The 72,089-nt window shown below is 39.0% G+C and overlaps 4 protein-coding genes across 4 annotated transcripts; all 4 read left to right on the forward strand.

Moving 5' to 3' along the window:
* Positions 1-17,808: 17,808 nt before the first annotated feature.
* Positions 17,809-21,828, forward strand: LOC141596614 (uncharacterized protein ycf20). The gene is made up of 6 exons (XM_074416818.1): positions 17,809-17,945; positions 18,519-18,569; positions 18,668-18,751; positions 19,790-20,182; positions 20,273-20,379; positions 21,348-21,828. Exons 2-5 carry the CDS (start codon positions 18,547-18,549, stop codon positions 20,277-20,279), a joined length of 507 nt encoding a protein of 168 aa, XP_074272919.1. The 5' UTR covers positions 17,809-17,945; positions 18,519-18,546; the 3' UTR covers positions 20,280-20,379; positions 21,348-21,828.
* A 266-nt stretch (positions 21,829-22,094) lies between these two features.
* LOC141596616 (DNA repair protein RAD51 homolog 3) lies at positions 22,095-27,531 on the forward strand. Its single transcript, XM_074416821.1, has 9 exons — positions 22,095-22,550; positions 23,865-23,963; positions 24,613-24,732; positions 24,842-24,875; positions 24,953-25,023; positions 25,096-25,322; positions 25,890-26,021; positions 26,957-27,023; positions 27,252-27,531. The coding sequence occupies exons 1-9, from the start codon at positions 22,439-22,441 to the stop codon at positions 27,425-27,427; spliced, it is 1,038 nt and encodes a 345-aa protein (XP_074272922.1). The 5' UTR covers positions 22,095-22,438; the 3' UTR covers positions 27,428-27,531.
* Positions 27,532-27,877: 346 nt separating this feature from the next.
* Positions 27,878-32,189, forward strand: LOC141596615 (3-phosphoshikimate 1-carboxyvinyltransferase 2-like). Its single transcript, XM_074416819.1, has 8 exons — positions 27,878-28,452; positions 29,787-30,031; positions 30,236-30,389; positions 30,572-30,786; positions 30,935-31,052; positions 31,151-31,361; positions 31,539-31,600; positions 31,792-32,189. Exons 1-8 carry the CDS (start codon positions 28,117-28,119, stop codon positions 32,008-32,010), a joined length of 1,560 nt encoding a protein of 519 aa, XP_074272920.1. The 5' UTR covers positions 27,878-28,116; the 3' UTR covers positions 32,011-32,189.
* A 6,759-nt stretch (positions 32,190-38,948) lies between these two features.
* LOC141596617 (cullin-1-like) lies at positions 38,949-47,020 on the forward strand. Its single transcript, XM_074416822.1, has 20 exons — positions 38,949-39,162; positions 40,681-40,838; positions 40,927-41,026; positions 42,322-42,507; positions 42,668-42,715; positions 42,801-43,004; positions 43,097-43,174; positions 43,316-43,405; positions 43,501-43,581; positions 43,667-43,726; positions 43,854-43,883; positions 43,969-44,055; positions 44,145-44,294; positions 44,374-44,429; positions 44,524-44,644; positions 44,735-44,896; positions 45,011-45,154; positions 45,234-45,452; positions 45,552-45,719; positions 46,690-47,020. Exons 2-20 carry the CDS (start codon positions 40,705-40,707, stop codon positions 46,789-46,791), a joined length of 2,220 nt encoding a protein of 739 aa, XP_074272923.1. The 5' UTR covers positions 38,949-39,162; positions 40,681-40,704; the 3' UTR covers positions 46,792-47,020.
* Positions 47,021-72,089: the final 25,069 nt, after the last annotated feature.

Here is a 72,089-nt window from a genome sequence, read left to right on the forward strand (position 1 = left end):
ATGATATCCGAAAATCAAGCAAAACCCTCTCAAAAATAATTCGGAAACCCGCTCGAAAATAACCCGAAAGCGACCCTACTCGATAAATAACCCGCACATTAATTAGGGTCAAAACCCGACCGTCCGAATCATATCATATATTATATTAAAGCAGAAACCATCTGCCACATGTCATCGGTAGATGACTTCTGCCACGTGTCAAATGCAAATAATTTCAGCCTTATTCTACAAAAATATGGGTAGATACAATGTATATGCCATCAGCGTAATTATTATAGGATAATAATTGATAAAAAAAATGGAAACCTATATTACTATATCCCATCAATATAATTGTGCTCCTTAAAATCTTCATCTAATAAGGAAATGATCTTCTTTTTCTATATCTAACTTAATCTCTAATATGTACAAGATTTTAGTTCTTATTAATTTGATACTTTTATGGTATAATTATGCGTGACAAAGAACGACATTGGCTTCAAAATGGGAAGATATAAGATGTAATTCGCTTTGCCAAGAGTGAAGAGTACTCCGCATAGAATTTACTTTTGAGTTCTGATCGTTTTATATCGGTAATTGTGTTTTTATCCACTAATTCTCATAATCATTCATTTTGCTTTTGATAGTTCGTATATTTAGGGGGCGTTTGGTTGGAGGGAATAAGGAAAGGGAAAGAGAATAAAAATGGTTGATTCCTTTTGTTGTTGTTTGTTTGACACAAAGAAAGGGTAACACATACCCCCCCAAACCATTCTCATCCTTACCCCTCCCCCCTCCCCCCCCTTGGGTAAGCCCATAACCCCATAATCCCTTCTTCCTCCTACTCCCTATTTCCACCACTCCCACCAACACCCACCACACCCTCTCACACCGTCAACCACTGCCACCTACACCCTACACCCACCACACTGACACAACCACCACCAGGGACGCCGACACAACCACCACCAGCGACACCGCCTGTACACGCTACCCCATATCCTCAACCACTAAACACCACACCAACACCTTCAGTAACTCTCCCACCCCACCAACCAACACCAACACCTTCCTCGGCCACACCACTGCAACCGCCCGACGCCGGCCACACCAGATCTGGTGTTTTAAGGGGTGGGGGGGGGGGGTTTCGAAGGGTTGTGGTGGATTTTTTAGAATGAATAAAGTGTTTGGGGTCGGGATTGTGGTGTTTGTTGAGATCGTGAGGCGCGGTGATTAGGTTCGCCGTGGGGTACCGTGAGGAAGATCGTCGGTGCCGCTACTTGTGGTGGTGTCGGTGTAGATAATGGTGGCAGGTGGTGGGTAATGGTGGTGGAGGTCGTGGATGTTGGCTTTTAATTCCCTTTTCCTCTAATTGTCAACCAAACACCCAAGTATAATATGGGTGATCCCATTCATTTCCCTCTCTTACCCTTTCTTGATTTCATTCTCTTACCCTTTCCCATACCAAACGCCCCCTTAGGGTTTGCTTTTAATATTTATACTCTGTATGTTGATACACTAAATCTCCTATGGGGCGGTCTCACGATAACAGTATTATGAGACCTCTCACGTAAGAGGTGGTTACTTTTTCAATTTTTTTCCTTTTTTTTTTAAATTATCAGTGTTCCGGGTGTAAATCCAGAGCAGATGTTTGATACCACTCGTAGCTAGAAGAATGATGTCCTTGCTATAATCCTTCCTGCGGTCTCCTGAAACGATGAACAAACTGAGGGCTCGGCTTTGGCCGAGCGTACTCACTCCGACGCTCAAGTCAGTAAACTTAGAGAGGTAAGTTGTTGTTACTTGGCTAAGAGTGTATTGTAGAGAGATAAGGAAGATATTACCAGATGAATAGTGGTTATTAGGTCCATTTGTGGATCCTTTCCTCAATGAAGGTTGAGGAGTATTTATAGGCATTCACCTTTTTGTCACGTAGTGGCCAAGTGGCCAAGTGGCTCATTAGGTGGAAAGACCGTTGTACCCTCGGCCGATGGACCTGTGGGAGGCTCGCCGAGGGTCTTGGATATGAGTACGCGGATATGTGTCTCGGCTGGCTAGTTGCCTGGCCGAGACCCAGGTGACAGGCCGATGGATTGTATCGGCTAGGCTGTCTAAGTCGTTGACTTTGCTGTGGATACCTTTGACCTTGCTCAATATGTTGACTTGGTCAGCGGTGCAGAATATGCCCCATCAATTTGCCCCCAGCGTAGTCTATGCCGTGGCATGGGCTCCGATGTATGTTGAGCGTATATTCTGCGCAAGTATTTTGCAAAAATTTTCTGCGTCGGCTTCCTCTGACGCATCGGCTTGATCATTCGTAGGCCTACCATATCCCCCCTCCACATGGATGCGTAAAGGGTATCCGATGTGGGAAAGAATGATGATGACGGCCGAGACCAGGGCTGAGAGTGCCAGTTGTTTTTTGATCGCCCCGCCGTACGTGCTTCCTGGCTTGGTCGATCATGTGGCCGGCGGAGAGCGGGTACTTAGGAATTTGCTGAGGGAGATGAACAGGCGAATAGATGTGAACGGGCGTGTTGAATACGCTTGGTCACTGTAGTATTGATTGACATTTAACTGTTGCAACGATTGACATTCCGTGGTTGCATGTCCGACACGTGTCTGCTCGCTGATTGGTTGACGCTTCATGGGCTGTGCCCTGATTGGTCCTTCTTTGTGGGCTTTTCCCTATAAATAGGGCAGTTTATTTCGTGATTTTGGCCATTACTTTCATTTCCTAAAATTTTCGAAAATTTTCTCCCAAAATCTTCATCTCTCTAAACTTTCAAGGGCTTTCTCTTCCTCAAATCTTCGGTCTTCGATCCGGCGAGTGTGTTTCTTCAAGGTAAATCAAACACATTTTCTTTTATTTCGTTAGTGATTTGTTGTGAACATGTCTTCTGTTGACGCCGGGACTAGTGTTTCTGCGCCGGGGGGTTCCCCGCCGCATCCCGACGAGGAGGGGGTGCTAGAGGCCGTCCCGTTAAGACACTGGGGTCCTAGGTCTCCTTCTCCCGTAGCTGATTTGCCCCTTGTGGAGGAGTTGGATGATGAGGATGAGAGGGCTCCCGTTGATGGTGGAAGGACGGCTATCTCGGATCATGGTGAGGCTTGCACGACTGGCCTCGACCGTGCGTTTACGAGTAAATTCGCAAGCAGCTCCGGAGAGACTCTTTTCGGAGATCATTTCTTCTTCGGTGAGGGGTATAAAATTGTTATCCCTAAGAAGGGTCAGGCGGTCTGCTGTCCTCCCCCGGGTCATATCGGCGTGCACATTAGGCATCTGGAGTATGGGCTCCGGTTTCCTTTGAATGAACACGTCATGGCCATCGTCAAGGCTATGAACGTTGTCGTGGCTCAACTGCATCCGTTGGCCATGAGGACGATAGTCAGCTTTGTATGGATCTGTCTCTTTAGGGGGGAGGTCCCGTCAGTTAACTTGTTTCGTCGCCTCCATAGTCTTCGGCCGTCAAAATCTGGCAAAGTGGGGTGGTACAGCAGAGACGGAGCGGTGCTATGTCACCGCGAACAAGCTTACCTCTTGCAAGGACCGGGGGCGATGGGTGTACGTCCGAGTGCCGGAGGACTACCCATTGCCTCGGTCTTTCCGAGCCCCGTTACTTACTTACGGTGTGAGACCCGGGAAGAGTATGAGAGACACGTCTCCCAGGGTAGCAAGGTTAAGATGGACGCTTCGTTTGTCTCTCTTACCTCGGATGAGGAGCGGGCAATGCGGCTATTTGATGCTGAGGAGGGATGGCTGCCCCCGACTCAGATTATTCTTCAGGATGAGCTGTTATGCCGCGTCGGCCTCATACCGGCCCTCAGCTGGGGTGAGTGGGGTCGGTGTGAGGCCCACCTTTGCTTGTTATGTTCCTTTTTCAGAGCCTTGTTTTACTTCCTTTATGTAACCTTTGTTTGATTTCTTGCAGATCGGTTTGGGCGGGATCTGTCTGAGAAGGACTTGAAGAGGCTAGGGCTTGATAAGGACGGGAAGGTTGTCAACCGGCATCCTACGGCTGATTCGAAGGATCGTAGGCTAGCCCCCAACGAAGTTATGGAAAAGCAGGCGAGGGGGTTGGATCGGGAGACGGCCCGGGCGCGGGTTCTTGGAGGCGTGCCGAAGAGGTCGAAAAAGGCGGCGTCCAAGTCGGCGGCGGTTTCAACGCCAACTCCCTCTATCACCCCGGTGGTCCAAAAGGATCATGTGGAGGTGATCAACATTACTGAGGAGCAGGTGACCGTTGCTAAGGTCCCTTCTCCGAAGAAGAGGAAAGACCCACCGTCTGCCCCCACCGCTGCCGGGGAGAAACCTGCCTCCACCAGCCCTCCAAAAAAGAGGGTCCAAACTGGTACGGATCTAACCTGCGGTTCGGATTTAGCCGGTTCATTGGACGTTCCTGATGACAGACTTTCTGATGTGTCCATGCACGGCGACATGGATGCTCTGTGTAAATTTTTTGTAGATCCATCATCGGCAGCCGGCGTTCTCACCGATCGGCAGCGGGGAAGCGACCGAGAAGGCGATTGAGACGACGGGTGATGGGAATGTCACCGTTGATTCCTTACCCAGAGGCTACTCCCACCGAGCTCGTGGCAGAAGGTGAGAGGATATACAAGAGGTTGGGGAAGTGGATCCGTCTAGCCGGCTCCCTCGTTAAGGAGCAGGAAAAGGCCGTGGCCCAATCTGGGCCACTGACTGCAAAGCTCAAGCTTGATCTCTCTGCTGCGAGAGGGGAAGCCGGGAAGGCTAGGCTGGATCTTCGTGCTGCCGAGAAGCGTGCGGAGGAGGCTGAGAAACTGCTGAAGGCCGAGAGGGCCAAAGTTGAGGATGCTGACGGCGCCATGGCCAAGATGATGGATGAGCGGGACAGGTATAAGGGCGCCTACGATGCTGCGGTTGCCAAAAGGGACGAGTGGGAGGATCGGTTCCAGAAGCAGGCGGAGGTGCTCAGGGACACGCAGGCTATCCTTGCTCAAAAGGAGAAGGATGTTGAGATGCTCCAAGATGATCTCCTCCCTAAGATGTGCGTTCAGTTCCGGGATCAGGCCGAGGAGGCGGCCAAGGAGGCAATCAGAAGGCTTGTTACCGACGGTTCCTTCCCGTGGGACAAGTTTGACGAGATCTGGATGAGATTCTTTGAAGCGCGGAAGCAGCGGCTGCGGAGAAGGCGGCCTCTGATGCAAAGGTGAGGGAGGACGCAAGGCTAAAGGCGCTCGAAAATGTCGGGCCTTCTTCAGAGCCGGCCACCGAAAATGCTGCTGCTACCGATGGAGTGCAGCAACAGGCATAGGGAGACGGGCGGTCGTCACCAGACTCACCCGGCATCTCGGATAGCCTTAGCTGTTCGGGGGCCAACTATTGAGCCTTTCCTCCCTGCCATCTTTTGGCGCTTCAATTGATATGCTTGTAATCTTTTGCTTTTCTTTTCCTTGTTTGTAAAAACTTTCTTGGTAGGTTGTGTTTAGGCTTACCCCTATGGGGACGGCCGTCGTCTGTATTCTTCCTTAAGTTCTTTCAACAAAGTTTGTCCTATTGGCCTTTGGCTTGGCCGAGGCATTGATCAAGCACCTTGGTTTGTCTTTTTGCGTTATTTAATTGAGTGTCTTCGTTTTTACCTTTGGTATGGCCGAGGTAGTTTGAATGCATATCTCAACCGCGTAACGTCTTTGATGTATTGCCCGATGTATCCCCGTCGCTCTCGGCGAGTTGCCGAGGTAATCGGGGTTACGGCTTGATAACAATTCTTCTAGCGTACCGGTCATTGTGTCCCCGTCGCTCTCGGCCAATTGCCAAGGTAACGGGGTTATGGCTCGGCAGCAATTCTTCTGGCGCACCGGTCATTGTGTCCCCATCGCTCTCGGCCAATTGCCAAGGTAACGGGGTTATGGCTCGGCAGCAATTCTTCTAGCGTACCGGTCATTGTGTCCCCGTCGCTCTCGGCCAATTGCCAAGGTAACGGGGTTATGGCTCGGCGCAAAGAATTCTTCCGGCGTACGGTCATTGTGTCCCCGTCGCTCTCGACCAATTGTCAAGGTAACGGGGTTATGGCTCGGCAGCAATTCTTCTAGCGTACCGGTCATTGTGTCCCCGTCGCTCTCGGCCAATTGCCAAGGTAACGGGGTTATGGCTCAAAGAATTCTTCCGGCGTACGGTCATTGTGTCCCCGTCGCTCTCGGCCAATTGCCAAGGTAACGGGGTTATGGCTCGGCAACAATTCTTCTAGCGTAACGGTCATTGTGTCCCCGTCGCTCTCGGCCAATTGCCAAGGTAACTGGGGGTTATGGCTCGGCAGCAATTCTTCCGGCGCACCGGTCATTGTGTCCCCGTCGCTCTCGCCAATTGCCAAGGTAACGGGGTTATGGCTCAAGCAAGAATTCTTCTAGCGTACGGTCATTGTGTCCCCGTCGCTCTCGGCCAATTGCCAAGGTAACGGGGTTATGGCTCTAAAAGCAATTCTTTCGGCGTCACGGTCATTGTGTCCCCGTCGCTCTCGGCCAATTGCCAAGGTAACGGGGTTATGGCTCTACAAAGCAATTCTTCCGGCGCACCGGTCATTGTGTCCCCGTCGCTCTCGGCCAATTGCCAAGGTAACGGGGTTATGGCTCGGCAGAAGAATTCTTCGGCGCACCGGTCATTGTGTCCCCGTCGCTCTCGGCCAATTGCCAAGGTAACGGGGTTATGGCTCGCAAGAAGCAATTCTTCTGGCGCACGGTCATTGTGTCCCCGTCGCTCTCGGCCAAGTGCCAAGGTAACGGGGTTATGGCTCTAACAAAGAATTCTTCCTGGCGCACGGTCATTGTGTCCCCGTCGCTCTCGGCCAATTGCCAAGGTAACGGGGTTATGGCTCGGCAGCAATTCTTCTGGCGTACCGGTCATTGTGTCCCCGTCGCTCTCGGCCAATTGCCAAGGTAACGGGGTTATGGCTCGGCAGCAATTCTTCTCTTTGGGTGGCAACTATGGAGGGGACAAGCACTTGGAAGAAAAACTTGGTTGTTTCTTTATTTAAGATCACGCGTTGGGGTGTCCACATTGGGTTTTGACACCTCCGCCGCTACACAAAGTACTTTCTCAAGTTGTCGGTGTTCCAATGGCTAATCAAAGGCACCCCCTCCATGTCTGTCAGCCGGTATGTACCCGGCCTCATTTCTTCAACCACCTTGTAGGGACCCTCCCGTTGGCCGTCAGTTTACCGTGAATATTTCCTTTGTTGGTGGCGGCCGACTTTCTTAGGACTAGGTCTCCTACTTTTAAGTCCCTTTTGTGGACTCTTCGGTTGTAGGCTCTTCTCATACGATTTTGGTATACTGCCAAGTTGAGGCGTCTTTGTATCCCGGCTTTCTTCGACCAGATCTAGGGAGGCTTTAAGGCCTTCCTCATTTTCGACTAGGTTAAAGGTAGCCGTTCTGAATGTTGGCACCGTTGCTTCAATTGGTAGGACGCGCCGGATCCATAGACTAAGTGGAAAGGGGAGTACCCCGTTGCTTCTTTCTCCGTGGTTCGTAGGGACCATAGGACGCCGGGTAGTTCATCGGCCCACCTTCCTTTAAGGTCTTCCACTGTCTTCTTCAAACCGTTGAGGATCGTTTTATTGGCTGCCTCCTCCTTTGTCCGTTTCTCGTGGGTGGCAGACGGAGGAGAATGCGTACTTGATGCCAAGCTCTTCTAACCAGTTCATTATCAGGTCACTCCAAAATTCTCGGCCGTGGTCGAACACCATGACTTGGGGCAATCCGAAACGGGTAATAACATTTTCCCAGATTACCTTTCGACGGTTTGTGGTCTTCGCCGTGTCATCGCTACAGCTTCAACCCATTTGGTGAAGTAATCAACGGCGACGATCAAGAACTTTCTTCCTCCGGAGGCCGTTGGAAATGGCCCTAGCATGTCCATCCCCCACTGTGCGAAAGGGAGGGGGCTAAGCACCGGTTGCAGGTCTCGGGAAGGAGCGTGTATCACCGGGCGTGCATCCGCGGTTGCGCATTTCTTGGTCTTCGTTCGGAGTCCGAAGCATGGTGGGCAGAAGTAGCCGGCTCGGAGAGCTTTGTGGGCTAGCGTTCGTGCCCCCATGTGGTGTCCGCATATGCCCTCGTGGATCTCTGTCAAGATTAGCTGCGTCGGTTGGACCGACACATTTCAAGAGTGGTCTTATTACGGACCTTCCGTACGTTCCCCTTCGAATACCAAGTACCTGGCGGCGATCCTTTTGAGCTTAGCCGAGAGATTGCGGTTATCCCAAGAACTCACTTGTGAGCTTGTATTTCATTATCGGAGTCATCCACGTTGTCTCGGTCTCTACGTTGCCCATCATGCCGACGTCCTCGATGATACTCTTCGTATTCCTGATATCTACCAGCACGGTTCGGCGGATGTTCTTGATGGTTGAGCTGGCAAGTTTGGAGAGAGCGTCGGCCCGGTTGTTCTCGGACCTGGGGATGCACTGAATTTTGAAAAACTTCAATTTTTCTTTGTGTCGGCTTTTACCCTTTCAGTGTATCGACCATCCCATCGTCTCGCGCCTCGAACTCTCCTCCGATTTGGTTGGTAACCAATAGTGAGTCCTGTCTTCAACACAATGTGTTCGCTCCGGCGTGCCCTGGCTAGTTCGACCCCCGTTATCATCACGCTTCGTATTCGGATTCGTTGTTTGAGGCCGGGAAGGTGAACTTCAAAGCGTATTCAAACTCGTCCCCGTTTGGGCTGATGATAAGGATGCCGGCGCCTGCGCTGTTTGTTGTGGAGGACCCGTCGGTGAATACCTCCCATACACCGGGGTGTATCTCTTCTTGATATGTGCACTCGGCCAGGAAATCTGCAAGTGCTTGCCCCTTTATCGAAGGCCTTGGTTTGTATTCAATGCCGAAGCCGGATAGCTCCACCGCCCACTTGACGAGTCTGCCGGATTGTTCAAATTTTTCCAGTGCTTTCTCCAATGGCTGGTCGGTTAGGACCGTCACGGGATGGGCATCGAAGTAGGGTTTTAACTTCCTTGCGGCAATGACGACGGCGAAAGCCGCTTTTTCAATCAGCGGGTAATTCCTTTCGGCTGGCAACAGTGTGTGGCTGACAAAGTAGATTGGATGTTGCTGTTTGTCTTCTTCCCTGATGATCACGGCGCTGACCGTGGCCGAGGTAACTGCTATGTATAGGTATAGCGTCTCCCCTAGCATCGGCCGGGCCAGTCGGGAGGGTCCGAAGATGAGCTTTTAGTTGTTTGAAAGTGTGCTCTGTTCTTCCCCCACCAAGTCTTTATTCCCCTTTAACACTTTGAAGAATGGGGTGCTCTTGTCGGCCGATCGAGAGATGAAACGGCGAGAGCCGCCATTCTCCGGTCGATACCATAACCTCTTTTCGGTTCCTTGGTTCCAGCGGTTTAAGATTGCTTGGACTTTATCGGATTGGCATCAATGCCTCGCACCGACGAGTACACCGAGGAATTTACTCGCCGGACACCGAAGTTGCACTTCATTGGGTTGAGCTTCATCTTGTACTTCCTTAGTGAACAGAATGTTTCCCGTAAGTCGGCCAAGTGCTCGCTGTCGGACTTGCTTTTCACAATAGCGTTGTCGACGTAAGCCTCGATGTTTCGCCCTTTTTGACTTTGGAATACTTTGTCCACCAGTCGGTGTACGTTGACCGCGTTTTTCAAACCAAACGGCATCATTTTGTACATGTATGTGCCGTTCGCGGTGATGAATGCGCATTTAGGCATGTCCTCCTCATCCATGAATACCTGGTGATATCCCGAGAAGGCGTCTAGCAGGCTCAGCATGGGGTAGCCTGCCGTGGCGTCGATTAAGCTATCTATCCGAGGCAAAGGGTAGCAATCCTTGGGGCATGCTTTATTAAGGTTGGTAAAATCTACGCACATTCTCCATGCCCCCGATGACTTCTTCACCATCACGACGTTGGCTAACCACTCAGGATAAGTACAAGGCATGATGAAGCCTGCTTCTAGTAATTTATCTACCTCGGATTTGATGGCGTCATCTTTCTCGGCTGAGGAGTTTCTCATCCTTTGCTTGACAGGGCGAGCGGTGGGGAGTACGTTTAGCTTGTGAATGATTACCTCCGGCTCACGCCGGCATCTCTCGGCCGAGTAGGCGAAGACGTCTTTGCTTTCCCTTAGCGAGATCTAGGAGAGCGGCTCGAACTTTGGTTCCGTGTCGACGCCGATAGTCACGACGGTGCGGCCGGGTCAATCTCTACTTCCTCGGTCTCCGCTCCCTCTACCATGCCGACGGTGGTATCAATGGGTTTGCCATCCTGTCGTAAGGATGGGCTTTTCCTCTTTTCTGATTTCTTCGCCGTCTTGAAGGATTGCAGGTTGCACCCTCTGGCGGATGCTTGGATATTCACCACCTCGTCGTTCTCGTTCTTCGAGGTGAGTTTATGCGCTTCCCCCCGGTCCAAGACATACATCAATGTCAGAGCCCGGATGGATATCACCGCGTCAGCCTCACTCAGGGTGTTTCGGCCTATGAGGACGTTGTAGGCGGATGAACCGTCAATGACCACGAATTCGGATATAACGTTCCTGGCTGTGCCTCGCTCCCCGAACATTACTGGCAGCCTGATTGACCCCAAGGGTACCATGCCGGCCCCAGAGAAGCTGTACAACGGGCTGGTGCAGGGGGTCAAGTCTTCAACCTTCAGACCGAGGCTAAGAAAGCATTCTCCGTACATAATATTTGTGTAAGCGCCTGTGTCAATTAGGCACCTCTTCACCAAGTGGTTGGCTATGTCCAGGTGGACTGTAAGTGGGTCGCTGTGAGGAGCGACGATTCCTTCGTAATCCTTCTTCCCGATGGTCATATCGGGGATGTTGGAAGCGGGGGTTGCTAAGTTGGGCACAAAGTTGATGGCCTGATATAGCTCGTTCAGGTGCCGTTTGTACCTACGAGTGGACTCGCCGTTCTCGTTGCCCCCGATGACGATATTGATTACTCCTTTCCGTTCTGAGACGGGCTTCTTAGTCGATCCGCCGGCATCTGTTCTTCGGCCTCCGGCAATATATCTGCCTAGGCTTCCCGTTCGGATCAGTTCCTCAATGGCATTTTTCAGATGTCGGCAATCGTTTGTTAAGTGGCCGGTGCAGCCATGGTACTCGCAGTATTGGCTTGTGTCGCCGTCGCCCCTCGGCTTAGGGGGCCTTTCCCACTTCTGACCTTCGCTTTTGCTCATGGCGAAGACTTCTGCGGCGGATACGACCAGGGGGGTGTGATCATTGTACTGCTTTCGATAGTATGGTGCCGAACTCCCCCCGGCGCCCGCCGAGTTCTGTTTCCTTGTGGACCTATCGGACCGTGACCTATTGTCGTCACGGCGTCTTCCGTCCGGGCCGTCCTCCCGGTGGTTCCTCTTTTCTGAGGGCTCAGTCTCGCTGGGGCCTACCCAGGTCTCGTGGTAGTCTTCTACTCTGATGGCCTGGTCGGTCATCTTCCTGGCGGCATCCAGGCCCAGGCCTCCGTGCTTGATGAGCTCGTCTTTTAAGTTCCCCTCCGGGAAGCCCTTCATTAGCGCGAAAGCCGCCAATTCGGGGTTGATCTCTCGAATCTGTTGTACCCTGCCGTCGAACCTTTTCACATAGCTTCGTAGAGACTCGCCCTCTTCCTGCTTGATAGTCAAGAGGTCCGATGTCTCCACGGCCCTCCTCTTGTTGCAAGAGTATTGGGCTAAGAACGCGTCCTTTAGGTCGGCGAAACAGTATATCGAACCCTCGGGGAGTCCCTTGTACCAATTCTGAGCCATCCCATGCAGAGTTGTCGGGAAAACTCGGCACCAGACCTCGTCGGGCTGTTCCCACACCGACATGTAAGACTCGAAGGCCTCAGCGTGGTCGGTTGGGTCGCTATCTCCTTTGTATGTAAATGCCGGCAATTTCAGCTTGGTTGGCACGGCGGTGTTAAGGACATAATCACTGAGTGGCTGCTTGACCACGTGTCGAATGACACGCGGCGACCGACTCCTTGCATTCCTGGTCCGGCTCCTCTCCTCGTAGCGGGAAGGACTCCTTCTGCGACTTGGGCTTCTTCTCCGACTCTCCTGAGTCGGGCTTCTTTGGTTCCTCCGGGGTGTGCCTCGTAGGTGTTGCGGCGACGCTGTCCTCTCCCGAGTGCGAGAAGGACTTATGTTTACCACAACCACCTTGGGCTCCTCCGGCGTCTTGATGAGGTCAGCTTCTCCCAGTGCTCCGTTCAAGTTTTTCGGAGTCACGTTTTGGGCCCTGGTTTCTTGGATGGCTTCCGTCGCTCCTGTCGGCGTGACGGCTTGAGTTGGCGTACTCCCAATTAGGTCCAGGAGTGTCTTCAGTTTTGCTACATCCACCACCTGTCCCATGATGGTGACCTAGTTGACTGGCGGCGGTGTATCCGGTGTTATCGGCATTCCGAATTCTGGTTGGATTACTCCGCCGGTGGAGGGTTGCAATACTCCAGAATGGTGAAATGTATCATCTTGGTGTAGTTCGGCTTCGTCGGTCACGACTATTTGCTGTTTTGACATCTTCTCAGCTTTTGGGGTGGGTTTTTTCTTGTGTTTTTGTTTTTGTTGTTTGGGAATGAATATGACTAGCTTCTAGTGTCTTCCCCACAGACGGCGCCAATTGTTCCGGGTGTAAATCCAGAGCAGATGTTTGATACCACTCGTAGCTAGAAGAATGATGTCCTTGCTATAATCCTTCCTGCGGTCTCCTGAAACGATGAACAAACTGAGGGCTCGGCTTTGGCCGAGCGTACTCACTCCGACGCTCAAGTCAGTAAACTTAGAGAGGTAAGTTGTTGTTACTTGGCTAAGAGTGTATTGTAGAGAGATAAGGAAGATATTACCAGATGAATAGTGGTTATTAGGTCCATTTGTGGATCCTTTCCTCAATGAAGGTTGAGGAGTATTTATAGGCATTCACCTTTTGTCACGTAGTGGCCAAGTGGCCAAGTGGCTCATTAGGTGGAAAGACCGTTGTACCCTCGGCCGATGGACCTGTGGGAGGCTCGCCGAGGGTCTTGGATATGAGTACGCGGATATGTGTCTCGGCTGGCTAGTTGCCTGGCCGAGACCCAGGTGACAGGCCGATGGATTGTATCGGCTAGGCTGTCTAAGTCGTTGACTTTGCTGTGGATACCTTTGACCTTGCTCAATATGTTGACTTGGTCAGCGGTGCAGAATATGCCCCATCAATCAGTGCGTTAATACTCCGTCTTATAATTTGTTCAGACTATTCTTAATACTACGAAGTATGAGATTGTCTTACCAAATACTGGCTCTCATATGAAAATGGGATTCACCCAAATGCTTAATAAAGTCGCGAAATGTAACGCTCCAATACAAAAATCAACATCGACAAGTATGAGATTTTTATGATTCATATAACTAGCTTCTAGTGTCTTCCCCACAGACGGCGCCAATTGTTCCGGGTGTAAATCCAGAGCAGATGTTTGATACCACTCGTAGCTAGAAGAATGATGTCCTTGCTATAATCCTTCCTGCGGTCTCCTGAAACGATGAACAAACTGAGGGCTCGGCTTTGGCCGAGCGTACTCACTCCGACGCTCAAGTCAGTAAACTTAGAGAGGTAAGTTGTTGTTACTTGGCTAAGAGTGTATTGTAGAGAGATAAGGAAGATATTACCAGATGAATAGTGGTTATTAGGTTAATTTGTGGATCCTCTCCTCAATGAAGGTTGAGGAGTATTTATAGGCTTTCACCTTTTGTCACGTAGTGGCAAAGTGGCCAAGTGGCTCATTAGGTGGAAAGACATTTGTACCCTCGGCCGATGGACTGTGGGAGGCTCGCCGAGGGTCTTGGATATGAGTACGCGGATATGTGTCTCATTTGGCTAGTTGCCTGGCCGAGACCAGGTGTGACAGCCGATGGATTGTATCGGCTAAGGTTGTCTAAGTCGTTGACTTTCTTTGTGGATACCTTTGACCTTCGCTTCAATATGTTGAGCTTGTCGTGTGGTGAAATACGCCCATCAATCAGTGCGTTAATACTCCGTCTTATAATTTGTTCAGACTATTCTTAATACTACGAAGTATGAGATTGTCTTACCAAATACTGGCTCAGGTGGATAAAATGAAAAGTGGCATAGTGACAATAGATTTCGGGAGGTGGCTATAATAAGGCAAAGTTTTACTGATTTTAATTTTACTGGAAAAACTATGCATTTGTGCGTATCCAAGAGGATGCACATCGGGGCTCCAAATTCAATCTAATGAGTCAAGGTTCAGTAAGTTGTCGATGTTGATTTTTGTATTGGAGCGTTACATTTCGCGACTTTATTAAGCATTTGGGTGAATCCCATTTTCATATGAGATCCACATTTTTATGATTCACCATATAATATTTGAAACGATTTTTTTAATGTATACATTAAGAATCTACAAAAAGAAAGATTTACAAAAATGTACCATGAGAAATTGTAGTGTTAACGCATTTCTATCATATTTCATGGTCGTCTAAGTGGAGGTTAAATTTGCATTTTCGTTTTCATTGGGGCCGATGTGTGTTAGGCGGGAAAGTGACTCCCTGAGATTATGACTCCAACGGTGAAGAGAAAGCTAAATAAAGGGTCATACGGTTTGCTTATGGAAGATGTGAATCATGTGACTAAGTTGTCTCAGTTTTTTGAATCTTTTGATTGTACTTATGTCAAGCGGGAGTATACACTAATACGGTTGTGCATAATATTACTAATTTATGAAGATCTTTTGGAGAAAACCTTATTTATATTTCGGACTTTCCACTAACGGCTTTGCCTTTGACGGAGATTGATTTGAAATAATATACTCCCCGGTTTTGTCTCGAAAAAAAAAGTTAAATGAACAAAATATGATGATCATGTCAAGATCTTAGGAACTATTGATATACTTATATATAATACTACTTTGGCAAATGACAAGGTTACCTATTACACGTTTTGGTAATAATTTACCCACTCCACACATCCCCGTTTTACCTCAAAGGCTTAAATGGACTGCAATTTCAAAGATATATGCAATAACTGAAAATAAAATGGCCAATGAACATCTTTAAACTAAGAGTTTTTAAAGGCCAATGAATCTGATAACAACGAGTAAATTGAGTACAAACTATACGACTACCAAAGTCAACGGTTCAATTGGAGTGGAGATATAATACTAATATATTTCTACTACTTCCATCTATATTTAAATTTTCTACTTTCCAATATATACGAGCGAATATCATAATAACAATCTTATATTCCTTTTCGTGTTTGCAGCTAATTCATAACGACCATAAGCTACCAAGTATTTCTTACTCTTTTTTTTTTTTTTTTTGTTTACAACAAGGTATTTTATACATAGTTGTTTGCTTTGATTTCTGCAAAGATAGGATCAATGAGTATACAAATAGATCTGAAAGAAAGAAAAATACATTGGTATGGCTCTAATTGTTAGCGGTTAAGATGGGGTATTGAGGATAACAGGTCATAGGTTTGAATCGGGGCGTTTGGGGGCGTGCCACAGTGACACAGTGCGCCCCAAAATTTTAAAATTTTAAAACCAAAGTAAAATAAGGATAAATAAACTTTGGGCCTTTAAAAACACATTGAAAGGTAATGTCTTGGTGGTTAGTAAGTAGATTTTTAAACACAAGACTCAAGTTCAAAACCCAATACAAACATTTATGTCTTTTTTTTTCATTGTTTTTATAAAAACAGTTTCGTAAAATGTTATATAGGACCCCATCTTTAGATTTCGCACAGGGGCCCCGAAAACTCTGAGACGGCCCTGGTTTGAATTCCCCATCTCCTCTATTATAATGCTACTAAGTGCACTTCATTTGACCAAACAAAAAATGAAATGAAACTTATAACATTCATTCATCACCAATGAGCGGGGAGCCTCACATATATTTAATACTCCCTCTGTCCCGGTCATTTATTGTCATTTTTCATATTAGGATGTCTAAGTGAATTGTTGTCCTTTCTATTTTAAGAATGAACATGATGAACAATTTGATCATTCACACTCAATTTGTGCCACTTGTCATTTAGTAATTGGTCCTTCCTCTTTCCTGGGTCTTTGTGCCAAAACAAAAAGACAACAATTGACCAGGACGGAGGGAGTGATTGATGAAACGGGATAGAAGAAAAGGGAGTAGTGTTTAAGTCCAACAAAAATTAGAATTTTATTTCATCTCATAATGTATTTCAAATAAATATTTACGTGAAGAGTCTGAAATGTAAATTAATTTATTATAGAGTAGTAAATATGGTAGTTTAGTTGTAACGTGTAAATTGTTTTTTAAAAAAAAAAGAGAGAGAGAGAGAACAAGGTGCTTAACTAATGATGGGTTATGCAACTTCACTTGACTCACCGTTGATTTATACAAGCTTTTCATCCATTTCTATATGTTTTTCTTTTATATATTTTATTTGATTCGGTGGAAATTAAAGATGTTTAAAAACAAGCACAAGTAAAAATGTCATCCGTAACTAAAACAAATCCATAAAGAAGAAAAAAAAAGACAATAAGTAAATTTCTTTGATAATAGAAACAAAAATGAATTAGCTTGATATGGTGCTGTTATAAATTTGATCATTAATTTATTGTTGTCTACCTAGGAGAAAACAAACTCCCTTATTAAACTTCAAATTTCTTATTGAAACTCAAATGGGTTACACTAATTAGGCTATTTCGAGATATTTTAGATGGATTGATGGAGGATTTGATGAAAGTGTGGTGAGGGTTTTGTGATGGAGTGGGGAAGTTATGTGGTTGGCGGCGGGGGATGAGTGTCATGCTCACTCATGCAGTAGGGGTGGAGGTCGAAATTGGCAGTACAGTGATGATTGATGAGGTTGTGGTAGGGTGGGCGATATAGATGGGACTAATTATGGGTTGAAGGCAAATAACGGTATTTTGGTTAACATTCTTCTTTTATTAACTTATACACTTATACTTTAATAAAAAAAAGGTTTAAATTTGCTCTAAAATTTGACTTTTGATGTAAAGTTTTCGAACTCCTTTCACATAAACGTTGAGTTGAAGAAATTGCAATGTAACGCATAAATAATATATACAAGTCTTATATTTTCACATATTATCTTCAAAATGATATCAGGTTGTGAGGTTACTATCTCTATATTACCGAATCATCACCACTTTGGGTTGTTTCAGGTTACTGGCTTCGGACAGGTTCTACGAGCTTATACCTTGATAAACGGGTCAGTCAGGTGAAATAAAGTTTTAACCGATCTACTTAAAGAAACTATGTAATTATGTCGTAATTTTTTATAACCAATTAAATATTACAATTTTTTAAAACAGCCCCGCGTAGTACGCGGGTTTAAAACTAGTGTATTGTATTTAAAGCAAATGAAACTAATATAAATTAAAAAAATATCAAAAATTTTGAAATTTTGAAATAAAGCATGCTTGTATTTTTTTTAAAATATAGTTTTACCACATGATTAATCAAATAATTACCATATAAATATAGTCATTGTTTGTCATGGACGTGTAGCTCATCAATCCAATACTTCGTATAATATTGCGATATTGAATATATTAGACAAAACAATCATTTGAAAAAAGACGTCAATTTGAACCGTTTTTGAAAACGATCGAAAACCCGTATAAACCTGGTCCGTATAATTACAAATCTGAAATAGACCGACCCAAAAAAAATGAGGGGGGAGTCGGGAGACCAAAACCGAGAAAACAAAAGAGCAAGAGCTCCTCTTCATGAACCGTTTCTGAAAACGATCAAAAATCCGTATAAACCTTGTCCGTATAATTACAAATCCGAAATAGACCCGGCCCAAAAAAAAAAAAGAGGGGAGAGTCGGGAGACCAAAACCAAGAAAACAAAAGAGCGATAGCTCCTCTTCACAAATCACAAGCTATATCCCCAGGCATTAGATAATCTCCTCCTCCACCATTATCAACCCATTGAAGAAGTCACCAGAGAAATGGGTTTTCTTATGTTTGAATAATAGGTATTTATTCTAATTGTTGCTACTATTTATTAAATCCAATTTACTCTTTTCCCATTTTTGCCATTGTTTCTGTTTTGATTTTTTTAGTATAGAGTAACATTGCAAGTGTTTCTAGTTTTGTTAATTTCAGTTAAATTTCATCACTGTGTCCAATTTTTTTTGCTGGATTATTTTTATCTGGCTGTCAGAATCATAGTTTTCGACGAAATTTTCATACTGCGTCATTCGGAAACAGTCTCTTTGTGTTGATATAGGCGCGTTCATCTGAACCCCCTTACCTCGCAATTTGGGGGAGCCATTGAGGTATTGGGGTAATGTTGTTGCTGTCATAGTTGTGATAATCTTAGTTTTGCGCCCGCACATCTGTGAAGAGTAGGTTGACTTGCATAATTTTTTGGTGCTTATGGGAAAACCGTAATTGTACCTGGCTGTAATGTCTTTTACATTATATGGGTAGATGCTGATATGTCGATGTTGAAGGCACGGCCATAAAGTCGAGAACTTTGATGTGTAATGGGGAATTTGATGAGGGTAAGGATATTGGAGAAGTGATATGTCTTATGTTGTTTTCAGATTGGATGCCGAGTTGCTCGGGCTGTCCATGGTATTGACATTTGGAATTAGGTTACCTCTCTATCCAAAATATATATAAGGTCTTCGTCTACAAAGATTTCAGTTTTAAGATTTTTGCTCACAAAAATTGATTTGCTTTTGCTTCATAGGGCGGCGTTTTTCTATGGATGGAGTGGTTGTGCTAAGCTACCTTTTATTCAAGTGAATGAGCTAAGTTTGCTTGGTAATAGGAGGTATGTGTTAATTGAGCAATCGTAACAACTTTTAAAATTACTGTTTATACTCTCTTCCACCTGCAAAAATTTCCCCGTTTTTCATTGTTTGGTTGATCCATATGGATCTTTCATTTTCTCTAAGTCGGCCGTTTAGGGCTTGCTTGGATCTGGGGAACTTTTTACGGGGTAATGGTGGTTAAAACAAAAGAAAATTGGGCGATGATTCGGACGAGCTAAGGATAACCTTCTAATCTAGAAACTACTTGCCATTCGTGAATTTGCTTACACGATACTGTGAATACATACTTGGTCCTTCCATCGGCTGAGATGCTTATTCAATTTCAGCTACGAAAACACTGAAGTCAGGGTAAGCAGTCAAGTTGTATGAAACTTTGGCATACCGTGCCATAAGTCCATAACACCATATATCTCTCACAAGCTCTACCATTATTTCATAGGATATGGTTTGCATGGAAGGTGTATTGACTATAAACAAGAACACAATTTTACATTCAATTTAGCTGAGGTTTTAGGCTTTCTCAATTCAAAGAGAATTTTTTTTCTTGTATGATGGTTTGATTAAGAACCAAAATAGGCTTGCTAGTTTAGCTGGCAGATCAAAATGGGCTTTCTAGTTTAGTTGTCTAGCTTGCTGGAGGTGGTACTCATGCCACACCCAGGATCCGAAAGCCCCTTTTACACCGAAATAAGAGCTGATATGGGTTTGCTGTAAATGATTCCATTACGCTGATAGGAAATTAATATATACTCTTATACAAAGTGTATTAATCCCGTATAGTTTAAAATAATACTCTTGTCAATTTTGGCTTTGACTCACTTAAGCTAATGTCAATACCCCCTATAATTGATTACAAGAAGACTCGCAATATATTGGTTAGAGGGATAATATATGCGATAAGAGAACAGCTATCTGCATCTGTAAGGTTTCAGTACAGATCTACGATGTTAAAAACTAGTGCACTGCTTGTGTAACAAAATTCTCATTGTGAATGTTTCTTCTCCTTATTTTGCCTGATGGAAGGATTTTAATGTCAGGAGGTTGGACTGGTCACTTAAGAGCAGTGCAGATGGTGCAGGATTTGATCCTCTCACCAATAGCGGTGATGGAAGAACTCGGTTACTTAAAACAATTAAGTCTCTACAGAGAAGGCTGGATGCAAGAATTAAGGAACTTAAAAAGGACCTTCCTAGAAAGCTTCTTTTCTTTTTAGTGGGTTTCTATTGTGCGACTGCATTTGCTACTTTCATTGGGCAAACAGGCGATTGGGACATTTTGTCTGCTGGTGTGGCAGTTGCTGTGGTGGAGGGTATCGGAGCTCTTATGTATAAAATTTCTATTTCTTCACCTAACGGTATAAGAAGCCTCGTTGTTTGGTTTAATTACTGGAAAGCTGGACTGACATTGGGCCTTTTCTTGGATTCTTTCAAGTACGATACTCTCTGGAAGTTCTTCCTTCATCTTACTTTGTTGTGGTGAATCTTCTGATATTCTAATTACTTTTCCGGTTTGTGATTCAGGTATTGAGGTATATTCAATTCGATACAAAGATAGCTAGCAGAAGCTTAGATTAATAGTCAATGTGGCAGCTTAGTTACGCTTGAAACGGCATAACCTTTGATTCAAGGTACGGGTTATACCTCTAGACGTCTCACATTCTCACTTTGTGCACAATTGTTGGCTTGTCAGTACTTGGTGGGACTGTTTCTTAACTCACTTCATCCCATTTACATTGTTTCTAATTTGCATTTTTATCCATCCTGAAATAAGCGTCTCGTTCTATATCTAGTTAAAAAAAAAAAGTGAAGTTACCAATACTATCCCTAAATTAGGCAACATACTCCCTCCATCCCATGGATGCGCCTAATAGAAAGGAAATGACATCTCTACATGGAAATTCTGTAAAGGGTAATAATAATAATCTTTCACTACTAAATCCGGAATACAGCCTCAAATCACGTGGGAACCATATAAAATATAAACGGGATGGAAGGAGTATTTTTAACTTGTGTTATTGTGTATGTTAAGGAGCCGTATTGCAAGAACTAGGGGTTAATAGGGGGAACCCTCAGTATTTTGCAACTTGCAGGGCATGAGAATTGAGCTTAAATCTCCCACCATCACTATTCCTCTTTGTTGCTCTGACTCAGTTACAAGTGTCGGACACAACATAGTGTAAGAGTGTTGAATGCGGCTATTTTTGTTAAAAATGTTACTCCCTGTGTTTCACAATATTCTTCCCATTTGACTTTTGGTGTATTCCAAGATGATCCTCTATCCATACTTTTTGTAATTTTAACAACATATTTATGGTCAAGATTTCGAAACAGTAACCATAAAATGTCAAATGGGATGAACTTTGTAAAACCAAGGAAATACACGCTTTGGGCCTACGATGGAGGGTCGTGTCATGTTGGCCACCCGATACATGGCTAAAGTGAAGTTCGAAGTGATGGATTGATTATTTCTATGATCTTGATTTTGCTGTGAAAGTTTATCATATAATTGAACTTGGAAGTCTGTTAATATATCTGGGTGAATGAATGAAGTAGAGGTTATAAGACTTATTCCGAGCCTGTTTGATATCTGTAACAGGTGAAAATTTTGAAATTGGACGGTAAATCTCTGATGTTGTTGTTGGACGATAAAGCTAAACAAGTTAGCTGAGTGATTGTAAAGCTTCATTTAACCGTGGAAATATGCTACGTTATACTCAATAATCTACGTGACTGGAGAAGACCATGCTTTTTCCGGGGTAACTTTCCTCAAAGAGATCGACTTCTATCAGTGCATTGCTAGATTGTGAATATTGCAGAAGCCGGATGGAGATGCGGAACTCAACTGTGAAGAGTGATACATATATCAGTACCTGAACATGTACAGAATCCCAAAATCACGTTGCATATGTTTAGGTTGAATAACTTCACAGTTCAATTATTGAGTGTTTCAACTGAAACAATTTATCATCATACCTGTACACATCTAGGGTTTTGTGTGACGTTTCGGTTTCTCTGTCAATCACACTACGAAGTAATATTGGCGGATTCAGATAATAGGAGGCGTGAAAATTGATTTCTTTCCAAGTTCCAATATGGATTTGAGTCGAAAAATGAAATTATTTAGCATTATAGTGTTCATGTTTTTTTTCCGAGTGGGAAGTGAGAGTGAACCGTCACTAGGAACGACGGTTTTTCTAGCGAGCTACCTCTCTTATTGGTGGTTTTTGAGTTAATTAAATAATCCTTAATTGCGCTAATTGAACAATCTTCACTGTAAAACCGCCTTTCTGAATTGGCAACTTTTAGACATTAATGCAAAAACCAATCTCAGACTTGCTCCAATGAAAAATACTTGTGTATTCCGGGAGGACGATAATCCTTACGCTCAAACTATTAAAATATTCCATTTTGTGAATTGATTTTTAAGTGTAAGGCGTACGTCTTCCCGGAGTACGCAGGTATTTTTCTGCTCCAACATGTTAAGGTAAAAAGTAAAAACCGCTACCAAGAGTTACAACTTACATAACGCTAAAATACCTTCTTTCCCGACACACAATTTGCTCAAAGTTGAAAAAAAAAAAATCGTAAAATTTAGGCGCGAATTTTGCAAATAAAAACCTAGATTAAAAATTGAAAACCCAGAAACTCCCAAAGAAAGAATGAAGAGAGGTATGTGAAGTGGTAAAAATGGAGGTGTTGAGAAAAGGAATATCAGCAACGCAAAGGGGTAAATTAATATCAGCTGGCTACACTTCTCTTTCCTCCCTGTATTCCCTCTCTCCTTCTATTCTTGCACGAGGTTTAGCTTTTTTACCCTCTTTTTTTTTTTTACTGTGTTAAATTTACATTGATATTGTTTGATTAATTTTATGTACTCATTGATTAATTGTCTTCCTAAAATATGACCCAACTGATTATTTTGATTTATTTGTGCGTTTCTGGGATACTTTGGTAGTTTAGTTGGTAGCAATGTGTTGTTCGGGGGTCAGATGTACGCAACCTTTGAGAGAGAGGTTGTTTGCCTGTTTGTCAGAAATAATTGACCCCTTTCTAAAGTTAGCAATTTAAAGGATTGGACATCCAACCCCAACTTAAGTAGCTACAAACGACCTCCGTCACATTTAGGGTGTGATTGGATTGAGGGAATTGGAGGGAAAAGAAAGGAATGGAGAGTAAGGGATTTAAAATCCCTTGTTTGGATAGCAAATAAGGGTGGAAGGAAATGAAGGGGAATGATTTGGAGGGATCCATTTTCTCTCCTCCAAGGCAAATCAAAATCTCTCCACAATAGTCAAGATTTGGAGAGAAATTGTATCCAAACACCCATACCCCATTTACCCTCCCCTTCCTTGCCCTCCCTTTCTCTTCCTTCCTTCCCCCTCCCCTTCCTTTCCCTCCACTTTTGCTATCCAAACACACCCTTAAATTCTCCTCTAGTCAAGGTCATAGTTTATGTTTGATAAAGCAGCATTCAATTCTTTTTGCTGTTTTCGTGCAGTCCTGTAGCTAGTTGATTAGCTTCATTGCTCAGATTTTACACTTTCCTAAATGTTTAATATCGACTCATGGGACTGTAGAAAGCAGCAGTATGGTACATTATATGAAGCTGCAGTCGAATTATGTTGTTGATCCCCGAAATTTGATTAGCAGAACTTGTAGGTTATTGTTGCTGATATCCTGATTAGGGAGACGCGAGTCAACTTCCTAGAAGAATAATTTTACTCAATTGGGACAAATGTCACTTACAGAGTCCTCTGAGACCGAGACTCTGATGTTTTTGGTGTTTGGATATGATGATGTATTTGACTCCAAATATACATGTTTTACAAGTTAAGCGTCGGTATATAAACTTTTGTGTTCTCTTGTTATCGGATCAACTTCTGACCTACAACATACCATTAGTATCTTACGAATCTACAGTAGAATGTTGACTAATCTTTCCACAAACTGAGTTCTTATTTCTACTCACGTCCCACAGACTTATATTCTGCTTGATAACCTCTTTCAAATCGATTTTGAGATGATGTATCCTTATGTGCTCTGCTGGTTCTTTTTTACTTGTTCACGCTGTTGCTAGTTTTGTGGAATCTTATGTTTTCAAGTTATCCTACAGATTTAAATATTTCAGACACTGAAGCTCTTGAAATATTAAAGGCGGTATCACATAGTAGCAGACTAGAAACTGCTGATGGAGATCAGGCTAGTCTTAATGGTAATATATTTTTCATGTGTTGATGCACCTTATTACTAACACGAAACAGCTCATGCTTAAAATTTCGATTAAAAGGTGTCTTTCTTTATATGTTTCTTTTTATTAAATTGAAATAATTATGGAGTATAATACAAAATGCAGACTGTAGATTGAGGGTGGTTTTAGGAAAATGAGAGTAATAACTCTGTCATTGACATCCCAAAATAACTGTGAATATAAGTTACTTGTCGAGAATTACTTCAAATGGTTGCTATTGTATTAAAAAAAAAAAAAAAAACACAATCAGTTTAGTAAATCACCAATCATGGTTAGTTAATAAACCAATCCCATCTTTTCCTAATTCTCCTAAACCTTCTCTAGTCTTCTTATTATCTTCCTTTCCCGATATACTAGATGTTGCTTTGATTACACAATCACTTAAAAAGAAAATGAGCATATTGAACCCTTGCTCCTTAAAAAACCTGTTTTTTGCTTCATTTTGGTGTATTTTTTTGGTAACATTCATTTTGGTGTATTATTAATGAGTCATTGCATGAGTTTTTTTGTCTACTATTTGTTCTTCAGCTGATGTCTGTCCAACTTTTATGTGCTTTGTAATTTTACTTGAAAATAAATGCATGCAATGCTAACTTCTGATGGTCTGTTATAGGTGCTCAAACTGCTTGGGAAATGCTAAGTGATGAATCACTTAATCGGGTTACAACTTCTTGCACAGACATCGACAACATCTTGGGTGGTGGTATAGGCTGCAGAGAAGTTACTGAAATTGGTATGTCCTCCCAATTGTTACCTGGATAAAATGAATTAGTGATGTCATATGCAGTTTTAGTACTACCATTTTCCTGATTTTTTGAAATTAATGCTTTGCTGAAACATAGGTGGGGTTCCTGGCATTGGCAAAACACAGTTCGGGTAAGCAACCCCAATTTGATTAACTGTTGCCTCGTTAACTCGTTAAGTTGTGTCACTATAATATAGTCTGGTTTCAGGATTCAGCTTGCAGTTAATGTTCAAATGCCAGTAGACTATGGTGGCCTTGGTGGGAAAGCAGTTTATATAGGTGAGTCTTGGTTGTATTAGTTGCCCATTTTCACTTAATGATCGATTCTAAGCTGTGTAGAAGTATGTTTAGATACAGAAGGCAGCTTTATGGTGGAGCGTGCTTTACAGATGGCTGAAGGATGCGTTGAAGTTATGAAGAATGATAGTTGTCTTCGGCAAAGAGATGTACAGTCTGTAAATGAGAAATTGACGCCAGAGAATTTCCTGGCTAACATATACCACTTCCGAATCTGCAGCTACACTGAACAAGTTGCCATGATCAATTATTTGGAGAAGTTTGTCTCGGAGCATAAAGATGTAGGTACTTCAGTATCCCATAATACTCTGATTTCATAGCTCCTATAGGCTAGAGGGTTGTTACTCATTCCAATAACAAAATTACGCCAGTACCTTAAAAGAGACCAATGACCCATCATGAAGTTTGCATCAAGAATCGCATTGAATTACTGCAATTTCACTAAAAACAAGCATAACCAATTTGGAATTCATTTTGCTTTATTCCATCATAAAGCAAAATCAAAGATTAGGGTTTGTTATTCATTGATGCTATAAAAATTTGTGCCCCTGTGTACCTAGTGACCTATTCTATTAAAGAGTGTTTATTTATTTGAAATCCTGACTGGGAGTATTCTGACTTTCAATAGTAAAAGTGAGTCGTGACTCAAGGCAGCCAAATATAACAGATAACATTTATCTCTTGGTTTCGAGGTCCTAGAGAAACTTATAGTGAGACTCTATATTTAGTACTTGAAGTCCAATTAAAAAATTCATAAGCACGATTCTTTTCTATGTAACAGCAGCAAAATATTCCTTTTTATTGCTTTCGAACTGTTGATACTTACTTATAACACATATATTTTCCAGGTCAAAATGGTTGTAATTGATAGCATTACATTTTATTTCCGTCAAGATTTTGAGGACATGGCACTAAGGACCCGTATTCTAGGAGGCATGGCGCTGAAATTAATGAAACTTGCACAGAAATTCAACCTGGCGGTAAGAACTCTCACCCTCGAATCCTTATAATTGGATTAGAAAATAAGATCTTTCCGCTTGTAAGGTGTGCCTGGGAACTAAGACACTGTTATACTGAGATTCTAAACATTTTTATTAAGCTTGATTACAACATTTGCAACATGTGTGTACATATAGGTATGCTAGTTGAGACTATAGTTGGTTACTAATGTGACAAGTCAAATAAAGTAAGATTAAATTAGTCGGGCTATAGATTAGGCATTGATCGCCCTCAGCCTCCAAAGGTTTTCTTTTAAGTCGCCACTGTGAGATCCTTGAAAAAATCTCAATTCTGTTGGTAGTAGTCGCCAAAAGGTCTTATAAAAAACTACCCTTTTTTTAATTTCCCTTTAATTGAAGATCAAAATATCCCTTTTGATCCTTGCGATCTCACCTCCAGTCTTCACTAAATATTGCGGACAGTGTAATATGCATTGAAATGACTGATATGAATGCCAATATGATTTTTGCAAAAAATCTCAAATATGGGGCCATCTGAGATTCTTTTATGTGTAGTATTTGGTGGGTGAAGATAGGACGCAAAGTCAAACTGTTTCCTACATATTTATTGTAGTTATTAGTATGGTCAAACTCGGAGAACATTTGAGCTCACAATTAAGCCAATTGTCATGTTTTTTTGGAAGCAAATGATATAACTTTGAAGCTAAAAAAACGAAACTTGTCCTACTTCCTCTGGGGCTTTAGGTAACAGTTACTGTTATGGGATGTGTAACCTTGAATGTATAGGCTCAAATGTTGTGGTTATGTGTGACCCTCCTTTTATGAGTTCTGTTTGGAATGAGATACCCTAGGTCCCTAGTCGGAATACATATCTCACTCGGTTTCCTTCATTTGTCATCTGATTATCTGAGTTTATTATTGTCATCTGTTCTAATGTTGTTTTTTTATGTCGCAAGGTGGTTTTATTGAACCAAGCGGCAACCAAATTCTCAGAAGGATCTTGTCAGCTAACTCTGGCATTAGGTATACAACCAGTTTTCCTTCTTGCCTCTTGAGGTCTAACATTGTGTTAATACCCCAATTCCATTTACATTGTCCAGTTTAACTTTGATGATTAAGGATGCCAATTTTGACCCTTTTTATCGTACAATCTATAGTTGTTTTGATCAACTAAATATAACAAAATTTACCCTATATCTAAATATCTTTGGTGAAATTAAGCATTCATGTTGATTGTAATTTTCTGTGCAGGTGACAGTTGGTCACATGCGAGCACAAATAGGATCATCTTGTACTGGAATGGCGACGAGCGTTATGCTCATCTCGATAAGTCACCGTCTCTGCCTTCTGGGTCAGCACCATATTCCATCACAACTAAGGGAATTGGAAATTCAAGTACAAACTACAAAAGAATCAAACTTATGTGAGCTTAGTGGGTTCCTATAATGTTTTTTCAGTGACATCTCATGAATCCCAGATGATTTCTTGTTATAGATAGTAAAGTAATATATAATTATGCAATCTTTTCTGGCCATCCCACCTATTAATTTTGGGTTATTTTACGTATGCTTTATGTGGTGGAGAATGACTGTGAGGCTCCTTAGATCACTGGCGTAAATTACTGACGAGACGGTTGCTTGAGTAGCACTCATTTCCGAATTTGATAGTGACCAATATGATCTTTGCTCTACTCCTGAATGCACTGCACCTGTACAAGTTCTTTCAGGCTTTCTTGGTGGAAGTACACATAACTTACTAAATAGTTTTAAAAGTGTTGAATTTTACTGATCGGATAAAGTGTCAACGACAATAAAAATGACTCGTTACACTAAACTGTATGATTTTACGTTAAATTATTCAGATGTCATTATGATCATACCAACACCTGTATTTCTCATATTATCACGAAAACTTTGGTAGGTAGGTAAAGCATGAGACTTCCTTACTCCATGTTCTTCCTACTTCTCCATTCTTAACTACTAAAAGTCTTGGGCTAGTGGTTAAGACTTGACGATTGACGAACGTATAAATACTGCTAAAACCCATCAAGTCATCTACAGTTGTTGATCATACATGAATAAAGTGAGAGAGAGATATCAAATTAAGCACATTAAAGATGGCTGAAGCTACATTCTGTAACAATAACGGAGTTCAATCCACACAATTTACCTCCGTTTTACCGAAAACTCGTATATCCAATTCCTTAAAAGCTGTAAAGTTTGGATCAAATTTGAGATTTTCACAAAAGTTGGAATCTTTAAATAGTGTAATAAATGGTGGAAAATCTTCAGTTGTAAAGGTTAGAACTTTGGTTACTGCTGCTGCTACGGAAAATCCCTCAGTTTTGCCTGAAATTGTGTTGCAACCCATCAAGGAGATATCAGGAACGATCAATTTGCCCGGTTCGAAGTCTTTGTCTAATAGAATTCTTCTTCTTGCTGCTCTTTCTGAGGTATTTATTTGTCCTTGATTTTCACTTTGTTTGGTTTAAGCATTGATACTGTATTATCACTAAGGTTGATCAATGATTTACTCTCTCCGTCTGACTCAATTCTTTACTTTTGCATTTTTCACAAAGTCTAACGTATGAAAGGGCTACTTGCACATAAGTTTTACCAGGGCTTTTTCGTGATATAACAAGGTAAAAATATGCTTACAAAGAAAACGTAAAGAATTCGAGATTACCCGTAAATGAAATACGTAAAGAATTGACTGAGACAAAGTGAGTATATGACGTTAGTTTGAAGAATTTGGAGAAAAGAAATTGGGGATAGGTTGAATGAAATGTAATTTATGCAGTTTGTCATGTAATATGAGACGGTCTCACATGTCAACGCACCTAAATTCGTATGTATTCATCACTTAAATGTGGGTTTTAGGGATCCTCACATATAGATAGTCTCACGCAAGTTTTTGTGGGATGGAGGATAAAAGTCAGGTTAAATAATGTTTTAGCATATGTTGGAAACCAAACCGGTTTGAGGTTGTGGTCAAATTTTCCATTTTTGTCTAATTAATGTATCAAATTTGTCGAACTTGCTTGAACTAGATTATACTAAATGTGATGTATGTGTGTGGCTCACCGTGTACAGACCTCTACTACTTTGTTCAAAAGAACAAGAATGAAAAACCTATAAGACTTAGGTTTGATTGTTAATTGAATGTCTTATTTACGAAGGCATGATACATGTATTTATATAGATTACAATGAGAAGACTTGACCTAATTCTAAAGATATGGAAAAATATATACTTCCTAAAGATACAATATTTACGTAATCTTTGTCTTGGAGAATAAGGTAGGATCTTGAGCGATGATCTTTTCCTTAGTTGGGTTGATATGGTTAATAAAACCAATGTTACGGATTTATTGCAGTCAACAACTGAGAGTATGTAATATGTCACATTCTAAGCATGTTATTAAGTATCGTCTTTAGCCCTAATCCCGGCACTGGTCAACGCTGCCTAATCGTGCACATCGCGGGCTTGCGTCAGAAATCCAGTCTGATATTGCATCAGAAGGTCACAGTAACCTTCCAAGCCCTTACAAAGCAGTTGCTATTGGTATCACGGACGACTGCATTTATAATACCATGATGCTGAGGATTGCTCTTGGGCAGACGTGAAAATGACTTGAATTCAAATGAATGCTATTATCATGCTAGCTTTGTTACGATTTTACTCAAGTTTTATATACTGTTCAAGTCGGTTCTTTGTCCATTGCTCCAGTCCTATCTATCTAATAGCCTTTAAAATTTCCAACATTCTAACTCAAATTATGCTACAGGGGACAACAGTGGTCGAAAACTTGCTATATAGTGATGATATCCGTTACATGCTTAATGCTTTGAGAACTCTTGGATTAAAAGTGGAAGACGATAGTGGAACGAAGAGAGCAATTGTAGAGGGCTGTGGTGGTGTATTTCCTGTTGGTAAACATTCAAGAGGGGAGATTGAACTTTTCCTTGGAAATGCAGGAACAGCAATGCGACCACTGACAGCTGCTGTAACTGTTGCTGGAGGAGATTCTAGGTTTGTTTAATTATAGTATGTTTTTTCAAGCTCCCTCCCCTTCAAAAGGAAAACTCGTGCTATTTACTTAATGCCTGCCTGTCTTTTTCTCCTCCTAATCACGACTGCTCTAGGCTGTCATTACTCATTAGTTTATGCTTACCCCTTGTAGTTATGTTATTTTGGATATAAAGCGCTATTGTAATATATATCGGATTGTTATAGCTATGTACTTGATGGAGTACCAAGAATGAGGAAGCGACCAATTGGGGATCTGGTAGCCGGTCTCAAGCAACTGGGAGCAGATGTTGATTGTTTTCTGGGTACAGATTGCCCTCCTGTACGTGTAAATGCTAAAGGTGGTCTTCCAGGCGGAAAGGTAAGCGGCATTTGGCTTATTCTATCACTTACCTATAGAACTGCAAGCGGCATTTGGCTTATTCTATCACGGTGCCTGTTAAAATCATATCGAGAATTAGATGTGGCGTATTCATAGTTTTTAAACATATTCCAAACTTAAAGAGTTTCTTATTTATGCCCTTTTACACAACATATTTGCAGGTGAAGCTTTCTGGATCAGTTAGTAGTCAATATTTGACTGCTTTGCTCATGGCTACTCCTCTAGGCCTCGGAGATGTGGAAATTGAAATCGTAGATAAATTGATCTCCGTACCATATGTGGAAATGACGATCAAGTTAATGGAACGTTTTGGAGTTTCTGTACAACACAGTGACAGCTGGGACAGGTTCTTGATCCAAGGTGGTCAAAAGTACAAGTGAGAATCTCCATTGTTGTTATTAGTAGTAGCAGCAGAAGTCGTCGTTGAGACATGGTTTTCTACGTGCTGCGAAAACATGATTTTCTACAGGAAGTCAACTAAATCATGGTTTTTTATCAGACTGAAGTTATTCTTAATCTTTCAGATCACCTGGAAATGTGTATGTCGAGGGGGATGCTTCAAGTGCAAGTTACTTCTTAGCAGGGGCTGCAATCACTGGTGGGACTGTAACAGTTGAGGGCTGTGGTACAAGCAGTTTACAGGTATAATGCTACACTTTATTTCAGGCTCTCTGAAACCCTAATCATTGATTCAGATTGATCTGATTCTAATCTTTGCACATTATTGTCGACTTTCACAGGGCGATGTAAAATTCGCTGAGGTTCTTGAGAAGATGGGCTGCAAAGTAAGCTGGACTGCGAATAGCATCACTGTCACTGGTCCACCAAGGAACTCGTCCGGAGACAAACACTTGCATTGCATTGATGTAAACATGAACAAAATGCCAGATGTTGCAATGACTCTTGCTGTTGTCGCCCTTTTTGCTGATGGCCCTACCGCCATCAGAGACGGTATGCCTTACTCCTTTGTTCTTCTGTTTAGTTCATTTATATAGTCCCCATTTTTAGATGATAATAATATCAAAATATTTGGTTGGATATATTATCTTGGATTTGTTATTCTTTGGTTCTGGATTATGAACGGGATGGAAATATCAATTTTATCAGTGTTTTTTCTTGAATGAATAGTGGCTAGCTGGAGAGTGAAGGAAACGGAGCGAATGATCGCCATTTGTACTGAACTTAGAAAGGTAAGGCCCTACAGTATTGTTTACACTTCGTTAATCACAAATTCTCATTTAAGACACACTTTTGTTTCACTAAATACACTTTAAATTTCTCCGCATATTTTGAAAAGCGGTTGAAAACTTGAAATCCCATGCGAGTAGTATGATCATATACTGAGTACGAGTATGTTTTTTGGGTGGCTTGGAAATTTTAGCTAGGGGCAGCAGTGGAGGAAGGACCGGATTATTGTTTGATAATTCCACCGGAGAAACTAAAGGAGACGTCTATCGACACATACGATGATCACCGGATGGCCATGGCCTTCTCACTTGCTGCATGTGCCGATGTTCCTGTCACCATCAAGGACCCGGGTTGTACTCGTAAAACCTTCCCTGACTATTTTGAGGTTTTGGAGAGGTTTGCTAAGCATTAGATCACCATTTTATCTTCTTTGTTGTCTTGCTAAGTTTATAGTTGGTCGTATTCTTTTTATTTTTAGCTTCAGATTGAAGTCATATTCTTTGTAACAATTTTGTTGTAGAATTTGATTTTGTGATGGTTAGTGTTGTGTATATTTCGATTAGAAGGGAATGAAGTTTAGGTGTTGAACAAGATGTTAGGGATGCATTTCAGCTAGTTTAGTTATGTTTTTACTTATATATCGAATTTATGTTTTGCTGATACGCAATTATTAAACCCCGCACACATTTTTACTATATCCCGCACACTTTGTCCTACTATTCCTTTGCTACCCTTCATTTAAAAAAAGAAAAAAAAAAAAAATTCTCCAATCTCATCACCATCCGACCACCCATATCCCAACCACCTGCGTCGTCGAACCACCCTGTGTCGTCGAACACAAGCCGTCCACCACCCATCTCGAGTTAAAATCAATCACCAACAACCGTCGACCACCCTCATCCCTTCCCACGTGTCGTCGACCCATCCATGCGCCATCGACCAACCCCACTGCGTTGACCCATCATCCCTACCGTGGATCCAACGATCTTGTCTCCTTCCACTTTCTCCGTTCCTCAACACCCACGAAAGCCCGACGCCGTCCCTACATCGCCGGCTACCTAATAACCTTCCTCTCTCTGCCCTGGTATGTTTATGGGGTGGTGAGTGGGGCGGCTGGGGCGGATTTCTAGGGTTTTGATTATTTGTCCCCTCTTTGTGTTTGATAAATGATAGGGGTAAATGCGGAAAAACATGGAAAAAGTGTGTTGAGTGTAGGAATATGTGTGTTGAATTTAGCATGTCCCTGCTGATAATGTGTGTACTCTGGATATTGAACTAGTGTAGATCCCGTGCTACATCATGATATATTTTAGTTTTGTTTTATAGAAAGACATTCTTATTAAATTAATTGTATATATAAATTAACTCTTTTTTCAGCTTAATGTTATAATATACTAATATAATCTTAGTAAGAAGTAAAAAAATTAAAGTTTACTTCCATCAAAAGACACTTTAAGTTAAGTTATTTTTGTCTTAATCTATTTTTACTTTTCTACATAAAAAAAATAACTTTATAATGCTATATCATTGCATGAAACTAATTTATGATACTAAAATACAATTAAGTGATGTAAAATCTAACTAAAACGTGTATTAACCTTATAACGAAAACAGGTAAAAATAGTATACAACGCATTTAAAAAGACGATTTACGAATAATTAAACTAATATTTTTTTAAAAATTTCTAATGAAAAAAATACATAAAGATTGTTACGTTTTTTAAAAAATACACCATATTTAGACTATAACTGAAGGATAATACAAGAAGCAAATTTACATAATTTTAGAGCGTATGTCTTAGTGATGAACAATAATTATGGTAAAGATTGCAACAGATTTGTGTAATTTAAGACTATAGCTGATGAAAAATGAATATTTATGTTAATGATTGCATAATATAGGACATCGATCATTTCGTGTAAAGGAGGTAAACTCTAAATAAAGATAAATTTGTTATTGTTTCCATATATAGTTCTGGACTTCTTACACATGTTTAGCGTGATAATTGAAATCTAATATAGTGGGCTGTTAATAAAATCATTTCCAGTGAGTATCCAATAGGCCCATTTGAGAGTTATTCATTTAGGCGGGAAAATTATCAAGAATTTTATGTACACCGATATGAGAACATGTTTACCACTTTCGCAGCTATTATTCTTAGCCTCATTCAAGGGTGTACATATTAGGCTGTTAGTAAACTCATTTCCAGTGAGTAAACTTAAGGGGGCTGTTTACCACTTTCGCAGCTATTATTCTTAGCATTCAAGGGTGTTGGTAGGATTAAAAAATATGTTGTATGACTATTGAGTGTGCGCAATTATCGGAATTCATAATTATTCTTCATTCACGCATCTTAGTCGGCATTTTGATTGTTAATATCAAAGGTATGATCATGTGTTTTTTAAGATGTTATAAATATTGCGGTACATCTACATGTATAAAGTAATAAGGAGTGAAATTTATACCTAATATATACATCGATATGAGAAATTGGTGAGAAATTGAAAAATCCGGTGAGATTTTGGCCGGAAAAATAAAATGGGCTTGATTTCACTTTATAGCAAAGTTAAGGAGATTATTTACTCCACATCAAATTAAAGGGGCTTAATCTCACGTAGAAGTAAACTTAAGGGGGTTGTTTACCACTTTCGCAAAAAAAAAAAAGGGTGATTAGTTTTAGCTGCAAAAATGGATCTTAAAAACTTTGTACTTGCACCGGTCGAAGGAAAACATGTTGGCATAGAGTATCAATAGATGCTTCTATTACAATAACAATATTTTAAATATCATTATTACTAGTAAATTAATAAACATGATGAGAAATAAAATAAAATGTCCATTTTAATACGATGAAGTGAAATTCTATAATCCAATAATTTATAATATGAAGAGTTGAAAGAATATATAACTAAACGTAGACATATGTGAAAAATGACCACTTTATGTTACATATCTACATAAAAACATTAAAATGACCATATTGCCATACATACATAATGCATGCGTATTCTAGAGACTCTCATATCCTACTTTAATGCAATTTTAGGAATAGTAGAATGCCTTTAAAATGCAACCTAACTTATTTAATTTGCCAGGATCCTGAGCATTGTTAATTTGTTATAGTATCGAAAATATTCCACACTCGACAATACTCTGAAATGATAAGACCCAACTTGAAATTTTATGCAAGAGTTAGGAAATTCTGCCCATATTATCGAGGGTCAAAGAGATTTTATGGATTGTGCGGAGTTTGTTGAGGAATCATACATTTATCTTCTCATTTTCTTTAAAAACATCTAACATTTGTATAACAAAATCAGTTGGGTTATTTTGCCAAGTTGTTGAGCATTCTCTTTTTGTGCTTCGTTTAGGGTTTCGCATTGAATGAGCTTAAATGGCTACTGACTCTATCAAAAAGAGTTATTAAATCACGTACTAAGCAGTCTAACTTTTCTACTTAGCAAGTACGAAAGTTATGATGTGGAATACATTTATCAATCCCTATTTATGCCTTTATTTCCTTTCCCGTCAAACCACTCTATCCAAATAAGCTCTCAAAATGAAGTATTTCTCGTTCAACATTCCGCCTTGTTGAAAAGATTATAGCTAGTGATAAGAACAAAAGATATAGATTTTCATAATAAGTAATCACATTATTGATTTTTTTTATTCTCTATATAGATACAAGTGTATTCATATTTTTAATCGTGTTAGAATTTTAATAATACTTCTAAATATTAATAAACTGAATTCTTAATTCAATTTTATATTATATTCTGACAATATTTTTATAGTATAGTATTTGATGCCATCAAATTTTCCTAACAGTACGGATTTTCTTATAGTCACGGGATCTACACTAGTATCATACTCTACTACTATTAGTACGAATTCCCTAATAATCAAATTTATTTTTTCGTTACTATATGTCATTACGTTACTCACTTACTCGTTGTGTAGAAGATTATACGCTAGATATAACTGCAGTTTTTTTTTCTACGGATCTACAGTAATATCATACTCCCTCCTATTCTACATAAGTGTCTCATTATCCATTTCCGTCTATTCACAATAATGTCCCATTGTCTATTTTTGGTAAATTTTTATACTTATTTTAATAATTTCAACCCCACAACAATACTCACCTCGACCCAAAACAATACTTATTTTAATCACTTCACTCACAATAATATCTCATAATACATTCTCTCCAATTAGCTCACCTCACCACAATATTTTACATTATTTAACTCCTTTTCTTAATTCTCGTCATCCCCATAATAAAACACTTATCTAGAATAGGAGGGAGTATCATATATTATATTAAAGCAACAACCGTCTACCTCTTTGATCGCCACGTGTCACAACACATTCAAACGCCACGTGTCATACTCTCTAATTATAAAAAAAATGTAAAATCACATAAACAATTCAATTTGTATAAAAACGGAAATAAAATAATTTCGGAAATGCAATTATATTAATTTATAATAATTTATAATTGCAAAAAAGTTTCCATATATCTCCAAATTACTGTAAAATATATGTGTACATTGCCCTTTACAACCAATGCATTTTTAATATATGATTGATTATCCAAGTAAAGAAAGTCAATCAATTATCAATTCCACTTCAGTAAAAATCTCGCTAAAATCAACTTCATAAACGGCAAGATATCACAATTTTTAGGAGGGATTATAGCTAACAAAATACTCCGTATAAAATATTGTAATGAGAATAAAAAATATGACTATAGTAGTCCTCCAATTAAAATGTTGACTATTTTAATGGGAAAGAATCAATCACATGTTATTTTTTCACTCACATAATTATAGTTCCATTTTTAAAATTTGATTTAAACCAATCTTTTCTCATATAGAATGATTTAAAAAATAGGAGAAAATCATTGATTGAGTATTTTTTTTCCGTACAAAATCTCGGCCAAAATAATTCTGATTATACACATTGTTTATATTCATCTCTAAATCACTTGGGCAATCAAGTGAAACATTTTTTTTAAACAATTTATAGGTGAACTGAGAATTTGCACTCACCTTTCATTATTATATCATCGGTTTTATTCGACAATAAAAATTCAGAGTTTCAACGCTAATCTTTATTCTTGGTTATTTATTTCAAATTTGGTTTTATGTAAGTTTGATATTATGTATCAAGTTGCTTGACGGTTTTACCAATGCTTCAAAAAAAAAAAAGGATCAAACGATTAAATTGGAATGACTGAATAAAACAGACTATAGTTCACATAAATTATGAAGGAGTTTGATGCTTGGTTATTATGATCATAGATACAACGTATTTATTATGCATGGTATGGCTAACAATCAGCAAGTCAACCGACAATTCTATAGCCTACTAATTAGCTAACTATTAACTATAAGTTATTACTTAGGAGACTATCAAGTACACATAACTGACTCTAAATCAATTCTTAAATACAAGGCTCCTGTTAGTCCATATTGACATGTATTGATGTATAATACATAAATAATACATAGTCTATTGAATTAAGCCGAAATCCTTTACTTACAAGTATAATAGGATGAAATTACCTTAGAAGAATAGGTGAAGATGACATGCATAACATCGACCAAAATGGAGGTCTTGAAAGTAGTGGTGAATCAAATTAACTGTCACGACAAATTATAAATATGTAAACTAAATTAACGGCTATAAGATGGTGATTTTTAAAACAAATTAAGCAAGGCAATGCCATCAATATAATCGCGAGCATAGATTGATAATATGGGGTAGAAGAGATGATAGTGGAAAATAAAAGGGGAAGTATAGCAAATCACTCCCATAAGTTTGATACTCTGCAATCAAGCACTTAACTTATAAATGTAGTAAATCAATCTCATAAGTTTCTCTTAATGTGCAATTAATCACATATTTTATTTTTAAGAATAAAATTTGCTAATTAAATATTTTACTATTATTGAAAATCAAAATTATTGATTAGATTTTAATCCTAAAATTTTTGATTATTAAAAAGTATGTTCAAATATTTTTTTTAATGTATTTTTGATGAAAAATGTCCATAATATGATAATTGTTAATGAAGTTACAATGAAAAATTACATGAGCAAATTTTTGTTTATATTAAATTTGGTCGCATTTTTCGTTGAATAAGATAATATTATATTTAATTATTTAAGAAATATATTTATAATATTTTTTATAATAGAAAACAATAGGTTTTAGTTTAAAAAAATGGTAACAAAAACTTGATTTGTGCTTAATTGCACATTTTTGGAAAATTATGGGGTTAATTTATTACAAGTGAAATTTAGGGGCTGATTTACACATGGTTCATAAGTTATGGGAGTAATTTGCTACATTCCGGAAACAAAAAGTGAGAGGGTTGAGAAATTTATACAATTGGTCATAATTGAAAAAAATGAGGGGAGATAAGAAGGAAATTAGTGGGAAGACATGAGTAAAATAAATGATAAAATTTGTTGGCTTTGCCATTATTAATGACACCATAACACTTCCTCCGTCTCGGTCATTTGTCTGCCTTTGGTTTTGGCACAAAGACCAAGAAAAAAGGAGGGGGTCAATTATTGGATGACAAGTTGACCATATTGAGTGTAGAAGATTCAATTGTCTCTCAAAGCCTTTCCTAAAATAGAAAGGCAAACAATTGATTAAGACACCTAAAAATAGAATAAGCTAACAAATAGTCGGGATGAAGTGAGTACTTCGTAGCAGTTTACCATGTTACGACCTCACATTTTTTTTACGTGTGAATGGGCGATAATGTAGAGAGACGTGGCAATCTGGTCGTTTGGGTCGGGTTTGGTCGAATTACGTCATTTCGAATCATATTGATCCTGACTTGTGGGAGTTATACGTGATTAGGAGTGAATGATGGGTCATGAGTCGTGACGGGTGGCTGGTGGACATGGGTCATGACTGGATGGTCAGTCGTGGGTCACAGTCGCGTTGGTGTTGGAAGTTGGCCGATCATTGTTAGGGGCCGGGTATGTTAAGAAAGTTGGAAGAGAAGAGAATCTGATTAGGGTCCCTGAGGAGTCGGCTGTTAGAGTATGTAGGCTTAAGGAATTAGAAGTGGCGTAGTGGCCACTTAGACCCTCTTCTTTTTTTACTTTAATTCCAGTTTTTATAAATTATGTTTCAGTTCAGTTTAGTTCAGGTCGATTCAGTTTAATTATGATATAAATAGTTTTTTTAATAATATGATGTTGGATATAAAAATAGTTATTTGATTATACTCGATTAATAACGCGTAAATGATTTTCTTTATATAAGTATTATTATAATGCAATTTTGAAGATCGCCCGTGCGGGCACGGGTTCAAAAGCTAGTTCTACTACTATTTCATGCCGTCAACTCTTCCTAATAGTACGGATTAGTACTTTGCTTACCTTAATAATTAGACTTAACAATATTTGCTCTACTATTTGACGCCAACAAAATATAAAAAAACAAAAACAAAATCCGCTTTCCCTCTTTTGCTCTGTCGATTCTTTTAGGGTTTTTCTCGATCTTCGTTGCGAACTCAATTCTCGTAATTTCAAGGTGAATTCTCTACAATACTCCCGTATTTTCACTTGAATTCGATTAATATTATCTTACATTATACGCTGTCGATTCAATTTCGGCGTACCTGAATGATTGATTGATTATTGTTCTTCTAGCATTTTCTTGACATTTCGAATATTTCTGGCGAATTTCTTATTTATTTGGATTATTAAGCTATTAAATTCGCACGCAATAGATTTGAATGTTTATTATTGATGCATTTGTGGTGAAATTTAGGGTTTTGAAGTTTTCGATTGCGTGTGTATTCGAAGTAGTGGCATATTGTGTTTATGCTTGATTTTATTTGTATGTGTTTGGGGAATAATGTAGAAACTTCGTCTTCGATGACGTCTGTCTAGGGTTTTGCTAGGATTGATACTGATGTTACTGGCTTACTGCGACATTTCACTTTGGTTGTGTGGCGCGTCCGATATTCACATAGTCAAGCAACAGCGTTTTCCTATTGTTTAACACTTGAGCTAAACGTTCCTCGATATCCCGTATTGGGCAATGAATCGGCATGGATTAAATGGTGTTCCAAACATCCTTGACATTAATGTTGAAGAATCTCTTCTTAGAAGCGGAGTCCAAGATTTGACGGGTGACAAGACATGACACCTCATTTTGGACCAAAAAATTGAAATTTTTTGCACAAAATAAGCTTATTCAATACTACAATTCTATGTCGAGTCAAACACTTGCATCCAAGTCGGAGTAACATAGATTGGTACATTTTATGTGACCGTGTAATTACTAAATTAGGGATGTTTTATTGTTGTTTTTGACTGTGATGTATGAGTTGGATGTAAATGTAACCTAGGTTTGCTGTGGTGGGGAACATCTGAGTGGCTACGTGAGATACTGTCATGACTAACAAATCTAGGAACTGCTTTGTGTTTATGCTCAATTGCTGACTTTGGGCGCTCCGTTGATAAACTGTCATTTTAAAACTTGGCAAATGAGTTGGATCATGTAGAATACGGGCTCTTCATGGAACCCTTTAGGTGCTCTTCAAAATAGTCATCATTGTTGAATACACAAATTAGGCCCTAGTCAGTTTTTTAGGCTCTCGCAAAGAATTAAATGGAGAATAGATCTCCATGTGCACTCAGGAGGAGCAAAAGATAGCAAACTCTTCATTTGAAGTGGGTGGTAAAATGTGCAAATGGGAGAGGGATTTTTTTAATTTTAAATTTTTAATTGTAGATTAAAGAACGTGGGACCAAAATTTGAGATGGCGAATTGGTGTGCTTGTATAAAAGTCTTGTTATTGTAGGTGTAAAATTGGGTTTTCTCTCTAAAGCTAGAACAAAATTGGTTCTCTTAGATGTTTGTGTGGCTATGCTCCAAGGTGGCGTTGTGTGGAACGCTTACATGGTCATTGTATTACTTCAGGTTTTGTATTGTTCGAAATACGAGAACTTGCTGAGATGTGGAGTGCTTTATGGTTGGATATTTTCTGTTTTCATTTTGGCTGAAGCTAGATCTGACCTACGGTATTTGATGTTGTGGCAGTGATTGGGCTAATTAGAATTGGGAATGACTGACCGCAAGATCATAGAGCTTGAGCAAGGATGGGAGTTCATGGAGAAGGGAATTACAAAGTTAAAGAGGATTTTGGAAGTATTGCCCGAGCCTCCATTCACCTCGGAGGACTACATGATGCTCTATACGTACATAGCTTGTGATTCTGTGATAATTTCCTTTTGCTGATTTGTCTTACTCCTTTCGCATGTTACCGAGTCTCGTCTACTCTTGCAGGACCATCTATAACATGTGCACTCAGAAACCTCCACATGATTATTCTCAGCAGCTATATGACAACTACAAACAGGCTTTTGTAGATTACTTAAAAGATTCGGTGAGAATATTTACCCTTCTGGTGTTCTGCTGATTTGTATGGATTTCATTTGTTTTTCCATTTAAGTTTAAGATGAACGAGTGATTGTGTGGACATTCCTTCTTGAGTTTTGGATATTGGATATATATCTTTCCTTGAAGCTGTGATTTTACCTTTACTTCTTGTCCAAGTAAGTATTGTTGCTGTCATATAGTCTCATATTGGAGAAAGGTTCTACTTTAGCTTTGGAATTAACCTTATTGTGGACTTTGCAACGGTTACTTACCCCGTCACTCGAGTAGTTCAAGACTTCAAGCCTCGGGTCAGTTAAGATGGGGATGGGGCTATATTATTATGTTATGCACTTCAGGTTGGACTGGATCAAGTTTATTCGGTTCAGTTTGGGTTTGGGCCTGATTTTTTCTGGGTCATTTGGAGTTTTACGGGTTGAGTTAATTGTGTCACCATGTGGTGGTGTTTTTGTTATTTGTAATGTTACGGGTCGGAGTTAAGATGGGGTTGGGGTCTGGGTATATCATTAGTCATATACTCATATGTGATGATCTCGAATAATATGGGTGATATTGAGTGCGGTCATTTCGGTTGGGTGGTTTTTGGGATTGCACGTTTTTGGGTGGGTGGTTTTAGTTGAGTTATTTCGCATTGGTCCAGGTCAAGCATTTACAATATTTTGTAATACCAGCCTTATCGTCAGAGCTTACAACTTTTGATATCTTTTATGTGATTATTTATTGTTTTTTCGCTTCCAGTGGAGCCAAATAATCACTATTTTGTAGTTTGGCTATATGACGAGTTAAATAAAATGTATCACTAAACTGCGCTTTTTGTACTGGGAAGTAGTGATTGACTGACACCTTATGCAATTATCGACACAATATTCGTTGGCGGTCATCCGTAAACAACCTATATCATTAGAGTTTATGCTACGGCCTACGTGACTGCTTACATTTGACCCCGTTACACCGCCCCAGTCTGGAGTCCTTTATGCATTAGGGTGTTATTGTTGATAAGCATTTTAGAGGCTGGATTTGCTTATTATGTTCAATCAATCAGGTGTTCATTTTAATGCTGCTATCAACTGCCGCTGCATTCAGACAAAATAATGTATAGGTTTATGTGCTAGTTTGAGCATGCACATATTTCTAACAAGCATATCTCATAAGTGGGTGCATTGTTTTTTTACCCGTTCTCTTTGCTTTCTGTGTACATTATGGGAGATGTGAGAATCCCTCCTATAATCCTATGTACTTCATCTTTGTAAGTTTGTAACATTTTTTCCGTGTTGGGCTCTTCAGGTCATGCCTTCGTTGAGGGAGAAGCATGATGAGTTTATGTTGAGGGAACTTGTGAATAGATGGTCAAATCACAAAGTGATGGTTAGATGGCTGTCTCGCTTCTTCCATTATCTTGACCGCTATTTTATCGCTCGTAGATCTTTTCCTTCATTAAATGAAGTTGGATACACTTGCTTTCGCGAACTGGTATGTGAAAAGAAACTAATTTTAACAATAAGGACTCCTTATTTCTCTATTAACCATATAAACAGTTCTTTCTGTTAACTGTTCTTTTTTTAAGTCCAATGCATAATTCGCATATTTTCAAGCTTTATGGTAATTAGTTTTCTTTTTTTAAATTAATCAGGTTTATCAAGAAATATCTGGCAAGGCAAAGGATGCTGTTATAGCCTTGGTATGTTTGGTACTTGAATATTTGTTGTGGTCCTTTGCCGCAATACACATTTTTTTTTGGTATATTGACTTTATTTCTTACATAGATTGATGTAGAAAGAGAAGGCGGGCAAATTGACAGAGCATTGTTGAAGAACGTACTAGATATATATGTTGATATTGGGATGGGCCCAATGGATCACTATGAAACTGACTTTGAAACACCTATGCTTGAAGATACTGCTGCTTACTATTCAAGAAAGGCCTCAAGCTGGATTTTGGAGGACTCATGTCCAGAATATATGCTCAAGGCAAGTAACAGGTTCCTGAAACAATTTATTTGCATCATTCTGATTTGTAGATGGTTTATGTGCTTTACAAGTTATTATTTCTGGCTATGCAGTCTGAGGAATGTCTGAAAAAGGAAAAGGATAGGGTGGACCATTACTTACATTCTAACAGTGAACAGAAGCTTTTGGAGGTGAGTTTAATTGGTCTATTTTATCATATTAATTTAGGGTTGTTCTGCCCTAAGCTTCTCCGGTTTTGTGAGTTTTGAGGACGTCCTTATGATTTTGATTGGTTTTGTGCCTTCACTGCTGACTTTTGTTTTGGTTCACAGAAAGTGCAAACTGAGCTGTTATTGGTTTTTGAAAATCAATTGCTGGAGAAGGAGAATTCTGGATGTCGGGCACTACTTAAAGACGACAAGGTCATTCGACTTTGTTGTTTGGTGATATTTCTTATAAATAGTAGATAAGATTGTTGACAGTTGAACTTTATCTATTGCTCTGTGGATTTGGTTAGGTGGACGACCTTTCCAGGATGTACAGGCTTTACAGTAAAGTTCCCAAGGGACTGGACCCCATTGGTAGTATCTTTAAGCAGGTATTGCATATCCATCAATTCCATTGAGCAAGTGTTGAGTTTATAGACATGGTTTTTCTAACAGGAAAATGCCTTTTCCTTGCAGCATATTACTGATGAGGGAACAGCTTTGGTACAGCAGGCTGAGGATGCTGCACTGAGCAAGGTGGGAGTTCCACACACATGATTTCCATTTTGCTTTTTATGTGTATCTACAATATAGTTCCCAATTTAAGAACATTCAAATTTTAATTTGAAGTTTTCAACTAATTACTACTCGACATTCTTTACAGGCTGAAAATGCTGGAAGTTCACATGAGCAGGCATGCCACCTAACCTAATCTTTTTTTTCAACCTTAGTTTTTGAATTTGTGTGGATCTTTGGGTTGACGTTTTTACTTTTGTCAGGTTTTCGTCCGAAAAGTTATTGAGTTGCATGACAAGTTCATGGCTTATGTGACTGATTCATTTCAAAGCCATACCATCTTTCACAAGGTGTAATTTCTGAAAACAAAAATTGCAGGCTTTGTAATACGGTGCGAACATCTAAGGTTGACATTCGTTGTGTTATGTTTTAATTGTAGGCTTTAAAGGAAGCTTTTGAAGTGTTTTTGAACAAGGGTGTTGCTGGTAGTTCTAGTGCTGAGCTGCTAGCAACATTTTGTGATAATATTCTTAAAAAAGGTGGTAGTGAGAAACTAAGCGATGAAGCAATTGAAGATTCTCTTGAGAAGGTAGCTTGCTGTTCTATTTGATCTATTTTTATTTTTATTTTCAAATATTTGATTACTAGAACTGTTTTGATCTGTATAGGTGGTTAAGCTGCTAGCTTATGTGAGTGATAAAGATCTATTTGCTGAATTTTATAGGTGAGCTGTTTGATTTTTTTTTGCCATGTCTCTAAAGTTATTGGTTTTGTTCCCTGGAAAGTTTTGATAGTTGTATTTCATTCATGTGTTGTAGAAAGAAGCTCTCTCGACGGCTTCTTTTTGACAAGAGTGCGAACGATGATCATGAGAGAAGTATACTGACCAAGTTGAAGCAACAGTGTGGTGGACAGTTCACCTCAAAGATGGAGGGAATGGTTAGTTCCTTGGTTTCTTTCGTCCCTGTAGCTAACTAGTGTACACACGTGGGCTGAAGTTTATCAAATGCTTTACTCTCTTTTATGCAGGTTACGGATTTGACGTTGGCAAGGGAAAATCAAACTCATTTCGAGGAATATCTCGGGCAAAATCCAGATACCAGTCCTGGTCTTGATTTAACTGTAACTGTTCTTACCACTGGGTTCTGGCCTAGCTATAAGTCCTCTGATCTCAGCCTTCCTGACGAGATGGTAGTTTGTGATATATTATTATACGTACTTAAATTTGTGATTCCATAGTGTATTCGATTATTATCAGATAACATTATTCATGTTAAACTCTTTTGCTGGCTTCTTATGTTTTAGGTGAAGTGTGTCGAAGTTTTTAAGCAATTTTATCAGACAAAAACCAAACACAGGAAGCTTACTTGGGTATACTCATTGGGAAGCTGTAACATTAGTGGGAAGTTCGGTCAAAAAACAATTGAGTTGATTGTTGGAACATATCAGGCAAGTCTTTTCTAAGGAGTAATTGCTAGATTGCTCTGCTATATGACATTAACCCCCATCATGTTACTCTTTTTTTCAGGCGGCTGCTCTGATGCTTTTTAATGCATCAGATCGATTGAGTTACTCTGAAATTGCAACTCAGCTGAATCTGGCAGATGAAGACTTGGTTAGAGTTCTCCAGTCCTTATCTTGTGCAAAATATAAGATTCTTATCAAAGACCCAAGCTCAAGAACTGTGACCACCACTGACCACTTTTCTTTCAACTCCAATTTTACCGACCGAATGAGGAGAATAAGGGTATATGCGCCAATACTTGACCTTTTGTTACTCGCATTCGGAAGTAATTAGGTCATTTTTAGTAAGACTGATTCGTCCTTCATTGACATTTATGTGCAGATTCCTCTTCCGCCGGTGGATGAGAGGAAAAAGGTTGTTGAGGATGTTGATAAAGATCGACGATATGCTATTGATGCTTCTATTGTGCGCATCATGAAAAGTCGGAAGGTGCTTGGTTATCAGCAATTGATCACTGAGTGTGTTGAGCAGCTCAGTCGCATGTTTAAGGTATGCTGTCTTCCTGTTTCTTCTGTAGCAAGTGGTGTTGATCGTGGGCCATTGAAAGTTGGATGCATGTCAATTCAACTCTGATTCAATAGTACCATGTTGATTGTGGAACTTAAAGGCTTTACTAACTGATACATATTAAGGCTGTACTATGTATTGAATGTCCTAGTAAAATTGTTTGGCAGAACTTTAGGAAATGATAACGGATTTTTTTTATTTTCTTCTTCTCAAGTCATCGGATGAAACATGAAAGGCAACCTGGTATTGAATGTTTTACTATTAGTGATTGTCTATACGATGAATGGCAACCTGGCGTTGAATGTTTACACGGAGACATGTGAAGTTTTACCCTTCTCTTAATACACACTACTGCGTAAGGAATACTGTTCACATCATAGCACTATCTTTCAACCAACTTGAACGCCATAGTTTCTTCCTACACTTCAATCAGGATGCCCTTCCCTAGTCATTTTTATAGTCTGCTAGCTATCTTTCTCGTGTAATGTTGTAGTCTTCTTATTATGCACAAAGCCCCTTCTCCCGTCTTTTCTATAGTGTGCTAGCTATCTTTCTTGTGTAGTGTTGTAGTCTTTTTACAGTGCACAATTTGCTCTAAATCATATTGGGTAATTTCAGAAGCGATAGTTTTAGTTTCTGTGTATACTGTATAGCTGATAGCAGCTCTTTTATATCGTGAATAGCTACGGTGTATTTAATCTCACCTCGAATAGTTTTTGACTTAGTTACTCATGTCTATGTCCTATGAATATGTATGCCTGTTAAAATTTAGTAGTTTACTAATATTTCTAATCTCATCGTGGAATCAACCATATCTATTATTCACTTATGGTTAAAATAGGGAGACTGCCTTTAACAACAGTTGTCAACTTTAGTTGACATATTTTTTTGTCCTTGTACTGCATAACGTTGTTTTATGTTTTCTTTGACTCTTGTTTTTTGTCATCTGCAGCCTGACTTCAAGGCAATTAAGAAGAGGATTGAAGATTTGATCACTCGGGACTACATCGAACGGGACAAGGAAAATCCTCAGCTGTTTCGATATTTGGCTTGATCATCTCCTGTCGTGAATCAGTCGTCGTTACCTTTGCGGGCCATATTTTGTATTGAAATCACGTAACAATCATCCAGTAGATTTCATGTACAGTAGTTTAATTTTCAGTGAGTTGGTCTAGGTCTGCAGTAATTTTTTTGCATGAATTATCCTTGTAGATTGGTTGATCAAAAACATATTCACCGCTAATGGCGCGCCATATTAAGCAGAATTGCTGTTTCATGTTGCATTTTTTCAAATCCAAGCAGCCGGTCTATATCATCACACCTTTGATTGAGTATTGGCCCAAGTTTTCCTTACCCGCCCTATAGTTAGAATAATGGGCCACTGAACCTTGTCCTTACCCGCCCTATAGTTAAAATTCGGGCAACCCATGGGCTATCAGTCTCTACATTTACGGTCTCCATATTCTCATCGATTTGGCAAATTAAAAGGCTACGGCGATAAAATCATAGCTTCAAAATCACAAAATTGATTATAGAGGGTACATATCCGTCTATAACTAAAGACAGTCTAAATATAATCTCACATCCCTAATAGGACAAGTAACAAGTGGAATGATGGGGGTAAAAAATGTCACCATTTTCAAGCTATTTGATCCGTCTTTAGCTATAAATGGATATAATCTGTTTGTAGCAAGACTAGTTGCTTCAAAATTTTATTTTAGTAAGTAGTTTTGATCTGAGATCCAATGTGAACCAAAGCTCAAACCTTCACCACACTTATAATAATTAATGAGTAAGTCTTGCTTAAAACGGGTCGGATTTTAAGACGGTTTGTTGTGTGAGAGGAAATGGGTAGAGGGGACAAAGGTGGGACCCCCCATATGCTTCTCCACTCACCCTAAATGGGTATTTTGTGAGAGAATATGGTATCCGTCTTATTAATAAGACGGATACCTTGGTCTGGAATAAGAATTGGGGATAATTAATAGCGTTTCAGTGAATCGGAGATGTTTTTTTTTTTTTTTTTTTAAATTTTTTTTATTAGGTAATAAAACTAGATTGATCCTCTAAGGTAGGACCAACCTATCTCATCCTTTCGAATGATAGAGTAAGTTGAAGCCACCGGCTTTCAAACCACCTCGAAAGAGTTGGACTTGAATGTCCAATAGAAGCCATAAAGTAGGCAACTTTGTTGGTTTCACGAAAGCAATGTTTAATTATCACTTCATCAAAGAACTAAAGATCTAATTTTACATCCTTGATAATACTAGAAATCTCCCAAGTACTACGGATTGAGTTGATAACACATAAATTATCACCTTCTACAATTAACTTCGAGATTCCTAAGTATTTAGCTGCTAAAATGTCTTCTTTTAAAGCGAGAGTTTCAGCAACAAGAATACTATTAGATCCGCACTTTTTTGCTCCTAGCAAAACGACTTGACCATTATGATCTCTTGTAGAATATCCTATAGCAGCTTTATTACCATCTATTTTTGATTCGTCAAAATTTAGCTTTAGAAACCCATTTTTGGGTTTCTTCCACCAAATTTCTTCCTTACTAGTAGTATTTCTATCTGACATGTCTTTATCAGGATTGTTAAGATCCTCATGTCTAGTCTCATTCCAAATCTTGATGCTATTATTACATAAAAGGATAATTTTGCTAATATTAAAATGAACATCATTAAAAATAATGTCATTTCTATGGAACCATGCATTCCACCAAATAAATATAATCTTAATGAAATCGGCTTTTGGAATTAAAATTTTAAGATGATTAAGTTTCTCTATCGGAGATGCTTTACTTTAACATTGACTATTTGTCTTTTTGAGGTACAAGAAATTGTAGAGTAATTAATTAGTCACTAGTCTCACAACTTCATACTTTTTTTTTTTTTTTTGCGAGAGAAACCCCCGTGGGGGTTAAATCATTTCATTCATATCATGAGAAAAAGCGTCAACACTAGCTTGAGCATATTCGTCCACCCATATACGTCTACCCTAGTACCATGGAATAGCGTGAGCTAGTCTATGGGCATCCCTATTTCGAGTTCGTCTAATAATAAAGGTAAAACAACTGAAGAAAAACAACAATAAAGAGAGAGAGAGACACACAGGATTTTTGAAGTGGTTAAAAACGATGCCTACTTTTTCGATCTATATGATGTAAAATAATTGTTTGATTTTATTGATTAAAATCAACTAATTAATTTACTAATAATAAACGCAAAATCGAAATAACAAAAATAAAGAAAGAGAGAGAGAGAGAGAGAGAGAGAGACACACACACACAGGATTTTTGAAGTGGTTCAGTTTCACAAGTCGAAACCTACGTCCACTATTCTCGATTAATAATTTTTAGTACCTTTCTACGGATTACAAAAATTATCAATCCACTCGTATAATCAACTATATGATTATAACTCAGATTGAGTATCGCTAAATACTCTAGATTGCTCTAACGTTAATAAGAAAAGTACAACGATAAATACTAATCTCACGTTATGCGAGTGAGTATAATATCTTGTGTACTTAGTATCCTATAACGATTTCTCTTTGAGTGATTAACAAATATGATGCGCAACTTTTGTTTAAGCAATTTGTAAAATAAGAATTAAGGCTCAAATAATTTTTGCTTAAATATTTTTCTCTTTGAAAGTGTATATGTGTGTCACTTTTAATTGTTGAATGAAGAGAGGTATTTATAGTTGTAGGGAATTAGGGTTTAGGAATATTCTGGAATGTATAAAACCCTAAATGACTTGACGAACAAGTAGGAGGCTAGGGTAGGAGGAATTCGGCCTCTAGGGTTTTCGGCCACTAGGGTTCGGCCGGCCCCTAGGCTTCCTTCGGTCCATTCGGCCTCCATAGCCCACAACAAATCGAGATAGAATTTAGTTGAAACCCTAGGTTGCATGACGACATAAATATCGTGTTACAAACCAATAGTTTATTCAACTTAAATTCTCATTAAATAATTCCAATTAAATAAATACTCTCTTATTCTTATAAAACATTAAAAATATATTTTCCAAAAATTAACGCATCATTTTTGTCTAGCAATGAAGTTATGGCTATGAGGTCATAACTTCACTAACCTTTAAATCAAATAAAGTAAAACCATTACCGGATGACGACCTATACTATCTAATCTTCAGTAGATCTTCAGTAAACGAATCGTCTCTTCACAAGTCTCTCATCTTGAGTCTCGTGGTTGATTTCTGATCTTGATCTTGCTTGAATACAACGATCAAGTGTATTTGAAGTTGTACCTCCTTGGTCCAAACTTCAAGCTTGCGTCATCGTAATTGTTCCTTTCTAAATTAAGACTTAAGCACACAATTACACGCATATGTTTATAATATTAAGTCCACATACAAATCATTACTGTAATTATCAAAACAACTAATTAGGACTAAAGGTCCAACACTTGTACGTAGTTTAGTAATAATTTTTTTTAAGATGTAGCCTCACATTCTCAAGTTAAAAGTAGGGGTTCCAACTATAAACCATGAAGTTTCAACCCTAATATTTTAAGTTGCTTATTAAGTAGAAAGTTACAATTTGAAACTAAGACATACGAAGTAAGTTTGTTTGATTGTTTGAACCAAGTAAATATTAAGAGTTTTTAGCTTCAAATCAAGAATTTTCAGAGTAAAACTCTTAAATATTTTAGTTAATATCTTCATAGGCTTTCAAATTAGAATTGTGACTTTTGAAAATTTATCTCACAAAGAACTCAATAAGTCTTGAACTTTCAAATGAGACCGTTTCAAATTAAAACTCAAAGCTTTCAACTTACAATCTAGTATTTTCAAGTTATAATCGAATGTTCTTAACTTAAACTTGGAGTTATAATTAAAACTCGAGGTTTTAAACTCTTAACTAAGCTCTATAACTTAAAATTATGATATTTTAAAGGAGAATACAAAATTGTACGAAGTAATAATAATAAAAATAGATGGACTCTTAGCTTAACAATAAAACTATTAGTAGACACATTAAAATTCCCGGCTACTGGGTTAAAACTAAGCTATTTTTATAGCCAATATGGGAGTCGAACTCATACAATATGCAATGCACATGTTCTTTCATTTAAACTAATTGGCTTTTGAAAAAAATATGTATACACTTCTAACTTCATCCACCATTAATAATACATCATCAATGCAATTAGATAAAGACATGAAATTCAAAACTCACTGAGAGTTTACACAAATCCTCAAGGAACACAAAAGCTAGCTAAGTGAATATATCAATTGCAATAATTCAAAAACAAACAAATTCGAGTAAAAATTGGGACAAAACACCAACTCTGAAAAGGTATACTGAGAAGATTCATCAATCCAACATCTAATACCAATTACTTGAACCTAATTTTTTAAATAAGAGATTTAGGTTTTCAATTTAAAACATTAGATTGCCTACTTTAATTCTTTAAACTAGTTTTTGAACCCGTGCACTGCACGGGTGATAATGGAAAGTTTCATTCAAAGTAAAAAACTAACGTGATATTTGAATTTAGTAAATAACTAAATTTGAGAAAAATATTTTGTCTACCATAAATTTTGATAATTTTATGTTGCTTAATTTTATTTGAATTACTCTGCTTGTTTATCCTCGACTTTTTTAATTTATGAGAGGTGAAATCTTAAAAGTTGATATAAAATTATTGTAGATTTCATAACTTGTTTATTTACGGATTTTATCATATTACCCCTCTTATTTGTTCTTATTCCAATTATCTACCTTAGCTCTCATTTCCACTCCTACCCACCTTCGCCTGGGCATCTACAATGTCCGCCATCACGGCCTGACTACCTCGAGACCCACCAGTCGACCCTCCACCGCAATGATGACCTCAACCAACAACACCTCAGACCACGATGTCCCTCTCAACCCCTATCTCAGCAAGCCTCCACACCTAACAACCACCATGCAAACCATATCTTACATCCTCCAGCAACTATTCTTACAATGTACAAATATGGATGATATCCATAATCCATATGTAATTTTTATTATACATTTAGTATTAAACCCCATATAAACGCATTTTGAACTTTGAGTAATCAATGAACAAACTTACTTATCTCTTATACTAAAAAAATCTACCTCTAAATTCATTTTCATCTATATGTTGCTTAAAGTTATGATTGTTGCCCCTTTACGGACTAAATTAACTGGTGTATTGGACATCATTTTAAATAATTGAGACAACCTCCTAATTATTGAACAACAATATTGAAATAACCAATATACTTAGGGGGTGTTTGGTAAACGGCGGATTAAGAAATTTTCAGCATATTCAAGGCTTTTAGCATGTTTGACTCATCAATCTACTATTTTGAGTGTTTGGTAAATGACATATTGAAATAGTAGATTGTAGCTCAATCTACTGTTTTCCAATATGCTGCTCTACCCAGTATATTCACATTAGTAGATTGTGAAATATGAATTCGTCAACAATTTACACATAGATACAACAATCTATTAACAACAATCTATTAACCAAAATATGCTAATTACCAAACACTTCTACTAAATCTGCTAATTGAAATATACTAGTCAAACATGTTAATCTAATCTGTCATTTATAATCTGCTTGACCAATCTGTTTCTGCTAATAGCAATCTGCTGATTACCAAACATGACCTTAGTAGTAAAATTTTATATCACGCTCATTACACTAAAGTAAGCATTACTTTACATGATGATCCATCAAAATACATGCTTGTAATGCACTAATGCAACCCACCCTTTATAGTGTAAGCTCTCAAAATATAGTTTTCACATGTAATCTACATCAGTGCCACCTACAATTTAGTAACAATTACCTATAATATCACGACAAGTCAAATGGATATTTCATATCATAGTGATAGAGATTAAACATACACTCCATCTCTCACAAGTTAAAACTTCTCAATAAAGTCGCGAATTTAACTTTTGTATAAAAACAATACAAAATTTTTGAGAAACAGTCTCTCAGTGAGTTACTAAATGACCACTTTTATCGTACCTTTTTGTTAATTTTTTATACTTCTTTTATTATTTATTGTGATTCAAAATGTCTCTTAAGAACAGTTATCGTCATATGTACTTAATTTATCTCCCACCTTTGTCGTAATGTCGTTCCGAAGTGTCAACCAAATGCTCCAGATCAGCATGTCAGCACTCATGCCAACAGGGTCAACCATGCAAATTTATATATCAAAAATGTTACTCCGTATCTCAATGAAAATAAATCAACTGATTAAAATAAAATAAAGAAACTCTTTAATTCCATCATAGAAACAATTGCTTTGGCCTCAAACTCGGCTCTCCAATTACAACTCATACACTCGTAAATCAGTGTATGGAGAAGTTAGCTATCATTTCACCGTCTATAACTCATAACATAACTCATGGTACAAACAATAATTCTAACAATAAATTCATCCATATACCTAATGTTGGGGTAACATTTGATTATTATAGCAGCAATTGAATCATCAAGTCTCTACAAAATCGAATTATAAAAGTAAAAATTAGATCAAATATCTTAAAATCAAGAATAGAATTTAAAATCAGAAAAAACATTTACCTAAAGGAAGAAAGTAGGGTTGTGTATGCGGCTCGACATCCACTGGCAACTCGGCCTTAATATTTATCCTAAACTCCAAATTACAAATCCACATCTACAATTTTTCATCATATTGAATATAAATTTCACCTACATCAAATACACGATGAAAAAGGCTACCTTTAGAACTTGGTGAATACGGAGAACGTTGAGATATACACGATGAAAATGACGTACCTTTGGAATTTGGTGAATACGAAGAAGTTAAGATATTCTAATGGCAGAAATTATGTCAAATATGATCAAACATGATAGTTTCCCTTGATATGCGAATTCTATCGTTCTATATTATTTAGGTATGATACAATATATCATTGCAAAGAAAATAAAAAGTATATGATACAATATATAAGAAGAAAGGAAAGTATAAAAGTGATTGAAGGACCATTCCTAATTTCAAGTTGCTTTGGGCGATATTTTTAGAGATAATTTCTATAGAATATTTGATTTGATTATTTGATTAAATATATTATTGATTCTTAACGCCATTTACGTGTGTTAAAATAAGAATTAAAATCGGAATCAAAGCATATTCTGTACATATTACATATTAGTCATTTAAGAAACCTTGATTTTTTTTTGTAAACCAACCGTACATGTATCCAAATCTTTTACTTATTTTTATTTTATTATTATTATGCCAACTCTGAATTTTATTATGCAGACTCATATTTCTGTAAATGACGTAGCATAATAATAGGCAAGAATACACGTGGCTAATCCTACTTTTGATGTTATGAGAATTATTAATAAAAGTTTACCATTTAATGTTTCTAATTTCTCCTTTTGTGAATCCTCTCAAATTAGCAAAAGTAAGAAATTACCGTTTGCAATATCGTCGTTCAAAACCAATGCACCGCTTGATTAATTTACTCCGACCTATGGACTAGCCCAGTTTATTCTCGCGAAAAATACAAATATTACATCGTATTTGTAGACCACTTTAGTAAATATAAATGACTTTTTCCACTTAAACAAAAATCCGAAACAACCCAAATATTTGTTCGATTCAAAGCATTAGTGGAAAAATATTTCCAAAAACCAATCCGTAAATTTAATGCGGAGAGATTAGGTTATTGTGTGTTACCAGAGACCATAACCCAAGTGACTTATATTTAGTCTCCTTAATCTAATTCGCCCATCATGCATTAGTAACATAATGAGTATCTACACAATTAAGATATCCGGCCAATACTTTATAAGACGTAATTAATATGCCCATATTATATTATCCAGATGGATCACTATATTGGGCTAAACTTAAACGATAGCAAACGTATACAATCAATATTATATATTAAATCTAGAAATCAAGGGACTTCAATGTAATTAAAGAAAGTTATACAAATTAATTATACTATATAGTTTTAAATCACTAGCACCGTGTGATGGACTCGATATGGGATCTCAATGCAAATATTATATAGTTTGGGTTAAATTTAAATTATATAGAAGCTTGGTAATTTTCATAAGCATTTGCAAGAGACTAAAATATGGTCAATTTCCTTAAAATAAATTAATTAATTAAGATTGTCAATTTTCTTAAAATAAAATAATTAATTAGGATGATCAATTTCAAGGAGACTAAAAGAAAGAAGATGCTTGGTAATTTTCCTAAATATTTATAGAATACTAGAAAATGGTAAATTTCCTTAAAATAAAATAAATAATTAGTATAAACATGCACACTTATGGTATTAATTATTATCATCATAAAAATATATATTAAATTTAAAATCTATGCAATTTTATTAAACTTTATAGTTTATTAGATGTATAGATATGTTAATTATTTAACATACAAAAATATAATATAAGTAGGTTATACAGTAAATAATTCAAGTTAGATTCCATAATATATAATATTGCATAATTCTTTCGATTTGATTTAATGCATATATGTAATATATTTATAAATATATAATCCTATTGAAATTGCATGCCTAAGTAGTAAAAGTAATTTCGTCAGTAAAGAAAAGAATTGTAGTAACATTGGATATAGTTATATGATAGTAATCACTTATTTGAATAGTAAAAGTAACAATATTATCAGTGAGATTAATGAAAGTGGTAGAAACAACAATGGGAGTAGTGAAATAATCAATATTAATGCGGCAATAGTGAAAGTAACAATAATTACGGTAGGGGTAGTGAAATTATCAATATTAACGTGACAGTAGTGACAGTAACAATAACTACGGCCGGATGAAAGTAACAATGATTAGGGGCAAGTAGTGAAATGTTATTAATATTGTTTCATTAATAAGAGTAACATATTAATAGCGGGAGTAGTATATTTGTCCCAAAATTTATTTAATCGTAATTTTAGAATATGTGATAGAAAAATATATTAATGATACATTTATGGGTTATGCAACTTTAAGTAATTATATTTAATGAAAAAAAATTTTAATGGTAAGTAGAGGTAGCCCGGGCGAAGCCGGGCACCAATACTAGTCTGTATAATAGCGTGTCCACATAAATAGTATTGGACCCAATATTCTTACAAATTGATGTCCCCAATTCCGCGGGTTTCGGGAGGACTACGTTTTTTGGAACCCAATTGCGTTGATTTGTGGCTTTTATAGGTTTGACGAGTAATTTCGTTATCTGGCCACGATATTTCCTTCCCGCGAGCTGTCTTGTTCCAACCCAAGGCGCGTCTCGTAGCAAAAGAAGGGACTCACTAAGCCAGGATCACTAACGCTGGAACAGATGAGGTTGAAACGGAAGCAGCAGTAGCTTCCTTGGAGCTCAAGGATTTGTTCATTTTTATTTAATTTTAACTCAGCATTTCCACAGCTAGAAACAGTTTATTAAAACAAAAAGCGCGCGCACACACACAAACTTCTATATTCGGACACACACACACACACACACACACACAATCTCACCTCTACCACCAAGAACAACCACCTCCAGAACATTACTCCCTATTTTCTCTCTCTAAAAAACTCCGAGCTCCCTTTTTCATCTCCTCTCATGGCGTTTGTAAGATAGTTTATGACGCTGTTGAATTCAATTGTCTTGTCCGTTAGCTGTATGATACCCCTCGGTTTCCGTTCCCGCCACCGTCATAGATCACCGTCGCCGGTAACGGTGACGGCGGATGTGGCCGTGTTCACGGAGATTGTTATCGACATTGATAACGATTCTCCATCTCCCCCTACTCCCCCTCCTCCTCCTACTACTACTCCTCCTCTCACTCCATGCTTTGATCCCTGGATTCAAGCTGCTCCTGGCTCCCCTCCTTCTCCTATCTGGATGTGGAGCCAGTGGTGGATTCTATGTATCATGATTGTCTTGGTGGTCGTTGGCTTCTTACCCTTCGTTTCGGTATTGTTATTAACTTGATGCTTTGATTATGATTCACTACAACAAATTATCACTTGCGCTACGAATTATGCCATGAGAATTTATAAATCGTGGCTAAATTCTGCTTAGCCACGGAAAAATTTTATTCATTATTTTGGAAAAAAATTTATGCCACGGGATAACTTTTCCCATGGCAAAAAGTCACTTGCGCCAAATACTACGCTACACCCGTGGCAAATAATCATTTTAGCTACGAACTATGTCACACCCATGACGAAATTTTAATTAGCCACGAATTGTTCCGTGACAAGAAAAAATTTAGCCACGAACTAACAAACTCTCGTGGCGAGTATCTACAATTTTTCATCATATTGAATATAAATTTCACCTACATCAAATACACGATGAAAAAGGCTACCTTTAGAACTTGGTGAATACGGAGAACGTTGAGATATACACGATGAAAATGACGTACCTTTGGAATTTGGTGAATACGAAGAAGTTAAGATATTCTAACGGCAGAAATTATGTCAAATATGATCAAACATGATAGTTTCCCTTGATATGCGGATTCTATCGTTCTATATTATTTAGGTATGATACAATATATCGTTACAAAGAAAATAAAAAGTATATGATATAATATATAAGAAGAAAGGAAAGTATAAAAGTGATTGAAGGACCATTCCTAATTTCAAGTTGCTTTGGGCGATATTTTTGGAGATAATTTCTATAGAATATTTGATTTGATTATTTGATTAAATAAATTATTGATTCTTAACGCCATTTACGTGTGTTAAAATAAGAATTAAAATCGGAATCAAAGCATATTTGTACATATTACAAATTAGTCATTTAAGAAACCTTGATTTTTTTTGTAAACCAACCGTACATGTATCCAAATCTTTTACTTATTTTTATTTTATTATTATTATGCCAACTCTGAATTTTATTATGCAGACTCATATTTCCGTAAATGACATAGCATAATAATAGGCAAGAATACACGTGGCTAATCCTACTTTTGATGTTATGAGAATTATTATTAAAAGTTTACCATTTAATGTTTCTAATTTCTCCTTTTGTGAATCCTGTCAAATTAGCAAAAATAAGAAATTACCGGTTGCAATATCATCGTTCAAAACCAATGCATCGCTTGATTAATTTACTCCGACCTATGGACTAGCCCGGTTTATTCTCGCGAAAAATACAAATACTACATCGTATTTGTAGACCACTTTAGTAAATATAAATGACTTTTTCCACTTAAACAAAAATCCGAAACAACCCAAATATTTGTTCGATTCAAAGCATTAGTCGAAAAATATTTCCAAAAACCAGTCTGTAAATTTAATGCGGGGAGATTAGGTTATTGTGTGTTACCAGAGACCATAAAGTGACTTATATTTAGTCTCCTTAATCTAATTCGCCCATCATGCATTAGTAACATAATGAGTATCTACACAATTAAGATATCCGGCCAATACTTTATAAGACGTAATTAATATGCCCGTATTATATTATCCAGATGGATCACTATATTGGGCTAAACTTAAACGATAGCAAACATATACAATCAATACTATATATTAAATCCAGAAACCAAGGGAATTCAATGTAATTAAAGAAAGTTATACAAATTAACTATACTATATAGTTTTAAATCACTAGCACCATGTGATGGACCCGATAAGGGATCTCAATGCAAATATTATATAGTTTGGGTTAAATTTAAATTATATAGAAGCTTGGTCATTTTCATAAACATTTGTAAGAGACTAAAATATGGTCAATTTCCTTAAAATAAATTAATTAATTAAGATTGTCAATTTCCTTAAAATAAAATAATTAATTAGGATGATCAATTTCAACGAGACTAAAAGAAAGAAAATGCTTGGTAATTTTCCTAAATATTTATAGAATACTAGAAAATGGTCAATTTCATTAAAACAAAATAAATAATTAGTATAAACATGCACACTTATGGTATTAATGATTATCATCATAAAATTATATATTAAATTTAAAATCTATGCAATTTTATTAAACTTTATAGTTTATTAGATGTATAGATATGTTAATTGTTTAACATACAAAAATATAATATTAGTAGGTTATACAACAAAAAATTCACGTTCGATTCCATAATATATAATATTGCATAATTCTTTCGATTTGATTTAATGCATATATGTAATATATTTATAAATATATAATCCTGTTGAAATTGCATGCCTAAGTAGTAAAAGTAATTACGTCAGTAAAAAAAAGAATTGTAGTAACATTGTGTGGACGCGGGCCCACGGGGGCGCTTGGGAAACAAGCGTTTGCATTTGTGGAGTCGCCACCAATTTATTGTGGAAAATTGGAAACCGTTTGAATACCTCGTGTCATGTCAAGACACAAAGTAGTGACATGAACACCAAGAACTCGTTACCCTTAGCATTCTATGTCTAGAATGACTCTCGTGGATGCCAATGAACACGGATGTTCACAGAGATCTGGAGTAAGGGGTGAGGGTACGTATTAGGAAGCTCTTTTGATCGAACACCTAATCCTGCCCGCCTCGATAGCGGCCTCTACTAATGATTAGGGAAATTATTTATACTCGATATATTGTCGATTATATGCATGCAATGCAACATCCAAGTTTTAATCCTAACATGTGAAGAATTAGCTAAGTCGGTAAACACGTAATTTAGCATACAATAAATGTCAAAGTAGGGATTTAGATTCAACTGCATGTGAAGGCATACAAATAATGCGATAAAAGAAATACAATGATACAATAAGGAAGATTACAATAATTACATCGGATTAATGATTCATGTCGAAAATACCTTTAAAACGGATAATTTGAGAAAGAAAGAATAAAGGAATAAACGAACAGATATTAGGCGATAATACGAATAATAGTAAATTAAATACGTAAACTAATAACTAGGTCAAGGCAGAAATGGGAGTTCAGAGACAGAAATCAACCTGGAACTGGCGCACCAGAGCTGCGCCCTCTGGAAGAGGCGCAGCAATTTCTGTGTCTGTTCCTAGGCTGAGTTCTGGCTGTGAAGCCGGAACTGCAAATCGTTAATATTCGTGGGTGAATTTAATGATTGATTATGATATTTGACTCGGATGGAAGTGATTTAATACATTATTACATGTGAATGAGTCATAAAAGCGATAAACATGGATAAAACTGATTAATATGAATTAATTACATGACTAAAAGGGGTAATTAACAAATTAATGAACTAAACGAATTAATTAGGTTAAATATGACGGATTAATGATGAACTAATGATAAACATGATAATAAACAGGTGAGAAATATACCAAAGATCGAATTCCAGAAACCCAATATGAATGAATCGAATTTCTACAACCCAGATTGATTTTAATGACGAAAACCCGCAAAAATTGGATTATAAGGGATTTAAGTCGGGATTTAATGATGAATTATATACTAACAGTGATTAATAATATGCAGAACTATTATGTGAACGAAACAAGAGCAAACAATGGCGAAAGAAAACAAAGAAACGAAACTAACAGAGGACGAAGGAAGAAAAAAGGAAGCAGGAACTGCGGCAGCCTTACGAAGAGGCGCAGCAGGTGCTGCGTCCCTTCGAAGAGGCGCAGCAGTTGCTGCGTCCTTTCTCGACGTCTGTCTTCTGGTAATTCGTAAAAAGGGTTTTAAAAACATGGTTTTAGAAATCGGTTTAAATTGTACTTTCGACATAAATCTTACATTAATGATTACAAAAAGTAAATAACAATAATAAAAGAGAGATTTACACCCTCAGACTTACATGTTTGACAAAACGAGATGAACTAAGTTTATGTTTTAGTGATGCTCGACTCGAATGTAAACGAAAGTGCCCTCGTAAGAGGAAATTAAACAGATTGATTAAGTTGATTATTGTGGAGTTGGTCAAATTGGTCGGTCATGCAAAACGAGGCTGGTACTCAGAAGGATCCGAGCTTACGTGGTCGAAAGTTCAAGCACGTAGACGCCAAAAAGTAAGAACGTGGTCTAGAATGAAAAGGGAGAAGAGAAGGGCGGACACTCGCGTGAGAAATATGAGGAGCGAAGGCTCCTATTTATACTAATCACGTGAAAGAATTAGGGTTTTCGGAGAGACTTTGGAAGTGAATCTCGAAAAGATATGAAAAGATATGAAAAATACGTAGAAAAAGACTTAGGAAGAGGCGCAGCATGCACTGCGTCCCTTGGAAGAGGCGCATCACCTGCTGCGTCTGTTTCCAAGTGGTTTCCTCCTGCGGAAGAAAGATTTCCGTGTTTAATTTATGGAATAACGGATTAATCTTATTTTCCTTAATATTTTGTATGAATATTATGGGAAATTCTTTACCAAAGATTTAAATATTGTGAAATATGGAATAGAAATATCCGGAACATTCCAGAACATTCTGACTCGGGATTTTAGCGGTTATCAGAAAATGAAGACGGTTTTAGGCCCGGACTCCAAATGTACTCTATTTACTGTCAAAACGACCGTATCGGCGCGTAGATGACAATTAAGAGGTAGACACAAGTGTTTGAGCAATCACTTGACAATAAACTTACGAACTGTCACAAATCGTTCCGCGTACCAAACATGCGGCCCAATCATCACCTGGTGGTTTGCGGGAGGTGCAGAAATGAGGTATCTACAGAGCCTCCACTTTGACTGAGGCTTGGACAAGGCGAAAGTCAAAGTATAGTCATCAGGTCAATCGAAGATTACAACCTGACGACTATGGCGACGCGAGGCGGTTCAAGAGGTCTGAACCAAGGACCTGTCGTCGGGAACATTTTAGAGTCTGTCGACTATCGAGGAGGCTCGTTTAAAGTCCATTTGACTACGTAAGGAAGCTCGCCAGCCATAAGAAGAGACCATACCAGAGACTTCTTCCTCGAGACGCTTCCGGAGGTGCATAGGAGCTACGGGTAAGCATAAGAGCTAAAGGATAAGACCTAAGGATATGTAAGGATTGTGCTAGGGTGTGAGACACTAAAGGAAAACATCGATGGGAAGGAGGCCAAATATAATTTCAACCTAAAGGGTAACCAAGGCTCGAGTGTAAGAACTCTGCCGGTCTGGGAACTTCTGGAGAACGACACCTTTATCGCACTCCGTGGGGAAACAAGAAATATCGTGAGTAGCAGGACACAGGCGGGAACTGCTGGGAGAAATCTGCTTGAGTCGTCTTCAAACAAACTTCAGAAGAACTTGAGAAGGACGATTGTAATATGTCGTGAACTCTCGTTGGGGAAACCTTATCGGGAACCTATCTCCATGTCTCGAGAGGGATTGTCTACCCGCTTACTCTCGCTGGGGGAACATAATGAAGGCGTGTCGAAACACCTGTGAGAGAATACTTGCTCGTTGTGACAAGCAAGGTCTTGGAAGCAATAAATAATGTACGGTAGTCTGCAGTTGGCTTAGAAATGCGGGTCTGAGCGAATAATAATCGTCAAACGGACTAGAAAAGATAAAATGGCATCGGGGAAGAGGCGCACCAAAGATGGGCCCACGAATAACGAACTCATAACGAATTTTTGAAAATTCGTATGAAGGGAAGTTGAGGAAGAGGCGCAGCAAGAGCTGCGTCTCTTGGAAGAGGCGCAGCACCTGCTGCGTCTATTCCTAGTGGTGTCTTTCCTGCGTAAAAACGCGGTGAAACAGGGGTTTCATTTCATTATTTCGAAACACAAATCATCAATTTCTCTCTCAAATCTCAACCATTTCCGCCAAAATTTGATCCAAAATCTTGCATTTACCATGACTAATCGAGATATGTATATCATTCTTGCATTAATCTTCTATAATGGACGAATTGGATCGACAAAATTCAGGGTTTTCAACCCTAAAATGTCGAAAATTTGGGGCTTTTCCACCAAATGATCTTGCCTTGTAAAACTGACTTTGTAAATGGCTAATTGGTAGTATAAGGATAATAACCATGTATTTGTTTCGAATTTTCGTTGAGTTTTGAGCATTTGAGTGAAATTGTGACGGTTTCACAGCTAAACCGTAAATTGCTTCGAACATATCCTTAGGATTGCCCATTTGCGATGAAACTTGATATTTGGAATCCTTGGATGATGGGCAAACTTCCTACCATCTCGGAATTTTGGTTTGTGACGGCTTTTTCAGGACACTTTTCTAGGGCATAATCGCCGTTATAACGAAATGCTGCCGAAATTTTGACTCGAACCCATGACTAGGCTTCAACTTAGGCTTGACTTAACCCAAATTACCACATGAGTGATCGGGTTTGTGGGAATACGGCCAAAGATGGCGAGAAAAGAGCGACTTCGAGGCTTCTAAAACTCAAAAATCCCCTAATCAAGGTTCGTCGTCACTTGACGCGGCCTAAAAATACTTTAACGTTGCAGGTGACGAGGCTTCTACTTCGGGGAGAGCTCCCATGGACATAGACACAGCCGTTGACGCTTCTCGTGCTCTCGAGGAGGCTTTCACTGCTGTTGGGGCAGCTACTGAGGTTGCTGAGGACGAGGCCCTCGAGGAGGAGGTGGAGGAGGAGGCCCCGAGGCGGGCCAACGTTGGGCGAGGTGGTCGTCAGCTGAGGGGAGCACCTGCGTAGGCTGAGACCTGGGACAGCAGGTACTTGCTTTGGGCCGCGGAGGGTCACCTGTCTTATAGGACGGTGAAGAGCTTGGTAATCTTTAATTCATCACTCATCACTCATCTTCTTTCATTTTATTTACTCATATCTTTTCAATTTCATTCAAACTAAAGATAGCTTTTGTTTCAAATCACAATAGGAGGCCGGGAATGTAACACCCCCATATTCAGAGGAGCCTTAACTAGGCCTTCCTTAGCATATAAGGGCATTACCATCTCGGTTGCCCGAGGACAGTAATAATCAAATGTCGATAAAAGAACTATTATGTTATATTACAAGTGAATTAAAACCAACAACGATATAAAAGATACAACTCAAAAGACTACTCTCTAAAGCTATCGAATCTCGTGAAGACTCATCCCTGCCCGGACTCCAGCTATCAACAACATCAACATCTGCTAAGACCGATTGCTCACCATAAGGGATCACGGCAGACACATAACAACCAAAACAACCACACAAGGTCAGTACTGAGATAAGATACGACAACAACAACATAGCTATCAACACGACACAACGCTATCAACCTCACACACAATCACAATAATCTAATCAACCTCTGTCACTGACTGTCCACTGGACCAACTCTGCCAGTGGGGGACCGCAGCCGTACCCCCCAAATCCCCGCTCCTCATAATGAGCGATAACCCTGTCCATTAATGTGCACATCCCCTTCCGTGGCGGGTTCCACGAAGGGCGAAACTAGGGCGTGAAGCCACTCCCGCAAGTGACCCCACTCAGCCGAGGACACGCCTCGCGAACCAGAGATAAACATTCACAGACAGTTGAAACGCAACAACCAACAAACTGTATGTACTAACCAACTACAGCATACACGCTGCCACACATCGCAACCATAACACAACAACCATGATACGACAATCGACACACTAGACTATCTACAGAAACTGAGTAGGCGAACCTACCTTTAAGCAACTGCAACCAATCCATGCCAACATATGACATATCCAGCAATCAAGCAAAGCCTATAACCACAACACAAACATCTATTACTACCAAGCAAACCCTAATTGCAAAGGTGAGGACACGGATGATGATTATGACATACCTATAAGGAGAAACCCGGCAAAAGACCGCTACCCGACTCAAGCTACGCTCTCCTACGGCACAAGGACCTTCAAAGGGCTTCCATGGAGGTTTTATGGAGAAGGGAAGGGAAAGAGGCGACCAAAGGATAGGAGGAAAGAGGCGGAAATGATTTGCGGATTTAACAAAACGCGATTAAAAACCCTCGCTGAAAACTCGATACTCGATCGAGTACCCAACATACTCGATCGAGTGCCCCCTACTCGATCGAGTAACCTAGCTACTCGATCGAGTAACCTCTACTCTATCGAGTACCACTCTTAACACGTAACCCAAGATAGTTTTGGCACGCACTTCTAAGAACTATTCCCGCTCCTAAGGTCAGTCAACACTGGTCAAAGGGCCTCTAAAAGGACGGGTATTACAGTCTTCCCCTTTAAAAGAACTTCGTCCCCGAAGTTCAACTCACCTATCTCCACACACAAGACACGGGAAAACACGACATCACCATTCTTCATACTTGAGTCATTACTCCCGGAAATACCATCCCCCATGTCATCATCATCACTGTCTAACGCTCTGTTCATAACGACTCTTACTACTATCATGCAAACATTGTCATCATCAACTGTCACTCTATATGTATACATCAACTCCTACAAACTATCATATATAAAACATCAACCTCGCATCAACTCCTACAAACTATCATATATAAAACATCAACCTCGCAATGCGAACCAGCGCAAACAACGATCACCCATCATATGATAACAACTATCAACCCGAAACATATCTCATATCAACTTCATGCTGCACAACTAACACCACCGTGTTACTCACTAATTCATTCTATTACGACACCTTGCACCACGACTAGCTCTTTATGACCATCAATAAAACATACTATCACATTCACTTCAATGAACTAAAGTAACCACTTACACTTCATATAAGCAATGTGATCAAAGTACTAGAAAATTTTGTAATTAAACAACAAAACATTATAAACAAACAACAACATAATTTCAAAATCAGCCTTTTTATTTTGCGACATTACTCTTCCCCTCTAAAAAGGAACTTCGTCCCCGAAGTTCACCACCTAAATTAGCACACATATTATCCATTACTTGTTTCATAACATAAATTAGAACCATGTTATTTATTATGGACATTACTCGCTAAGCATATACTCGTTAATTTATAAATCATACACAAACCACCGGAATAACTAGCCGCCGTCGATAAAGCATGTTAATATCGTGTGCACAAACGTATGAAAAGATGTAACTTCGATGGATAGATAGTAATATGGCATATGTAATATTAAAACAACAAGAAACCGTCACCACTTCACTACTTGTTACCAATATGCATATAAAACCGAAGCTTGACTTCCCACACATGAAATTAACGGTTCAAAGGTGTTACTACGCACTAATAACCACATTAAACATCAATCTTGCAATTATAAAACAATTGCACACTTTTAATTTTTGATAACCTCCTGTAACAGTGCTACTCGATCGAGTATGTAGTGGTACTCGATTGAGTGCCATCCTACTCGATCGAGTGTCTTGGCTACTCGATCGAGTAGCCCAAAGATCAGAAGCTTTCTTTCCTTCTTTCCTGCAGCTACTCGATAGAGTACGGGGTACTCCGTCGAGTACCTACAGGCCAAAATGCCTTATAAAATCTGTCATAATCCAACATATATATACATAGCCGTCACATAACTTGAGTCGAGATGATTTCCCGACCCCAAAATTAATCCTGCAACAATGTTAAGTAACAAATCCGGCCTTATGGCCAACAATACATATCCATAACCAAAGTCTCGACGAAAATAGCTACTAAAATCTAACGACACTACCAACATCTACTACCAACGACCATAAACCAAGATAAAACAAGGACCATCACTCCTCCTGCTGCTGCTGCTGCTCAACCATCACCTCATCATCGCCACCACCTCCAGAAGTACCCGCTCCCGATGAACCAATACCCGCATCACCTCCTGCTCCGGCTCCCGGACTCACGTACCATGGGGTCAAGCCACCATAGGCAAAGGACTGAGGTGTCCCCCACGTCGACTGATCCACCCCGTAGGAGTGGAAAACCCCACTATAGTCCCCAACTCCACTCCACCAAACCGGATGCGGTCCCTCGGTCCCTATCCCCTGAGTGTACTCCATCTCGTGCATGTTCCTGAGTGTCAAATTAGATGACACTCTCTGATGCGTGTCTTTTATATGATGTTTTACATCCCATTTTACACGCATTTCAGAGCTCATTCATGTAGTTTATGCTACATTTCTCCCTATTTCCGTCTACTTCCGTATTTTTGTACATTATTGCAGAAATGTGAAGAATCCAGCGGAAATCGAGCTAAATCCGTCCCCGAGTATACTGCATTGCATATGACGTGAAGTATTCACCCAAGGAACGAGCTTGGTGCGCAATTCAAGGCCCAAAAGACAAGTTCATGAGTTTATAGAAGTCAATAGCAGCTCAAGCAGTCGATCGACCGCTGCCATCAATCGATCGACCAATCATCGGGTTCGAAGCTACATTTCATCGAAGACGATCGATCGACCAGTTCTAGCAGTGGATCGACCAAACTGCTATTCCAGACGAGAATTAAAAGACTGAGGAAGCATAAGCCCACTATGTTTTAGGTTTTGGAAATAAAAGTTACGTATGTTTGCTATATAACGTAACATGAACATTCAGTTTTAGGCATCTCGATTTAGACTCAAGTTTTCATACAGTAATATTTAGTTTTGGAATTAGGGTTTGGATTATTGTTAAGCATTGGATCTTTGGTTCTTATTCCTAATGCTTCCTTTGCAAATTCGGTATTCATCTGCCCTAGTTTCAGTTTATTGTTTTATTTCATCATTAGTATATAATTGCTAGCTAGATTCCCGCAACCAATTCATTGTTTATGTTAATTGTTTACTTTATCGCTTCAAGCATGAATTCAGTAGTTAGTTTTATCATCGTTATTATTGTTTTTACCCTTAGCATGAGTAGCTAGATTATTTGTGCTAGGATGTAGGCGAGTTATAGCATAGGCGGCAATAGATTGAACACGGCCTGATTCGCGTGTCAGTCGATCGACTTACATTCTTGGTCGATCGACTGACCTCATGAGGTTACCCTTCGTTTTAATTGATTTTAATGTTGTATTTAACGAATCGAATGCATGCGACCAGTTAGATGCTTAATTTATGACTGACCCATTGGATCGAAAGATAGGGAAAGTTATTTGATCACCAATTAAGATGACTAAACTGTCTTTGAGATCGAAAGATAGGTATAGTTTAGACCGTTAGTCACTTTTCGGACGAGAGTCAGTATTAGTGATATTAGGGACCTATAGCGAGATCGAAAGATGCTATTTGTTAAGAGTGGACCGAGAGGACCTCTTGTTTCCCGCCTCACTTGTGTTCGATTTAGACCTGTTTAGTATGCTGCCGCCGAAGCTTTAATGAACCGACCATCCTAGTACCCCTTCTTTATTTGTTTAATCCGTCTTTCTAGTTTATTATTTACTCTTAGCTGTAGACCAATTCAAATCAAACCCCCCACTTTATCGTTACCTTAGACTAGAATTAGACAACTAGAATTTACATCTGCCTCTCTGTGGTTCGACCCGACTTCCGCTAGCTATAGTTGTAGTTGGAAATTATAAATCTTATTTTTGACACCTCACGACGGGTATCACTCTCTCCGCCAAGTAGCTAGATCGCGTCTCCGGGTTGTCAAGGTAAGGGTAGCACGGAAAAGGACGCTGCTGCTGCTGAGGTGCTACCGGCTGTGGCCTAGTCTCCGAGGTCCTCTCCCTCACCCGACGGGGTCCTCTCCCCAACTTGGGTCTCTCCACAACAACCGCCGCGTTCTCGCCCTTCGTCGGCTCTAGCATCACCTCGAGAATCGTGTCGTAGATGAGGTAGGTCTGCAGTTGGCGTGGTCTATCAACATCCTCCTCCTCCTCTTCATCATCAGAGTCCACAGCCACAACCGCCGGCTCCAAAGGCTCCGTCAGTGGGAGGTGCTCAGGAGCTGGAATCTTCATCTAACTCATCCCCCACACCCTCCAGGCTAGGCTACCGTCAGCCAAAGTTCTCAACCACTTCAGGTCGAGATAGTAGTCACGGTCCATGGTAGGCACTGGGGTAGCCAAAGGTACGTAGTCCGAAGAGGCCTCAAAGGAGGTTAGCTTTTCAGCTAACCGAGTGGCGATAGCGCCACAGCTCAAGTTCCGCGAAGAAGCAGTAGCCATCAAGGCAAGGGCAGCACAGACGATGGAAGGAGCATTAAAGACCACTTTCCTGGCCCGCTCCGGGTTGAGGTAAGACATCAGAAGCAACACCTCATGATTATTCAGTTTACTGATATCCTTTCTGTCATAAAGGAGGTTTGAAAGAGAATGGAGAAAGACCCTCAAGGTAACATGCTGAACATCATTAATTAGCATGTTGCTTGAGGTGGGAGCTGGCTTTCCGGTCAAGCAAGGCATTAGGCGGCAGACACCGCACTCAGCAGGAATATCAGTGATAGAATCCTTGGGAGGCTTGGCCAACCCAAGGTGAGACGCAAACAGATCCATAGTCAACAGAAAACTGGTGTTCATCAACCGAAACTCAACGGTCTGGGCAGCTGGGTCATAACTAAAGGAGCTCATAAACTCCAAGGTAAGAAAAGTATAAGAGTGTTTCCTTAACCTATACAAACCCGTAAAGCCCAAAGTCTCAAATATATGACGGACATTCGTCTCTATTCCCAACTCCTCCAAGAGTGTAGTGTCTATACACCTCGTTGGTCTCATCTTGCGTTTTTGCAAATCTACAAAATGCTCTCTCTGTTTGAAATCTACAAACACAACATAAGGGTACTCCGGAACTGCAGGTACCACGGGTCCACTCCCTTCCCCAATCTCAGGTTGGGTAACCCTCCCCCGTTTACTCTGACGGGTCCCTACGTTCGGTCTCGGCATTTGTTCCAGCATATGATTTAAGCAATTTGGATTTACATACTCAGCTATGTACACCAATTCATCGACAAGTTCGACATGTGAAGCACATAATTCATGCCATTAAACTTTGAACACTCAGCTAGGTACACACATTCACCAACAGTTTCCCAAATTTGACACATAACTTCAGTTTAGAGCAACTCCTAGACAATAGTTGTGAAAAAAAAATTATCATGGAAAACACACGTACCCAACCAATTCCAACATCCTAGCATGATGCTAAGGTTACTCTATACACCCATGTAATAACATGTGAAGCATTTGTACTAGCTCATGGAAAAGTAATTTAGGACATATCATCATCACCTTCAATATTAGAAACAAATAACTCAATTAAACTTGTCAGACGGTCTCTACAGCTGTAATTATTTTGACATATTCTTCATCATTTAACATCACTACTATCATATTGAAGTTCAACCTTTTCCTAAGCAGTCATATACAACTCCAAATTTCAAATATAGCAACCGAATTTCCACTTGGGGCACTTTTAAGACGGAGTTTTAAGGCAACTTTCTAAGGTGAAAATCATCAAAATCCATCCTTCAACATGATATAAACAATGTATAATACTTAATTCCATCATCTAATCAATGTAAAACAATCAAAAATCAATTTCAATTTTGTTACCCTAGAAATTTCGGCTTCAATATTGGCAATTTCTAGCCTATTTTACAGCAATTAATCACCAACATTCATAGAAGGGAAGCATGTGAATCATATTACAACAATTAAAAGCAATAATCTATCCATATGAATCGAAAATTTCAGATTGTATCACTATTCTAACACATTTAAATCAATAAATCATGTAAATTAGGAAGAAAAACATACCTTGATTAAGTAGTAAAGTAAAGAAACGAAATCAAGCAAAGAAAACAACCCCAAGAATCACCACCAACACAGGATGAGGAAGTATTTTGAGAGGAAACATGGCTTAGGGTTCGAAAAAAAAAGAAGAAGAAGAATGAGAAGAAATAGGAAGAATAGGGGTTTTAAGAAACCCGTAAGATTCACTGTACAGTAACCTACTCGATTGAGTGTCTCGGGTACTCGATCGAGTACCACCCTACTCGATCGAGTAGGCGCTATTTCGTCGAGTATCTGCATAAATTTTTCTACATCCCGACGTCATAGCTTCCTAACTAGATCGAGTAAGGCCTACTTGGTCTAGTAAGCACTCGCACTCGGTCAAGTTTAGTTAAGTACTCGGTCAGAAATACGAAGTAACTTGAAGGTTCCTGCAAAAACAACATCACGTGTCGATTCCAAACTGAGTTCGGAACCCGGCACTAATTATCACACTCGTTCACGCATTACCACAATTGCTCAAGCATAACCTATCGTCTCAACTAATATAGTGCATGTCGCATTACGCTACTCAAATTACCCAACTCGGTTTACCTGCTACCGAATCCTTCATAAACATAATCACGTCATCATATTACACTTAAACTTACTTTACACATTACTACCAAACTCGTGTTCACTTCGACTTGAAGTATATAATTAACGTTCATTCATTCTTTCATATAACATATAATTGCATACTCTTCATAACAAATTAATCTATCATATTCCACATTCCATCATAAGCAAATCATCTTACACAAATCAATTATTACACAGCGGAAAAATTTCAACCAATAAACAAGGCATATACGCTTTACTATATGCTATGTTTCATATTATAACTCAACAATTCTATAACTATCATCATTGTAATTACAGTAGGATTTATAAACTCGTATATGACTACCATCATCATCAACTTATAGCAAACACCAACATGTTCACTCTTCATGTCATGACATACACTTCCACATTTTCACGCATCTCTATCACGTAAACTTTTGTCACATATCTCATAACCATCGTATAAGCTCACTAATCATGCCAAAAACTTCACTACTTCCACCAATGATTATCATACACGGCCCAAAGACTTAACAAAGACTTAACCAAAGGTAGCTCCGACACAGTTAACATACACATCTCACATATACACACAGACTCTACATTCCCATACCATGTGACTGGCTTAAGTGTCATGGGGCCAAGATTTTGAAATGAGGGCGCCTACTCACCCAAAATCTAGCATCAGCGGGGCTCCCATTATACATACACTAGGTTCATTTTATTAGACTCACTACGTTCATTAAGTTTATTTGTTACAGGTTCCAAAATCGTCTCTCTGATACCACTTTGTAACACCCCCATATTCAGAGGAGCCTTAACTAGGCCTTCCTTAGCATATAAGGGCATTACCATCTCGGTTGCCCGAGGACAGTAATAATCAAATGTCGATAAAAGAACTATTATGTTATATTACAAGTGAATTAAAACCAACAACGATATAAAAGATACAACTCAAAAGACTACTCTCTAAAGCTATCGAATCTTGTGAAGACTCATCCCTGCCCGGACTCCAGCTATCAACAACATCAACACCTGCTAAGACCGACTGCTCACCATAAGGGATCACGGCAGACACATAACAACCAAAACAACCACACAAGGTCAGTACTGAGATAAGATACGACAACAACAACATAGCTATCAACACGACACAATGCTATCAACCTCACACACAATCACAACAATCTAATCAACCTCTGTCATTGACTGTCCACTGGACCAGCCCTGCCAGTGGGGGACCGCAGCCGTA

This window comes from Silene latifolia, chromosome 8 (genome assembly GCF_048544455.1).
Source record: "Silene latifolia isolate original U9 population chromosome 8, ASM4854445v1, whole genome shotgun sequence".
Lineage (NCBI taxonomy): Eukaryota > Viridiplantae > Streptophyta > Magnoliopsida > Caryophyllales > Caryophyllaceae > Silene > Silene latifolia.

What these genes read in the sequence shown, in the direction of transcription:
- LOC141596616 (XM_074416821.1), top strand. Translation starts at nt 22,439, where the DNA reads ATGGAGGTGTTGAGAAAAGGAATATCAGCAACGCAAAGGGGTAAATTA. An exon ending in TTGTCTCGGAGCATAAAGAT is followed by an intron (nt 25,323 to 25,889) that starts GTAGGTACTTCA and finishes TATATTTTCCAG; the next exon opens with GTCAAAATGGTTGTAATTGA. An exon ending in CACAGAAATTCAACCTGGCG is followed by an intron (nt 26,022 to 26,956) that starts GTAAGAACTCTC and finishes TTATGTCGCAAG; the next exon opens with GTGGTTTTATTGAACCAAGC.
- LOC141596614 (XM_074416818.1), top strand. Translation starts at nt 18,547, where the DNA reads ATGGTATTGACATTTGGAATTAG. An exon ending in GTATTGACATTTGGAATTAG is followed by an intron (nt 18,570 to 18,667) that starts GTTACCTCTCTA and finishes TTTGCTTCATAG; the next exon opens with GGCGGCGTTTTTCTATGGAT. An exon ending in AGTTTGCTTGGTAATAGGAG is followed by an intron (nt 18,752 to 19,789) that starts GTATGTGTTAAT and finishes TTTTAATGTCAG; the next exon opens with GAGGTTGGACTGGTCACTTA.
- LOC141596615 (XM_074416819.1), top strand. Translation starts at nt 28,117, where the DNA reads ATGGCTGAAGCTACATTCTGTAACAATAACGGAGTTCAATCCACACAA. An exon ending in GTTGCTGGAGGAGATTCTAG is followed by an intron (nt 30,032 to 30,235) that starts GTTTGTTTAATT and finishes GGATTGTTATAG; the next exon opens with CTATGTACTTGATGGAGTAC. An exon ending in GTGGTCTTCCAGGCGGAAAG is followed by an intron (nt 30,390 to 30,571) that starts GTAAGCGGCATT and finishes ACATATTTGCAG; the next exon opens with GTGAAGCTTTCTGGATCAGT.
- LOC141596617 (XM_074416822.1), top strand. Translation starts at nt 40,705, where the DNA reads ATGACTGACCGCAAGATCATAGAGCTTGAGCAAGGATGGGAGTTCATG. An exon ending in TTGGTAGTATCTTTAAGCAG is followed by an intron (nt 43,582 to 43,666) that starts GTATTGCATATC and finishes TTTTCCTTGCAG; the next exon opens with CATATTACTGATGAGGGAAC. An exon ending in TCAGCCTTCCTGACGAGATG is followed by an intron (nt 44,897 to 45,010) that starts GTAGTTTGTGAT and finishes CTTATGTTTTAG; the next exon opens with GTGAAGTGTGTCGAAGTTTT.